We start from the raw sequence: 71833 nt of genomic DNA, 5'->3' as shown, positions 1-71833 counted from the left end.
GTCTGACAACAACTTTGTTCCAAAGTTTGTCTCCAAAGACGGACTCAACTGCATCATCATCATCATCAAGCCAAGTAGAAGCCTGTTTCCTCCGAAATAGTGAAGATTGCCTTGCTGCCTTGCCTATCTGCCTGACAAATACACACACACACCAGCACGTGTGTCTGTGTGTCCTGCCTGCTACAACCTCACTATCAGCTATCCTGCTGAGGTTAACTCTGAAGAATCATCGGAACCTCCAGAGTGGGTCGGCGTTAGCCTTGAGAGACCCACAGCCCTGTCCAGCAGCCTGCGTGCTCCAGCCTGCGTGCTTCACCCTGTTGCGGCCTGCTGAGATCAACTGAACAGACGTCGGATCTTCATCCTCCAGCACCTCGTCGAGCCGAGACTCCTCACAGCCTCCCGGCCTCAGCGTGCTTCAGCTCCCTCCGGACCTTCGCTGGTGTCGTATGTACTGATCATTGTCCACTGGGCATCATATCATACATCACACATAGCTATTCCATTACATTCACACTTCACACACATATCACCCACTTTATGACGGCTCCCTATGGTTATAGTAGCCTAACCATTCAGTTATTCAAAGATTCATTTGAGTCAGTTTTCCAGATAGTTATACTGTCGCCCTTTATTCCTATCTTGCTGACTCATGTCTTCCACTGCTCATCTTCCATGATTGTGTCTGCTGAAATGTTGGTTTAATTATCAGTGTTGCATATTCACATGATCATTTATTCCTATTGCCATTGATTCATCACAATTCATAGGTATACCACTTGTATATACTGTACAATATTCACTTGTATTTACCTGATTATTGAGTGTGCTTTAGTTTAGTAATAAATATATTATTCTGCATAAAGTCACCTCCTGTGTTCAGTGTGTGGGTTTAAATTCAAACATGCCGAGAGTTCACTCCTTCAGATGAGACCTGTTGATGCTGTCTGTTATCTGGTGCCCCGTTCTTAATTCTTATTGAAGCTAACTCTAAATTATATTGATATCAGACACCATTAATACCTATCACCACTACATATCTGGTGCCCCGTGTGAGGTGGAGTTGTTTGAATTGCCCATACATTTCTGGCACAGCCCGTGTAGCGAATTTGCTTGAATTACCCACACAATCAACTCAATATTCAGTGTTCATATTTTATAGCAGAAGGTATAGGTGTGGCTCATGTGCTTGTTGTACTGGGAGTACTGATTGATGATGCTTGTCCTGTCATAAGAAAAGTGCTTAAGACTGCGGCTATTGCCTTAGTTAAAATAGCAGCTCAAGTTGTGCACCATTAGTGCATTGACATTAATGTTGCAGTATTGTGTGGCATCCACCATTATGCTGTAGATTGAGGCATTAACGCCTGATTATGCGTGTACCGCATCCTAGCCGATAATAGTGCTATGAGTGTAGCTCATTAGTCACTAGGCTTATTCTGTCTCGACTGTTGTTTTGAAGTGCTGGTCTATACGGACGTGCCTATAGATTTAGCCAAGCGATCGCATTGTGTAAAGTTCCTTGGTGATAAAAGTCTAGCCCACTTTTATCGTCTCTGCTGGGCCGCAGATATGGAACGTAATTTGGGTAAATCTCCACTTGTAATGAGTAATTGAATGAGTTTGTAACTTGTTGCTGTACACTCATAGCTGGAGACCTGTGTTTACCCCTAGAGTAGCTCAACAGATAGCCATTATAGCTGCGCTCGTAGCCAAGCTAACTTCTCAAGCTGTGTTGTAAGCTATTCAGTGAGACCCTCTTGCTTAATGCTCAAATAGACTAAGCCAAAATCGGGTCGAGTGTCGCCGCACAATCACCACTGTGAGCCACAGGGCCATAAGTAAATTTATTGTGTGTAGCGCTTCTCTTGCCGGCCTCTGTGCCCCCAATCTGCATAAATTCTACCTCTGGTGCATCACCGTGGTGACGTTGCAGTAGACCGCTCACGTTACAGCGCCAACCTCCCACAGTGGAGAACAGCGTAACTGCCGGTTGTAGTTCATTGTAAGCTCACCTCTGTGGCAAAATTGTGAGTGCAGTGCACTTCACCTAAAGTGACTAATCAGACGATTAGGTACCATTAGCACACTATTGTGTGAGTGTCTTGGATCAGAGAGGCCTACTAACCAGGCCTGCAACCAAGCGTTGTGGCTAAGCTAATTGCTTTAGCCTTTACCACAGATGTGCTAGCACCCTCCTAGCCTAGCCTAGCCTAGCCTAGCATATGCTCATCTCAGTAAGCTAATGGCCTTAGCATAGCATAGGCCGTGCTCTCTTTAAGCCAATAGGGATTTCTAGCACCCTCATAGCCTTTATGCATGCTCACATAAGCTAAGCTACTAGCCTTTAGCATAGCTCTAGTTCACTGAACAATAGTGTCTCTAGCATCCTAATTAGCATAGCCTAAGCTAACTAGCCTAATGCTAGCTGCATGTGCTTGAACAGACTGGCTTGCTAACCCACTGATTAGCAGAGCTCAAGGCCTGCTTGCCTTAGCAGTGGTATTATATTAGCCAGTGTTTGCTTGAAGAAATTGTGCTCACTAACATCCTTAGCCTTTAGCACAGATAGCTGTAATATGAATGCCCTCTTCCACTAATTGCACTCATTCAATTGGAACATCCAATTTAATTTTGAAATCTACTTTAAGTTGGGATCGACGACCTCCCATCTCAACCTTTCAGTGCAGCCTTGCAACTATAGCACACTATTCTAACAGTTTGGCTTGCTGCATTCCTTAGCCATCTGTTTAACTGCATGCTTGTTGCCTGTCGGCGTGTGCACACATTCACTATTATTTCTAATTAGTGTTGTGATAAGCAATCTGAGCAATTGTGACCCACTTAGTATAGAGTTGAATCAACCAATAAGTGAAGTACACAATGGCACCAAAATTTCCTATCATGGAACAACTTGTGAGTGTTCCACCTGACACACTCAACCATACGAACATGGAGAAAATTAAAGATGATACTGACCTGAAGTCAGAGCTATTAGAGAAGCAGAATAAAGCTCTAATGAAGGCCACCATGGCCATGACTGACCTCCTAGCCCAGGTTGAGATGAAAGACAAACAAATAGCAGAGCTAAGCACCCACCATAGCGACGAAATCGCAATGCTCAAAGACCAGGTCACTCAACTCACTCGATATCTCGATAAGTTTCACCAGCGAACCTGGGAAACCGAGACGAAACTGAGAGATGTGAAATGCAAATATCCTGCGGAGAAAGATTCATGCAATAAATACATGAATGAGCTTCAACAACAAATGGAAGCCTTGCAGGAAACACAAGGTAAGTATGAAGACCTCCTAAAGGAGCATGAGGCAACTCAACTGGAGTGTGCCACCACAAAAGGTAAGTATGAAGACCTCCTAACGAAGCATGATGCAGCTCAACTGGAGCTTGCCGTCACTAAAAAGGAGAATGAGTTCATCTTATCTGAGAAGACGAAGCGGCAGGAGATCTTGAAAGATGCCCTCCCTGCTACCATCTTGATGAATGAAGGTCATGAGAACGGAGCGCCTCCCCATGGCGTGAGTACAGTTGAACCGACGGTGGACAGCGTCACTTCCACCCCAGCTGTGGAAGGAGTCTTCCCTCCTCCTCAGACTCCCCGAGCGGATCTTGAAGGTGCATATCAATGTCATCAGCCTCCAGCCCCACTGGGCATGTATACACGAGACCTAGACAAAATCGCTAGGAATATCTTGAAATTTAACCCTGTCCTGGGTAGCTCAAACGACACAGCGACGTACCTCAGACAGTTGGAGTACCACCTTCGGAGACATCCAGAAGCACAAATGGATGACAAGGTGTACCTCTTGAAAGTCACCTCCAGTCGAGAGGTCAACAGCTTCATTGAACGTCAAGCCCCTGAAGTCCAAGCTAACTACGACTTGTTGGCTCAGGCCCTGACGCAGGAATTTTCAAATGTCAGTGATAATGAACCTGACATAATAACTGCCATGACTGTTAAACAGTCCAAGAATGAATCACCTCATGCCTATTACCATTGCTTGCGAAAGGCATTCTTCGGTAATATGAATGAACCAGGAATGGAAGAAGAAAAGTCATTTAAACAGCTCTTCATTCGCAATCTGCATCCAGCGACCAGCCTCCACCTAGGCATTGCTGCAGACGAAAGCATAATGACTAGTCTCCAATTGCGCGAACTTGCCACTAGGGCGTTCAACAAAGTGAAAGTGCAGCAAAGTAAGTCTGCTGAGCACCATGTTGTTGTTAACAATCTTAACTCAAAGGCCGTAGGCCTACAACTTGAAGGTGTGCCAACCTCGCACACTCCGCCCATGGCCATTAAGCCATCGCGCTCACCATACAATAAAGATTCTGGGTTTCGCTCCAAGCAAACTGACTTCCAGTCAGGTAAGTCTAGAGCTGGAAACCATCCAACTGGCCAACATGAACGCCAGCCCGCACGTAACCGCCCATCAACGCGAGACTACGGTAACCATAGGACTTATAAGAGACCAGATGATCACCATCATCACTATGGATCCCAGAATGATAGGTGGTGCCAAAGATCATTCCACCGCCACCATCGTTACCGATCCCAAGATGGTGAACCGCATGGAGAAAGCCAGGATCATGTTAAGTCATTCAACATGTCAGCTGAGGAAATGCGATCCATGTGTAAAGAATTCACCTGCAAAGCTTTTGAGAAAATGCTCAGAGGAAAGAATGGTAAGCAGTTATGACTAGCGGCGGTGGACTATGATCCACCAAAGAATGAGCATAAACGCTCCAAGATCAGCTTGCCTACAACGACTGAAACCAAACAGAACACATGTGTAACTCAGACAGTGATTCCTAACATTGGCAACAGCCAAACCCTGGATCCTGGAGAAACATATGATGATTTGTACTTGAGGCCAGACAATGTGCCAATGCCTGCCAAAGCTGAAGTTGCAACACTGAAGAGAAGACCGCCTTTCCGCCGGTTCTTGTGCAACCTCACCAGAAAGGGTACAAAGCGAAAGCCCTTTCTTTCAACCAAGCTTGAAAACTCCATACTCTATGATGCCCTTGTGGACACAGGAGCTGACTTGACAGTCATGTCAAGTTCAGTGTACGACCAGCTGCAAACAGCCTCTTTTTCAAATGGCAGATACCCCGACATAGACCATTGTGATTTCAGTATCAGAGGTTTCACGGAAAACCAAACCCACATCGATCGAGTGATGCTTGTTGAGCTGAAAATTGGACCCATGGTCCTCATGCATCCCGTCTACGTGCCAGAGATGGACACTTTTCCTCTGATCCTTGGTATGGACCTCCTTGATCGGTTTGAAGCCTTGATCGACCTCAAACGCTTGAAAATCTACGCTCAGGTCAGAGAGCCACTGCCCATTCCCGACAAGTGGTTCCACGAAGATCAGTACGATGCTCTGTGCATGGATATTCCAGCTCAGAAAAACATCCTTGACGATGCCCTTCTTGACTCAGCTCCAGATGAAACCAGCCAGGCTCGAGAGCCATGGCCACCTGCTGAGTTCTTCCACAACCAAGACACACACTTGTGCTCTTTGGGCCCTTCACAGTCTGAAGGACAATGCCCCCTTGTGGTGAATGGCTTTGACTTGCAAAGCGCTCATGTTGAACATGTGACATTGAGTCTTGGGACAGAAAAGTCTTCCATCAGTCTTGAACGCCAAGTGGGGGACAAGGTCTGCGACACCTTCAGTCAACCAGTGGGAGTCTCCAAGACATTCCTGCCCCATTGGTCAGACCCACAGAAGATCACAGACAAACTCTTCCCAGTGACCTACCAAAGCAAAATTAGTGGGGGTCAGAAGGACCTCACCTTTAAATCGGTTCAAAGGAACCAGAATGAACTGTTCAAAAACCCCATGGGACGCGTAGGGGATTCTCCTGTTGTCAAATAAACAACACATAGGATTTTTCTTGAAGCACCCTGTGTGCTCATTCCCTCTTCTAACTCTTTAATTCATTGCTGCATTAAATAGTTGTGACTAATAGTGCGTGATACATTTAACTGTCCAGTTCACTCGTGGTCATTTTAGTAAGAATATTCTTCCCTGACAGATATAACTGAGAGTAAGTTGATACTCTGTGTACCAGAGCACACCTGCTTCATTGGTGGCGATAGACGCCACAGCATAGTCTAATTGCAACCCTCAATAGTAACTGCTGTGATCTACAGTCTACTATCTTCAACTGCACTAATTCCAATTGATCAAAGCCTTGTTGTGTGCTGTGCTGTCTAACTACTGTGCCTCTTCTAACCAACGTGCATGCCCTCTGTGTCATCCTCACGATGAAGATTTTCTGGGTGCTCGTGTTCCTATTCAGCGCTTATGTTGCTGATCAGAGCTGGACCAAAGATCAGTTTAGTGATGCTGAGATTGACATAACTCACAGGTTACACCAGTTTGAGAAGTTCAAGTTCACACAAGCTAAGCTGCATGGCTCACAGCGCTCCAAACATTTTCTGGGTGTAGTTGTAACTGCCTCCGCTGGTGACTCCCTGTTTTCCACTGGGACCTCCACAGTGAACGCAGTCAGGTTGTCCACTGTTAAACAACAGGTTCATGATTTACAGGTAGAACTGCCCAAAATCCATCAACAGACAACCGATCAACTTACACAACCCAAACAATTGGTAGAAAATTCCAAGGCACTGTTGTAGTTCTCAACACTCACAGCACTGTTTTCAGCTAAACTTTTCACACTGTAAGTCACTTAATAGAAGTGATGCATGATTTGGCCCATACTCAAAAGGTTAACATGCTAATGACAAACATGCTCAGAGAAGTCAGTTCCTCCATCGACAGCCTGACCATGAGCCGCATCCTTTCACATTTGATGACTTTTAGCCTGGTGAATGACATCCTTTCAAGAACCATAGCTGGTAATGTCATTCCTTGCAAACGCACCTAGTCTCCAACTTAGGTAATGCTCCTCATCTATACATGAGCCCAGAGGCTCAAGAAGTGGCACTCCTGCTCAGCCTCCCAAGTGTAGACAATAAGAATATCTACAGGTTGAAGGATATGATGAATGTTGGCATGTGGAAAAGTGACATCCAGGTGAAAATGAACACTTCTTCTGTTATGGCAAACCATGACAGTAATTGCAAATTGTACGTAATACCTAACCTAATAATGTGCACATTAATGAAAGACAATCAATTTTTGTGTCCAAGCAGAACCTTTGTGAGGAATGACACCGACCAATCGTGTGGCATTCACCCATCGAGCAACAGCTCGCATTGCAGAGCCGAGGTTACCTCCCGCTCTGTCACAGACACCAAAGAAATGGTTGGGAAATGTTTGCTAATTACTTCCCTTGCCTCCATTGACAGGGATTATTGCAACTCAAAGCTATGAACATTGCAAAATAGTCAAAGAAATCACATTTACATCCAAATGATCGTATTTGAAAATTAAATTGAGCCACTGCATCTGAATTCCTCATGCGATGCACAGCATCATTATTTGTTTGAACAGCAGATGGCGACGAAGTGTGATTGCTTTGGATCGGGGTGGGTCTGCTGCTATTGGTCAGATCAAAGATTGAGTGACAGGCTTCTCAATCTCTGCCAGTCAGTTCCCTCAGTACAACAGAGCCAGGCAGGCTGCACCCAAAGGCAATGATGGAGATGATTCTTGCCTGCATGGCATAGCCTTTGCTGAGCTAGTGGCATTCTTGGAAGACATAAATAGTGATGAGGACAGTGCTCCAGTGTTCAAACTGATAGACATCGCTCAGCTGTAGAAGGTCAGACTGGAGCAGCTTGGTCTGACTGTGAAATGGATTCACACCACCAGACTGAAAAACCGACTGCCTTCTGCGCTTCCTGATCTGAGGGCACATTCACAGGGAAGAGACACACTTCTGAGTTTTGAGAAGGACATTGGACCAGCCCTCATGATGGCCTGTCATCATGACAGTGATGCCATGCACTTAATGCGAGCAGCACAGGTGGTGGGCAAAGAGATCGTGGTGTGAATCCGTTTCTCTACAGTCAGACCAAGCTGCTCCAGTCTGACCTTGTACAGCTGAGCGATGTCTATCAGTTTGAACACTGGAGCACTGTCCTCATCACTATTTATGTCTTCCAAGAATGCCACTAGCTCAGCAAAGGCTATGCCATGCAGGCAAGTATCATCTCCGTCATTGCCTTTGGGTGCAGCCTGCCTGGCTCTGTTGTACAGTGAACGCAGACAGTGGTGATGGTACTTGGCCTCAATGGCAATCATGTCTCCTGCTGCAAGCTTGGCCAACAGAGCAGTGTCCTTAACTTCCGCACATTTGTGTCAGTGTTGTAGGCAGAAGAAACAAGTAGGCTCTGTGGACTGTGGACGGCTGTGAGCAGATTGCGTGTGCACAGTAGAGTTACTTTGTTGTTGTCCTGTAGTTAATTCTCCCCGACTTTGCCCGTCAAACGCCGTTTTGTTGAATTTTAGCCGACATTTCTTGTGCCACTCAACCCTGTGTGCCTTCAGAGTGGATTCTATACTATCTCCGTCATCCATTGAGGTCCATTGGCATGTGCTGAAGGGTGTGGAACCGGAGAAGGTCTTCTGCCAGGGATGCATAGCCGCTATCAACGGGCTGTTTCGTTGATCTGAGTGGACACTGTAAAGACTCATCTGTTACTACTTGGCAGAGGACACAAATGTCCCAGTTAGTGCTGGGGGGTGGCTTGGATTGCCCTGACAGTCACGCGTGTTGTGGTGCGCGCTGGGGCCTTGATTAATCAGGTCCATACACCCGCGAGTGTTTGGAAGTTTGTCGAGGTGAATGGTGGCTGGGGATCAGGTCGCTGTGGATAATTGTTGTGTCTGTGATTAATGTAAGTTAAGCTTATTTGTATGAGGATTCATTTGTTCTAAATTGTTGCCAATCGGCACCGCTAAACCCAGTGTAACACATTACACGTACGCCGATATTTATGAATGAAATGATGACGTCACTTGTAATTGTGTTTAGAGCACAGAAACTGTATATTTTTGTATTATATATTGGTAACGTAAGTCAAGTGTCTAGCTTATTATGTTTTGTAGTAGGCTATGTTATTTATATCTATGAATGTACACTTTATAATGTGTGGTGTTTCTGGTTTGTTATTATAGAACCCAACAATTCATTCAACTACTGCAAGCATTATCCTATATCAACCGTGTATGGACTCAATCTACATTAAATGGATAAACGGACTCATTGCTCCTGTGTTTTAATGCAGTGGTTCTCAACGTGGGGTCCGGGGACCATCAGGAGTCCTTGAGGGGGTTCCAGGGGGTCCCCAGCAAATTGATGAATTATTAAACTTCATTTACACAATTAGAGAATGTAGAAGAATGACTGTTTTGATCATAGTTTCTCTGTTATCTATCTACCTACAATACAGATAGTCATGGTGGGATTCTGGACAAAATCTAATAATAGAAATATTCTCAGATTTGGGTCAGAGAGACAAAATCTCATCAAATGGGGGTCCGTGGCCCTAATGTGACTAAATTAGGGGTCCATGATATGAAAAAGGTAGAGAATCACTGTTTTAATGGACACACCACATGTGATGGTCTAATTCCTTGAGCCAGACTCCTTTCCTCCATGAGAGTAGAACCTCACTCTTTTACAAACAGTCAAATTCTTTCTGTAGTCACAGGAATATACAGTACAACAGTAAAAGGTTGCTTGTAATTTTTGCTCATCTAAGAGTTTAAGCTTATTCTACTGCTGCATTCACTGTAAGCCACTCTGTATAAGAGCGTCAGCTGTAAAATGCTTGTAGCAGATACTCTTATCCAAAGTAACTTATAATGTGTCTACAGCATTGCATAATAACAGTTACCTGTATGTATTCAGTCAGTAGCCACTGGTCAACAGCAGGGCTAATGTGTCTCCAGGGCCAATTCACATACTGACAGTCATTTTTAAAGATATGTAACAGTAGAAAATTTCCAGTATAACTTGGGAGTTTGGGTTAATTGGGGATGATAATCAACAGTTCGCTAAAGTATTTGCTCTTTACTAAGTTGCTGGTAATCATGTTCTTTTGTACTTTTTGTGTAAGTCTCCATAAGTGCTGAAGGTCTTGTTGGAACTGCAGGACTGGGAGTTTCCTAACAAGGCAGAAACCATGAAGAAGAGGGTGAGCTGGGACACAGAGCGACGCTTTCCTGTTTCCACACACACTCTATACACTCACACACTCCACACACTCTGTTTACACACCAACTCTCTGGGTTCGAGAGGTGTATTCCAGATAGGGAAAGACAGGGAATTTGGTCAGGTCGAGTCAGGGAATACAAGGGAAATTTACAAATGCATCACTTTACAGGAATATAGCAGAACGTATTTTACAACTTGTTTCACAGCTTCATTGTATTCAGTGGTGACTTTCCTTCTGAGCTGAAAAACACCACGAACAAACCAGGACAGTCAAACATTTGTAACTCATGGAAACACTGGCTTGGTTTTGTAAGGTCATGGAAAAGTCATGGGATTTTACATCAGGGCCTGAATTCTGTGTCGCGTGTAGCTTGTAAAGTCTGTTTAATGTGTAATGTAAAAAGCAGGTCTACCAGTCAAATTCCTCGCCCGTACAATAAGACAAGATCTAACTTTGTTAATAGAATACAGCAAAGAAAAATAGAATGTAAAGAAGAATAGAGCAAATGTGGGTGTAAAACACAACCCAACCGACAATTACAATACCAGAGCGTAGGTTGAATTACAGCATTTACGCAGGATGTGGAAAATATGAGCGGGACATACTGAGACAGAAGAGAAAACAATGCTGCACCAGGCGAGACTTTAATGTCAAAATGCACCCATCTTATCACAAAGCGCGGCTGCAACAGAGAAGAGCGTCCCATCCCCGCTGATTAAGATGCTGTAGATTCGCCATATTTGCGTAAATCAAATTGTGGTGTCAGGTATGGACACTTGCTGACAAATCAGAATGTAAGAGTGAAATCCAAAGTGTCTCCTAATCAGCAGCAGAGAAAGCTGGACTCACCAACGTTAGATCTTTTCCTCTCTCGCCTCTTCCATCAGGGTTTACGACAGGGTTTCTGGCTGTTGAAGTTCACATTTTTCAAACAGTTGCCTTTGGTTGCCATGTGGGACTGCCAATGTGCAAAGTTGTAAAATTGTTCCTTTTTTTTATCTTATTTACCTCATTACCTATATTTATATTCACGTATTCCCTCTACCTGGCTTTGGTGTTACGCTTTGTGTCCCAAAGTCCATTTGAAGGTCCAAAATTATTCATTTTGTTTTCAAATATACGATGGCTTAGGATCAGAATAATGTTCTTCATGTTGTTTTGCAGGTAAATATAGTTTAGTTCAAAGTTGAATTGAATGAGTTAAACTGAGTGAATGTCAAAAGTAAGTCATCACAGTACTGGACCCTGATTGGCCGACAGCAGCGGCTCCTCTAATTCAAATGAGGTAAAGTGCCGAGTGGAGGCTCCGTTTGAACTGACGGATACAAAGACTTTTTATGTGTGAGTCTGTCAGTAATGAAACTCTGACTTACATTTCCTACATGCTACAAGGTTTAAGGTTTCGATCCCAACCTTTAGTATTTTGTTTTCACGTGTGTGTGTGTGTGTGTGTCCCGCTGGCTGAAGAGGAGCAGCACATCTCTTTCCATGGTGTGGCCTATGTGGACCTGGGGCCACCCACATCCGAGGACCCTACAGAGTCCAGCCCTTCAGTGAGGCCAAGCTGCTGGACGGACAGACAGAGTCATTTAGAATAGGATTCAGCGGTGAAAATAGACACTATAAGCAGCACGCAAATAGAATCTAAAATAAGCAATTAAAACAGAAATAGTACAAAAATAAAAAGAAATAATAAAACAGTATAAGCAACAAAAATTTAAAACAAGCAGTTGTGGGGTTATGAAAGCTCTACAGATTTAAATTCAACATTTCAAATATATTTGCAAATATAGTTGATGAGTTTTTTTCTGTTTTGTTTTTTGTCGTGTTTTCTGTTTTCTGGATAACTGGTCCCATGGTGCACTGTGAGGCTTGCCTAATTGTGTGTGTGTGTGTGTGTGTGCTGAAAGAGCAGGTCAAGGCAGTAGCCAGCCAGGTCAAAAGGTCGCGGCGGCTCGGCTGTGGGATCCCGCAAGGCGGCGCCTAGCAGAATGTTCCGAATGTTAGACAGAGGCGCCCAGAAAGGTCAGCAGGGTGTCAGTCAGCAGGCAGATCGCTGATCAGAATCACCGCATCACAACTGCATGTGTCTGTCAAACCCCGCAGCATGCTAACATCGCCCTCCAAGCGCTAGATGTATGCGGATGCCAGAACTTACATCATAATTGAGATCGCCTTAGAGAAACCGCTGGTGCCCAAGAGAGCGGCGGAGCAGCTGGCCAAAAGGTGATGTGTTTTACAGCCGCCTTATTTCTGAGTGTGCTGTGGTCAGACCCAGAGTTAGAAAGAGTTTGGCCAGGTTGTGTCACGGACACTATCATGCTGGATAATTAAAGATATTTTGAAATCAGTTTTGTCAAACCTCTCAGGCTCATTCACTCCCAGTCAATTCCAAACGGTGTGGAAAACAACCGGAGACCTCTAATTCAGTGGGTGAACGTAATCCATCGCTGTGAACGAGAAGCCACCGATCGCATTTTGAAAAGTTGCATCAGAACGCTAATATCAGGCTACAAACTTTTACATTTTGGAAGAAGTTCCGCTCACCGTTTCATATTAATTCACGCATCTCCTAACGTAATAAAAGCCGGAAAACCACGTACAGTGATGTAAAACAGTACAAGAATGCAGGAAATGAGCAGAAAGTCCACAATTCCACTGGAACTGCCCTCTACGGTTTAGTTCTTGGAGCCAGTGACAGCAGCGAGAAGGTGGTGAGATGCATCTCTGTCCTGCAGGGTGAAGGAGCTGATCCCTCCCAGACCTCCACTGCCTGAGGGCCCTGCTGGAGCAGAGAGGGTAAACCACACACACACACACACAATCACACACACTGCACAGGAGCAGACCCAGGCTGACCAGCTGGTGTGTGTTCGTTCAGGCGGTTCAGGATTTCCACAGCCAGGTATCCAGGTATGCTGGTCCAAGTCCTGGACAAGTACCTGCTGGACCACAGCGCCCCGAAGCAGCAAGTTGCTCACCTACAGGGAGAGCTCAGCTGCTCTGAGAAGTACTCAGACGACAGTGACAGGAAACAGAGGATCTAGACCTCATGTTTACATTTTATTTTACATGTTGGGCTTTTACCTGACACTGTTATACAGATGGAAGCTACAATGTGGGCAACAGGAGAATAAGCTTAAAGTCAAAGATAGCTTCTGTACCAATGGTAAGGAGTTCACAAACAATTCAATCCCTTGCCTTGATACCCACTTTTAGAAAATTATAATTGACATAAAAGCAAAAGCTTCTGTTCCATATTCTGTAGGTTTTAAGATTAAATAAAAGCTGCACTAGCGTTTGGAATCATGAGCACTGAACATTTTCTCCCAAATTGTTTACCTAAACAAATCTATAGCCCTTCATGTGTTATTCCTGTGATTGTAGTCAATTTAGTCAAGCTTCGTTTCCATAAAGAAGTGTCTTGCAGTGTATATGTGTGTCCAGCACTCTCTGAGGAGGATTATAGATCAGTGATTCTCAACCTTTTTCATATCAAGGACCCCTAATTTAGTCCACATTAGGGCCACAGACCCCCATTTGATGAGATTTTGTCTCTCGGACCCAAATCTGAGAATATTTTTATTGTTAGATATGATTTTGTCCAGAATTCCATGACCCCCCGGAACCTCCTCAAGGACCCCTGGTGGTCCCCGGACCCCACGTTGAGAACCACTGGTATAGATGGTGCGGACCGAGGGGTTCACTGACTCAGCAGCATGGGCAGGCCCTCATCAGCCAGCTGGACGTCTTCCTGGAGGACCAGATGAGCCAGGCTGTCAACAAGGTAATGATGCTGCATTCATGCACGCACACATGCAAACACACACATACACACATACTGTATATGTCTATTTTGATAACAGGGACAAAACACTCCATATGCAGATATTTACATATTGACATAGAGTATATTCATATATAACAAAATACACAGACTGTCTTATCTTATTGTCTGGGAATATAATCAGACTAAGGCGTTTACATCACAATCACTATAGTCAGAGTATCGCTTTAATAAAGTGAAGATTGGATTATTGTTTGTTGATGCATCCATTGATCTACCAGCCTGTTTTCTTTATCTATGTGGACTAACTATACAGTAACAATTTATTTACATCCATCCATATTCACATCCATCCTCCCCTCCTCTCTTCTCCTCTCAGGTTCCGGTCCAGTTCCAGCTCAGACATTTTGCCAGAGAGTCTGAGCTGTGTGGAGATTACCAGGCAGCTGCCCAGTACCACCAGGAGGCGCAGTTTCACCTGGTGCTTTCTAACACTTTTAATGGCAGTGGTTTGCCATTAAAAGTGAATGAGTGAATTCTTTTATCCAAGTGGCCTGACAGTACAGTGAGTGCATATATTTCTATTGTAGGCAGTATCCAGTACGGTAAAACAGCACCCATACTGAAATTACTAAAAATGTCTGACTCCATGCTCTTACATGCAAGGCAAATTCCTGTAAATGAAATCTGAAATCGGATTAAAAACCAAGTAATGATGATGAGGCATCGCTCTGAGGAAGGCTGTTGTCTTGATTCATTTAACGGCGTTCCGGACACAAGTGCTTGATAATTGCATGTCACGATTTGAATTTCAGCTTCCACAATTAATAAACATGGGATATTGTCATATCAGCGACAACATTTCAAAACATTTGAATGCTTGCCACAGCTAGTAGTAGTGAAGATGTTGATGTGAGATGCAAAAGGTGTAGGAAAATAATTTTGCTTGTGATTTTTAGCCATACTGGTGCAGCTGTACATCTCTGCTTTGTTACAGCACAGTATGTGGAGAGTAACAGGCCACTGGAACCTATTCGGAAATACTGAGAAAGATCTTGACAGGTGCTTCACTGCACTCTGGAGTCTGTCGTCAGAGTAAATGTGCTCTCTAGGGCTAAACTACAGATTGTATCATATTCTATCATGAAGAAATATACAGTATACTGAGGGAGAAAGAAATCTCAAGTTAACTACACCTCAGAGAACGAAAGCCTCTGCTGGTCTTGGTTTTGCAAATTTGAAATTATACCACCCGGTCTTTCAAGTTTTATGAAAATTGGCTAAACCCAGGAGCATTTAGTCCTTGGCTGGCTATACAGGAATCTTTAGTATCCCCATTAAGACATGCTTTTCACAGACGTAACCTCAAATGCCATTCAAACGCTGATTTGACACAACAGATTGTTCTATTTGACAAAAGATATTCATTCTTTGAACTTGATGCAAACAGCTTCCAGGAAATCGGAAACGCTGTAATTCTACTACTAGGACAAAGATACAAATCTTATTGTCATGCTGTATATTTGATGTTGTCACTACATTATGTGACACACACACTCTATACCAAAACCAAAACAAACCCGGGGCGGCTCAGCCTGTCTTGTCAGATAGTAAAATGCCCTGCGTCCGCTCTGTGTCTGTCTCCAGCCTGATGATGTGTGGGAGAGATGGGCGGCCGCTACGAAGAAGCCGAGACCTTCCTGGAGCGTGGAGCCGGCCAGCATGGCGGCCTGGACGCTGTTTGGTGAGCAGGGAGGCCTGCGCTCTGCTGCAGTCTACTGAATACTGTTTTAACCAGGGGCTTAACAGGAACGAACCAGTTTACCTTCCGCTGAAACAATCTCATTAGTCTGAGTTTCAACAGAGAGTAGTGATGGACCATCTGCTTACCTCACCATGCGATTCAATACGTGATATGGGGTTCAGGATTCAGTACAACCACGATACAATGTGGTAAATAAAAGTTCAATGACAACAAAGTCTGAATTCTGTTTATTTCTGAGACACAAATATTTCTAGCGATGCCATTGGTTTGCTAGAATGTAAACAACAATTTAAAAATGTCATCACAAAGTGACAATAATATAATCTGGATGGAGAGCTTGTGAAATTGTGATGGTCAAGCTGTCTCCTTTGTGATTACTACAGCAGAACAAAATATTGCGATTCATTTTTCTGCCTCACGATACCTATTGTCACATTTTTATATTGCGATGCATAGAATTTCGATATATCGTCCCATCCCTAGTAGCCACGCACCCCCTGAAGCCAGGTGAGGCTCAGCAGGAGGAGTGTACTGTCTCATCGTCTGACCAGCCCAAGGCACACCTGTGCAATAATCATGCTGTTTAATCAGCATCTTGATATGCCACACCTGTCAGCTGGATGGATTATCTTGGCAAGTCCGTGCTCACTAACACGGATTTAAACAAATTTGTGAACAAAATTTGAGAGAAATAAGCCTTTTGTGTGCATAGAAAAAGTCTTAGATCTTTTATTTCAACTCATGAAAAATGGGAGCAAAAACAAAAGTGTTGCGTTTATGTATTTGTTCAGTGTAGATAGGCCTACCGATCTTTCTGGTACCAAGGCACACGGAAAAAAATTACAGGGAAGACTTAATTATTCATTCCACAAAACCTTGGCTGTCAGATGCCCATTTTAGACCGCTTGGTAGTCCCGACCGGACAATTCTCAGCTCCCACTTCATAGATTTGGCTCCATTATGTAGCAACAGGTATTTGATTCACATCGCTGCTCACCTGCAGCTCCTCTGCGGTCCATACTGCCATGTCTGCCCTTCCACAGCTTTATGTAAATGCGTTTTGGGTCTGTGTATTTTTTGGTCATTCTATTTTCCTCCCTCTCTGCTTCTCTCTCTCCTTTCCACTTTCCAGGCCTTGCAACATAAGCAGTACACTCTGAATAAATGTGAGTGGATACATGTGTTGTCTTGTTTACTGAATGTCCATTAGAAGCCTGAACTTTTATTTGCTTTACCCGACTTTAAAGTTTTACTTACCAATGTTAAAAAACATTGTCATGAAGTGAAATAAAAATAAAAATGAGAGTTTGAAAAAACTAAAACTGAACAAAAACTATCTTGTCTACTTACAAAAATTAACATATGTGAAGTTTTAGCATTATACCTTTAAAAAATACTACCCCTACCAAATATACTAGAACTAGAGCTGAAGCTAAAGTAAAACTAAGCTAAAACTAAACATTTGTAAGAAAAAAAATAAACTAAAACTACCAATGCCACACTGAACACTAACTAAAACTAAACTGAAATTGAAAATTATATGAAAATTAAAAACTAATGAAAGATTTAACACTACAATAACACTGTGAGTGTCACCCCACACACACACTTTCGGGTGCTCAACCTCTGTGAGTTTACAAAACAGTTGGGCTAGACGGAGCAAACACTTCAGCCAAGAAAGCAGCTTTGAACAAAGACCAAACTGTCGATAGCATTACTGTCTGCAAACTAGATGTTTGCACCATGGACACCAAGGGTAAATGTTTGTACACTGGGCTGAAAACAGGTCTTGAGGACAGTAGAGATGAAATGACAAGAACTCACCTCTCCATGAGACTCACGCCGTTGAAGTAGATGCAGTCGAAGACAAAAAGGCACACTTTGGCATCTTGGAAGGCTGCTTTCTGAAGGGAGACGGAGACTCATAATACTGTGGGCACTTACATCTTTAAAGGCAAAAATCCCACCATCCCATCCCAAAAGTACAAAAACGTACAAAACAACTGGCTTTAGCATAGTGAATGCCCATTGTCCATTCAAGTGTTGAAATATTTCTCTTGAGTTACTTTAGTTGGCAAAAACAACAGTAGTTTTGACGGAATAATTTTGTCCACAAACTGAACACTGAGCTGCACATTGCCTGGGGTGTTCCTCACCTTGTGAACACCCAAGGTCCCAAAGGGCAGGGGTTTGCTGGTCTTTGTGTCGATGAGGAGGACCTCAGCGTCCAATATCATACTGTGGCCGCCGGGAAAAGCCTGGGGGATGTATTCTTTAAAATGGGCCACCTGAAACATTAACATGGACATAGACAGGCTTAGGCACTGACCGGAAACCTTCAATTGAAAGGCGCTGAAGGAAGAAATCAGAATAAAACAATCGTTAATATTATTTGGAACAATAACAGAAATCAAAGAATCAAACTTTATGCATGTTACTACACATGATTGTGTCCCTCGTTGCAGGTTACTCTTCCATAGAACTCATTTTGCCTCAGCGTCTACCTTTATCACACTCTGTTTAGACTGAAAGGTGCTCCTCCAGGTAACTGTCATCAATACCAATGTGACAAGCTGAAATAGCAGCTAGGTAGACCTTAAAGGTAAAGGCTTAAAGAAAAAGGCTTTTATCATCAAAAAGGTCTTTCAGAAGTGTGAGAACAGAAAGTAAGGGGAAGCAGAGGGGCCTATAAGTATTTGGATGGGTTTAGGCACATGGCTTGTACACATCCCAAAAAAATCCTCATGTATAAAAGCCCCAAGGCTTTTTTTTTTTTTTTTAACTTGACTGCCTTTTCCCCAGTGGCTTAGTGCCTGGTAGGAGTCAAAATGTGTGCTTTGGAAGCTAACTAGAGTCCAGGGATGCTTGGAGATATAGAATGCACGCACAGCAGCAACCTCTAGTGGTTTGATGGGCTAATGGGCATGAATGGAAGCTATTTATCCTTGTATGTATACGGCTCATGGCCTCATGCTGAGAGAGTGAATGCAGGAAAAAAAAATCACTGTAGGGAATAACTGTGAATATCACCCTTAACCTTATATATATATATAAGGATTATATATAAGGATTAAGATTATACTGACTCACTTTGTGCGGCAACACCGGCTTGAGGCTGCGGCTGAAGTAGCTGAAGCTGTCTCCGTTCTTGTGGACCTGCACGCGTTCTCCGTCATACTTTATCTCAGAATACATCCCGTTGGGGCATTTCTTCATGGCGTACTCAATGGACTTACATGCCTCAGCCTGGAATTACAGAAGAAAACGTGTTTTTCATGGAGTAATTGATTGCATTTAGTGACTTTTTTCTGGCAACACCATCAAACTTCATTCAGTTCTTGTGTGAATGTAATGTGTGTCTCCATTGATTTATGTGGTCAGAAACATTAGATGTCTTCAGTGTAGCAGTGTGCACTAGTCAATGATTTAAATGACAAGTCAAGTATTATTAGGTGACGTACTAGTTGTCAGTAGTAGTTTTTTTGCAGTTCTACAGAAAAGTATTTTAAAATACATTTATGATTTTTCTATGTAAAGTACTCTATTCTTACATTATACAAATTTGTGAATGTATAAGACCAATAAACCAATAAATTCCTCCCCTCCGGAGAATTCGGTAATAACAGTAAATACGTATTCATTCCCATTGGATCACAACGTCCTCTTTTCAGTCTGTCTTTCATCTCTGGGGTGAGAGCACATTATTTCATACGGTGTGTGCATTGGTGTGAAAACGGGTGCGTTATGTATCTAAATGCTTGTATTTTGAGCGAGTGAGTGAAGGTGGTCCTCACCAACATGGGCTGAACGGGGGTCATCAGCGAGGCCTCGATGGTGAGGAGTTTTCTGGGTCCTGAACCGTTGGACGCCTCCTGCTGGTTTCTCAACACGCGCTCAATCACGTCACCCAGGTTGCGAGAGGCCTTGAAGGCATCATAAGCGTTTGGATCCACAGCATCCAAGCTGCATAACAGACAAGTATGAAAGACAAGTCAAGTGTCTTGTCTTGCCATGACAAATTCCCTTTTTTTAACATGTTCTAAGGACATCATTTATAGCAAAGTAGAAGCCGGGGGAACTTACACATGCTTCGCTCCAGCATTCATCTTCAAGTCATGCTTAATAAGTCGAATGATACATTTCAGGTCATTGCTGGTGCATCTATGAAGACAAAGAGAGCATTAACTTACACCGTATCATTGTGTCAAAATTATAAGGCAAATCCTCAAATATTAATGCATTAAAGGAATTAGAAATCTGAAAGGTTAAGATCAGAAGGGATGTAAAATACTACTTAAGCTGATAGAAAGATTTGGAACACAAAAATGTGAATCCAACTTCAAATCATTCTGCTTGCTTTGCCCCATTGATCTCAAGTACCACAACCAGGCCTATTATTGAGTATAGCCGAACATTTTTACTCTGTGCTATACTCAATACACTTAATCCAACAGTTTCCAAGATATCGTACAGGCCAAGCCATAGTCTCACCCTCAACTTTGCTGCTGTGGAGAGGAGAAATGTCCATCTAATATACACATACTGGCTACATGCCTGAGGCAGACAGTCTATAAAAAGAAACTACCTAAAATCCTACATCAGCCAACAACAAAAATAAATAAATAAAAGGAAACAAATAACTGTGGCTGTTAACAACCACCATGAAAAGAAATCAATCTTTCTGGTTTTTACACATAGACACTGTTATTAGTGAACTACAATTTAAACTGTTTGCTTCTGGGGTCGAACACAAGTAAAATCAATCACAGGCAGGTCCAGCACTAAAATGAAGTCAAACAGAGAGAGACGTCTGGCAGCACAAGAGAAGGCGAGGAATCATTATTTGTATTACTAGTATTACTAGTGTTAGTGCTTATTGGAATTGGCTGTTTCTCACCTTAACACAGGTCACCAACATATTTTGGAGCAGTACGTAGCCATGCATTTTGTCTGACTTGAAAATAGCCAAGCAAGCCTATGTTGATGCTGTGTGGCATTTCTTTGGCCAAATTGCTGTATTCCTTGAAGAGCTGTTTTTCTTTAACATCGCAGTGAACCAGAACAGAGCACATTTAACAATTAACAAAAGTTACAACTCTCATATAAGTCTCAACTCTCATATATCAATCAATCTGGTTTTAAATGTATGTTAAAAATAGGTCATTGACTTCAAAGGTCCTACTACGAGCACATTCTTCTTATTATTATTATTATTATTATTGAACTACTACTACAACTACTACTACTACTGAAACTAATATAGCTACAACTACTGCAGCTGGAATTACAACTACTACTACTACTACTACTACTACTACTACTACTACTACCACTACCACTACCACTACTACTACTACTACTACTACTACTACGACTGAAATGATTGCTACTGTAACTACTTTGAAAATATTATAATATGTTGGGCAATGTATTTAGAATTAAAGGACTTCGGGCTAAGAATATAAATGCTTTAGCTCCAAGTAGCCTAATCAAATTCTAATTCTAATATATTTAAACATTTTGTAATGAATAACCTTTTTTCTACTATATGATAAATTCTTTCTGAATTTTCAAACTGAAGCAAGCACGCACATTTTCTTCAGAAAATGTAACCTTTTGCATTTCTGTGCTATTTATGTTTTAACATTTTTATGAAATGCTGTTATCATTACCTTGTGAAGTTGCTGCTGCCTCTTAAAGGACATTTCTATCTCCATGGGACTCACTTGATGAATGACATAAAATGTGTATCTCTTATTGTTTTTGCTCCCTGAAATACATATGAGACAGCTGTGGACATGGTAGAGCTACAAAAAATATTTTTAATGGGGAGGGGGGTTGGAAACTTGTGTAGGTACATTTGTTATACTAAATGGTATGTATTAAAAATACTATGAATACTATTCACTGTATAAACTGACTTTGATTTCCTAAAACTGACCTATTGAGCACTGGTTCCTCCATCTCCCCAAAGAGCTGCAGGTATGTCCCATAAACAGCCTGTACACAGGGGTTGAGGGCAACAGGTTCAAAACCTGGGTGAATGGTTATACAGGCTGCACCCCCAATCTGCTCACACCTACACATCACCTGCATGTAATGAAAAGTAGCCTATTATTTTTGTGGTGGTGTCATGCATGGATAAATGTATTATAACCACACAAGTACAGGTGGGTAAATTGCTTAGATGCATACTACTAGAATGTTTTAGCAAATGTAAATATGAACTATGATAATACTTGATTGGCTGTTTTTTTTTGGACATTGACCTACTGTATTCAATACACGTGAGCTAATGATGTATTCATAGACTTGGCAGTACTGTCAGGTCACAATATCAAATACTGATATAGCTTTTTAGGGCTCTTGGTGTGCTGTTACCTTTGCCACCTCCTTGTAACAGACATTCTGTCTAGGAGCGCTGCCCAAGTTGATACTTTTTTCACGTTCTAGAGGCATTTTTTGAATTTCCAGGGTAGAGGCACTTCAGCCAAAACTCTGGGGTTTAGTTACTCTTTAAATAAGCATTTCTAAGAAAAAAGGGGCCCAGCTTTACCTTATCCTTCACTCTGATATGGTTACTAAGATTAATAACATAAAAAAGACAAAATCAGATGTAAACTTATTGGCTTATTGGTTTTTTATTGTAGTTACAATCTTGAGATGTGGAAATCCTGATAAGATGTTGCTCCGATTCTTTTTATCTGTAATGTTATTGAGGGCTGCTTTGTTATTGAGGATGCAGGTATTTGTAACAACCAGCTGAATTATCCAATATGTCCTCCTGGTTGAACAGGTTAGCCAACTGGAAAAATTAGGTGCAGCCGAGTTTGACACACCTACCACGGTGTGAAATGAGAGACTTGGTTAGTTTTATTGGTTGTTCACTTATTCCAAATATGTGATATTGTACTGATCACATGAAGGGGGAAGGTGTCTTTTTTACTTGTCCCCTGCTGCACCACAGGGAGGTCAGAGGTCAGGCTCAGCTACAGAGCAGCAGTCCTGGAGCCGGTAGGGATTCAGTGTCTTGCTCAAAGGCACTTCAGCAGGGAGAATGCTTGTTGTCACGAGGGCTTGAACCCTACTCACTATGCCACCCTGCTGCCAAATATGCATCATTTTAAATGGTTGACTCACTTGGACTTTTTGACAATAAGGCCGCTAACCTACAGGCTGCAATTATATTTAGCAGTGAAAAAACAAACTCGTCCCACCCATCGTGTCTTTGCAACTCAAGGCCCCAAGACAATTTGAATGCAGCTACATATAACACAACTAAGAACTAGTGGTATATTTTATTTGGGATTCTTTGCATGCTCATGATCTTGCTCATTTCACAATAAACTATTTGCTTCAAGCCAGCCAGAGTTAGCTAGAATAATACCGGAACATAGGCGATTTAGCCTTCACAATAAAAGCACAAAATTTTCACTTTTGTGGAAAAAATGATGGCACTTTGTGTGGTTAGTAACAAATAAACAACCAGCCCCTGGTCAAAGATACTAGCAATACCAACAAGTTAACAGGCATCAGTTCATCTATGCTCACGTGTGTGTGTGTGTGTGTGTGTGTGTGTGTGTGTGTGTGTGTACACCTCTAAGTACCAGCTAAATATATTGATGAATGACTAAATGAATGACTGCATTGATAGGCTACAAAGGAATGCCCAAGAGATTGCAGAAACAGTGATGGTCATTTGGTGCCACCTAGTGGTTGAATTGGACTCACTGCAGACAGACCAGTGACAGACTCCTTTACCTTCACTTGACTTATTTTCTAGACAAATACTCTTACTTACTCTTACTGAATTAGCAGTTCTTGAATATCATGAATAACATATTTCACAAGGCAGTCCACCTGTGATAGCAAATAAAAGACACATGAAAACTAAGTCAGTGCATATTTTTTATTTTTTTTGATGCACTGATAATGCTAAGGGAAGATGTTAGTGGGGGGGGGGAAGATGTTAGTGGGGGGAAGGGGGAGGGGGGGTGGGGGAATGGGGGGGGGGGGGGGGGTGTTCACTCGCTGAGTTTGCGAGTGAAGGGCTTGGTGACAGGCCTGGCCACAGATGAGAAGAACCTGATGATGGGATTATTCTTCCTTTGCACTGTGGCTGATGTTTCTAAGTCTTCGCAGGAAGCTATGGTTGTTTTCTTCACTCTTGGAGGAAGCAGAAGATGGGGGGAATGGGGGGTGGGGGGTGTTCACTCGCTGCATTTGCGAGTGAAGGGCTTGGTGACAGCCCTGGCCACAGATGAGAAGAACCTGATGACGGGATTCTTCTTCTTCTTTGGAGGCTCAGTGCATTTTCTGGCCTCCTTTGCTCTGTGGCTGATGTTTTGAAGTCTTCGCAGGAAGCCATGGTTGTTTTCTTCACTCTTGGAGGAAGCAGAAGAGTCCAACTTCGTTTTCAAGCTGTTGACAACAGCATCATCGAAGGCCGGATCCTTAGATGCCATGGCGGCCTGCAGCAGCTTGGCAGAGCCGAACTCCTGACAAAGATCACTGAACAGAGCCATGTGGATCTTTTCAACACTGGAATCATTAACAGTGCCATTCAATTCTGCCACTGTCTTCTCAGACAGACGTTTGATTATTTCATCAAAGTCCATCTGGCTGAGTGATGTCCCAGTGCTGCTCGCGGTGTGTGTTAGCAGCCTCACAAGCAGACAAGTGACCAAGTATTTGTACTTTGTCACTTGTGGCTCAGACTCTGCACGAGGCAGATAAACTGTGACGCATGGCAACTCTCCAGATCCGGGGGCGTCAAATTCAGAACACTTTGGGAGTTGGTTTAATTGCTCACATAGTGCCGATGTTTCACTGCTGTCATAGCTGTCCTCCGAAGATACTGACTCAAAGTTATTAACCTGTTGTTGATTGGTCAGCGTCTTTGAGAAATATTGCCTGATTTCTAATTCAGCGACAGACGTCTGCAAGTCAAGCAGATTGTCGTTCACGATGTCGCTGCGGTTCGTTTCTTGTTGTGGCTCCTGGGTGAGCCAGATGTTCCACATCTGCAAGAAACGCTTGACTGAATCCTCTGCCGTCTCATAAAGGAATTCAGATGACACGCGTGGCTCAGTGGCTTCACCTTTCTTGATGGCCTTGATGATGATGCTGTCAGACAGGCTCTTTCCCGCTAGTTTTTGCGGAATTTGGTAGGTCTTTCCATCTACCAAGGCAAAATAGATGCCATCGGTGAGCTCCTGTGAAAATCTGTTGAGCTCATCACAGGACATGACATTCTCCAGCCTTCTGCAGACAGGTCGTGCTTCCACCTGGTCATCCTCTGGCCGGAATATCTTCGCCGCCAGACTGTCAACACGGTCACAGATAGCCTGCATGTTGTCATCACTTCCATAACACTGATCAATGAGTGTAGTTCTCACGACAGGAGCAGAAACCCCAAGTGGGATCTTGGGAGTCTCAGGTATAGCACTTGGTAGATTCAATGAATGCCATGACCCTTGCATGTGACCTGTGCGCCTCCAATGGGTTGCTGTCTTGGGCCGAGACATCCGTCCCATCTGTGGCCTGTGTGACTCTTGTGATGTCAAGTCAACAATCACAATGGCATTTCCAAGGCCCTTGCGTGGCATGTGAAACTTGCTCTTAAGTCCCTCCACCCTGTGACGGATGTAATCTTTGGCTAAGTTGGAAAATCTGCTTTTAGGTCTTTGGTGGCCAGTAACAGCAATTTCCTGAGACCGTGCAGACTGTGAAGCAAAAAAGGTATTCAGTTTTGTCTTCACTGACTTTAAACAGGTTTTAAATGGGAAAGTACCTGTTCCGGTCTTTGTCTCAGACCTAGAAGCAGTCTGCAGGTCCTTAACAATGGTTTGCACCACGTCAGACGCTACAGCATCAGCACACAGAGTCAACAGAGAGGCCACATCAGATGTGGCCTCTGTGTCAGATGTGGCCTCTGTGATGCCACCTCCACTAATAATAGTTCTAACAGTAGTATTACTACTACTACTAGTAATACTGCTACTGCTAGCCTTGTAAGGAGACTGAGATCTCCAACTGGCCCGCTTGACAAGGATGTCACTCACAGCTTTGGTGGCTGTGGTGACAAAGGTGTCTGATCCCAACTTCTCCATGACTTCACCAGAGGAGAAAATGGATGCCTCACTAGCAGCTGTGCTTTGAGACAGTGCTGAGTCGTCTTTGTCTTCGACTTCCACAATCTCTTCAACCTCGGTCTGCCACCGCTGCGGTCGTGTGCAGCACCTCTTCATTTTTCCAAGGCATCTCTTCAATATGGCAGCTACACGATCTACCATATTACCCAGAGCGTTGGTGCAAGATATGCAGCCACTGACAAATGCCACTGGCACCTGATTCTTTGAAACAGGGGTCTGGCTGGCCAGAGAAAGGGCAGAGTTCACCTTCTGCGCCACCTCTTTCCCAATCAACTGGGTAAGCTCCACTGAGCTCACAGATTTCTTCATCCCAATGTTTAGAGCTCCAGTGAAACATTCATGAAGCGACTCACCGAGGCTTGCATGAATGCGTTCCTCAGACACACTCAGGGAATCTGTGGCGCCATACTTCCTGATGTAAGTGAAAGCCAAAGGCAGTAGAACACCCAGGATTGAGTTGGTGGACACCTGACAGATGTCCTGTATCAGGTCCACCAGCAGAGTCGTCATGGCGCAGTCGATGTTGCCGGCTGCTATCATCCTCCACTGATCTGGAGTGAGTTTATCCAGATGCTGCTTGGCTAGAGGTATGAGGACCTCTGATCTAATTAGGGGTATGTCCCCATCCATATCTGTAGCTTTCATATCATCCATGGTAGGATGATATGAAGGCGTTTGTTGTCTATTCTCGCTCGCTATTGTTCGCTTCCCAATTACACCAAAATAACAGGATAAAGCCTATACGTTTTTGTGTCACACGGGCAAATGGACGTTTCAGCTGTTGTTTCCCTCATATAAACGGTCCGAATTGCTACGTCAGAATTGTTTGACGTCACAATGGCATCTGGCCAATAGAGTTGAAACGGCGGGTTCCAGCATTTCCCATTCATTTTTCCCATTGGAAATTTGATCAATGAGTTTCTTGTCAAAACCTAGATGAGATGCGTTACGTCGCTGGCCAGAATAACCACAAAATGAGACTTCCTTTTGGCGTTCAGCCTTCAAAATAAAAGCACGATATTTTAAACGTGTAGATGATGTTTTAAGACAATTAAAGGAATAGTTCACCCAAAAATGAAAATTCAGTCATTATCTAACGTTACTCACCCCCATGCCAGTAGAAAATCGGGTAAGATTTGTTAGTCCATACAATAGATGCTGGTTTCCTGTCTTCACTGTAAAAAAAAAAGCAAAAATAATCCATGTCTCTTGAAACCAACAGATCCCAAAGTGACTTGTAAAGGCCGACGTTTACAACATTATTTAGCTGAAGTCGCCAATCTAGCTGTTTGCGAGCACCGCGGCCTTGGAAACTAGATAGGCAAGGCTAGCTCGAATTAGCAGAAACAAGACTTCCGGTGTGACCATTTATCCTTCAAAATAAAAGCGCGAAATTTTAAATAGGTAGAAATACTATTTTAAACCAATTACTTTGTATTTAATCGTCCAATTCAATAAGTGAGCACCAATATTCATGTTTGATGTCCACTTTAGTCTCTGTTCTGTTTCTATTCTGCACAGTGTAACACATGCAGCATTTATAGTTAAAATGGCACTTTTCATCGTTATTATGACAAAACAACAGCTAGAGTGGTGATTTCAGATAAATAATGGTGTATGAATTAATGAAATTTTATTTTCCTGTCATGCCAGATTAATGGCCCACCCCACATGAGATTTCATGACACAGTGTTTTGCAAAGAAAAAACATTTTGCCATATAGGGCAAGGCTCAGATGGAGAGGGAGCCCTGGGTGACCCAGTCACCAGCAAATTTTTCAGGATCTTCCATAGCCAACAAATGAATGTCCCATTTTATCTTACTGAACAAAGCCTTTCTCTGTGTATAATAAAAAGGACAATACAACATAAAATGGATTTTCATCCTCAGTAACATTTAAATCACACATATGCAGCCAGTTTCAACATGAAGAGGTAATATACCTGATCTATATTTGGGCACACAATGATCTTTACTTTTTGGTGAAATTATACTTAAATTTTCAGTAACATAATCACTTTTAATCACACAATATGTTCTAGGTTTGGGTTTATTCCATATCTCTAAGGCCCATTTCTGTTTCAGTTGACAAAAAAAACAAAACAAAAAAAAAACAGTTTAATGAAATGAGTATCTACTTTTACTTTAGGAACATAAACTTCCTCATGTGTAAATGCCCTCAGGTGTAAATGTCGGTCTTTTCAAGACACTTTGGGATCTTTTGGCTTCGAGAGACATGGATTATGCTGGGAGAGCTGCATGGAGCCATTTCATGGTTGTTTTCTGTTTTTTTTTTTAATTGAGAGAGTACACTCTTTTCAAGGACTTGAATGAATGTGAGTTTGAGTCATTTACAAACAGAGTGGTGACAGTGGCTTTCATTTGGCTGATTTTGACCCACTATGACCTAGAGGGCAGAGGGATGCCAGCTGTTTTCTTTATGCTTATTTGTTATTATTTGTTATTTCATATCTTATTTGTTCATTTAATATCTTATTTGTGATATGTGATATTTTCAGGATAAAAGCGTAATTTCTACAAATCCACAACACTCAAATATTGACTAAAAATATTTTTGCTTGAAAAATAAATAATTAAACAACATATTTGGCTCATGTCTGCATGATTCATGTCCAAAGACGTTCCAAATTGTTCTCCAGTCACAGAGTGAAGGCATGTTTTATATTACTTACACTGGTGACATAGGCTATTTCACACAAAAGACAAATTGAGAGCTTGACCAATTAGAGGCCCAGAGTGTGAGGAGCTTGGCAGATTACTAGAAAACACCTCTGCATTTAGCCTTTGCACCACTACACTGGCAAATGCAGACCCCAGGTCTTTAGCAGCAGAAATGGAAGTGGAAAAGGAAAAGACACCTGTGTGTTCAGAAAGATCAAACATGAATAGTGACACTATATGTGTCACTGATTATTTGAATTTGACGATTAAATACTAAGTATGCCTAATTGGTTTAAAACAGCATTTCTACGTTTAAAATCTCGCGATTTTACTTTGAAGGCTAAACGGCCAAACCGGAAGTCAACGCATCTAGCTAGCGGAAGACAAGCCCTTGTCTTGACACTGGTCTGCAGAGCTACACGCAAACAATGAGAAGGTGTGGAGAAACAGTGTGATAATATCTCACTAAGCTTCTTCAAGGTACAGTCAATTTGTGCAGAAAAATTAGCAACCGTCCAGTTTTTTTCATTAAGACTGGTTGGTTTGCAGTCTGTTTGCCAGCTAGCTAGTCGCTCTTGGATAAACAGGCAGTTGTTATTATAGCTAAAGCTAATTAGTTAGCCAAACACTTGCCATCATGTCGTCTAACTTACACGTAGCCTATCTTGTACGAACTTTAACTTGTTTTGTAACGGAAAGCAAGTTAACTGGAGACGTATTAATATCTCTTTTACAGGCAAGGCTAGTCAACGATTTTTTCTGTAAGGTTAAGTTATTCAGGCGTCAGATTATATCCTTTTAGTGCCATGTGCCGTCAAACCGTCCCTGTATCACGTTTGTTCTTTGGTTTCGTTGTATCAGAACTGTAATGGATTACAGTTTAGTAGAATACATGGCAAAAATGTCAAAGTGCACACCAGTTCGTTATATAATATGTATGTTATGTTGACGGGAATCCTGAGTGGAAGTAGCCTAACATTTCACCACCAGCTTATTCTTTGTCTTACTGAGCTGTGTGCGGTTTTCCAAACACCATTAGACTTCTGTAACGTTAACGTTACTCAAGCTATACACAAGTTTCCCCAAATTAAAACGATTTTAGGACATGTGTATTATTTTGTGTTATGTCCATGTTTTTAACATACAGTATTGTATGTTTTGGATTCTGATGGGGGTCCTAAACTTGTGTATAGAGAACTGTCAGAGAGATGAGTGGAAAGGTTGTTTGTAAATGTTTGACACTGGATTGATGATATTTGGGTTAATTACAGCTGGTTACAGTTTGCAATGGAGATGTGAATGTGTTTAAACTCTCAAGAACTGATCATTAATACTCAGCTGAAGAAAGCAGCAAGCTAAATTTACCTATGGAGATCAGTAAAGTGTCACATTGCAATAAAAAGATCTGAAACATCCACCATTTGATGTCTGTGAGGAAGTGCTTGAGCAAGATCATGCAGTTAGTCCCAAGGATTTAATGGGAGGCGTAACTGGGTGTTATCTGCATAGCCATGAAAAGAGACATCATGGTTGCTAATGATGTTGCCCATTAGAAGCATACAGAAAGAGGGGAGGATGGGGCCTAAAACTGAGCCCTGTCCACAGGTGATGTGCTGAGGAAGATGATGAGTGACTATGGAAGAGATGGCTCTGTTGGAAAGATAGGGTCTAAGCCAGATCAGAGCTGAGTCTCAGATACCCACCCATTAAGGAGGCTTAAGGAGGTCAGTTAAGGCAGTTAAGTCTTGCCTGCATGCTATCTGTAAGAACAATATGATTTCTTATCTCTTTTCAACTATTATGTCCCTTTTCTTTTCCTAGGTTGTATCTAACTTAACTGGATGCAGAGGCCCTTTGTTTTTTTGGCTCATAAGGCTGTCTACCTAGGACTACAACCGTTGGGACAATTTGTCAGTTGTCAGCTTCTCTGGAAAGTGTGTAGAGCTCTTTCTGTCTCTTCATGCTTTAAACATATACCTCCATCCAGAGGTAATTTTCATTTTTGCAGGGAAAGTTGCCATTTCTCCTCAGTGTCCCATAAGCACAGTGTCCTCCAGAACGCTCCTCTCAGGCTTTCCTGGCGCCAGTGTTTCACCAACCAGCCAGATATGGCAGAACAGAGGTTCATTGTGGAGTATGCCAAGCGTGGCACCGCGGGATGTAAGAAATGCAAGGACAAAATCCAGAAGGGCATGGTGCGCATAGGGAAGATCGTGCCAAACCCTTTCAGCGAGTCTGCAGGGGAGATGAAAGAGTGGCATCATGTGAAGTGTATATTTGAGAAGCTGGAGAGGGCAAGGGCCACCACGAAGAAGATTGAGGACATCACAGATCTGGAGGGCTGGGAGGAGCTGCAGGACGAGGACAAGGAGCTCATAAATAAACATGTTTCAGGTACAACAGACAGATTGTGCACACACTCAAAGTCACTTTTTTAAAATGATGCATATTTGGCAGCAGGGTGGCATAGTGAGTAGGTTCAAGCCCTCGTGACAACAAGCATTCTCCCTGCTGAAGTGCCTTAGAGCAAGACACTGAATCCCTACCGGCTCCAGGACTGCTGCTCTGTAGCTGAGCCTGACCTCTGACCTCCCTGTGGTGCAGCAGGGGACAAGTAAAAAAGACACCTTCCCCTTCATGTGATCAGTACAATAACACATATTTGGAATAAGTGAACAACCAATAAAACTAACCAAGTCTCTCATTTCACACCGTGGTAGGTGTGTCAAACTCGGCTGCACCTAATTTTTCCAGTTGGCTAACCTGTTCAACCAGGAGGACATATTGGATAATTCAGCTGGTTGTTACAAATACCTGCATCCTCAATAACAAAGCAGCCCTCAATAACATTACAGATAAAAAGAATCGGAGCAACATCTTATCAGGATTTCCACATCTCAAGATTGTAACTACAATAAAAACCGGCCAATAAGTTTACATCTGATTTTGTCTTTTTTATGTTATTAATCTTAGTAACCATTTCAGAGTGAAGGATAAGGTAAAGCTTGGCCGCCTTTTTCTTAGAAATGCTAATTTAAACAGTGTGATACTAGTATACTGTTATGCTATGTTATATTCAGCCAGGGCAAGTGCTGAGCATGGTTTCTTCCTCTTGTAGACCTGATGGCCAAAGTCAATGCAAGTCCAAAGAAGAAGGTGCAGGCCAAGTTAAACAACACTAGCCAACTGATGGCTCCTCCTGCCGACCCATCCATGAACGCTCCACGCAAGTTCTCAGGATTCACTGGTAAGATATGACATCCCAGCAAAGCCTTGGTCCCGAAGAAAACCCCCCAAAAAAACACCAACAGAAAAACTCCCGGGTTCTGATCCTGGTTGGCAAATTGCTTGTTAATGCTTGTTAATCGGATCAGCCAATTGGAACCTCTTATGTTAAATATAGACTTTGACACGGAGGAAGAACTGTGACCCGACTCCTAGGTTTAAAAGGTCTGATCAGTAAAATCTTAAAATCAATTCTGAAACTAACAGGTAACCAATATAAAGATTTATATATACAGTATATATGTGCAAAAATCGGGGGATGTGATCTTGTCTTTTTGTTTTAGTAGGAATCCTAGCTGTTGTTCCATACATTGTCGAATCATTCCCATCACTCCATCATGCAGTCGGCTTCAGTCATATCACTGTACTCCTCTGTCCTGTCAGCTACGAAGGCCGGGAGCTCCGGGAGCTCCAGCAGCCCGGGACCATCCCCTTCCCCAGCCAAAGCCAGCCAAGGCAGCACCCTGTCGGCCCAGCTTTGTGACCTAAAGCACAAGGACTGCCTTCTCCGAGAGTTTCGCAAGCTGTGTGCCATGGTGGCAGACAAGAACGGTTACAATGTCAAGACGCAGATCATCGAGAACTTCCTGAAGAAAGGCTCTGGGGGAGGTTGGTATAATTAGACCACTCATAACTGGTTATCCTCTCCTACTGTTATCTCCCATGTACAGGTCTAGAATTCTAAGACTAAATTAACAGTAACAGTCTTATATACCATAATCATCCTGTTGTTATCAAATGGGACTTTGTGGTGAAATGTGAGGCTGTTTGGGGGTCCTTGACACAAAAACGTTTGAGAACCCCTGGCTTATGCTTATTTTGTACATCACCTCCTCACAATACAAATAGTTTTTTGAAAGGAGGTGAACATCCTTTTGCTATCACACCGTTTGATACAAATAGAATTAGTCTGTCTAGATTTCAGCTGCATAGCTTGCGGCAAAATCCAGGCTGGCCAGGTTTGTTCTAGATAAAGTGGATTTTTTGTACATTTTCTGCTCCTCCATCCCAGATAAGTTCCATGGAGATGTTTACCTGACAGTGAAGCTGCTGCTGCCAGGTGTGGTAAAGAGTGTCTATAACCTCAATGACAAACAGATCGTCAAACTCTTCAGCCGCATCTTTAAAGGCAACCAGGACGCCATGGTGCGAGATCTGGAGCAGGTCCGTACACCACATGTTCTCAGACAGATATTCTCAGACTGAAAATAAATCTCACCGGATATCCCATTCTAGGTCAATAGACTCTTGACATAGCCCCATAAAAATGATGATAGAGGAACAAAATGTCAAGAAATGATCTGTACAACCTGTGTCTTTATCATTTCCAAGGGGGATGTGTCTGAGACGGTGAGGATGTTCTTCGAGGAGAGTAAATCATTTCCTCCGGCTGCCAAGAGCCTGCTGACCATCCAGGAAGTGGACGCATCGCTGACCCGCCTGGCCCAGCTGACCAAGGAGGATGACCAGCAGAAGGAGCTGGAGGATATTGCCAAAAAGTAATACATCATTGATCTTCCTGGGCTGAGCAATAGTACAGTCTAGATAATTATCACAGTAGAATTTACCCAAATAAGAATGATAAGCTTAGGAGAACTCCTGTATTTTCTTTAAAACTGATTTTAAAAGTCCACTTTCCTCAAACTACCCAAAAGCAACTTGATCAATCATGTGGCAGAAATTTACAAGTAGGCTTGCTTGTTGACCCACAACAACACCATTTGGAGAATGGAGCGATTGAAATGACAAAGTCTGCGACCAAAAGCGATGTTAAAGAAAAACAGCTCTTCAAGGAATACAGCAATTTGGCCAAAGAAATGCCACACAGCATCAACATAGGCTTGCTTGGCTATTTTCAAGTCAGACAAAATGCATGGCTACGTACTGTTCCAAAATATGTTGGTGACCTGTGTTAAGGTGAGAAACAGCCAATTCCAATAAGCACTAACACTAGTAATACTAGTAATACAAATAATGATTCCTCACCTTCTCTTGTGCAGCCAGACGTCTCTCTCTGTTTGACTTCATTTTAGTGCTGGACCTGCCTGTGATTGATTTTACTTGTGTTTGACCCCAGAAGCAAACAGTTTAAATTGTAGTTCACTAATACAACTGCCAGTGTCTATGTGTAAAAACCAGAAAGATTGATTTCTTTTCATGGTGGTTGTTAACAGCCACAGTTATTTGTTTCCTTTTATTTTATTTTATTTTTGTTGTTGGCTGATGTAGGAGTTTAGGTAGTTTCTTTTTATAGACTGTCTGCCTCAGGCATGTAGCCAGTATGTGTATATTAGATGGACATTTCTCCTCTCCACAGCAGCAAAGTTGAGGGTGAGACTATGGCTTGACCTGTACGATATCTTGGAAACTGTTGGATTAAGTGTATTGAGTATAGCACAGAGTAAAAATGTTCGGCTATACTCAATAATAGGCCTGGTTGTGGTACTTGAGATCAATGGGCAAAGCAAGCAGAATGATTTGAAGTTGGATTCACATTTTTGTGTTCCAAATCTTTCTATCAGCTTAAGTAGTATTTTACATCCCTTCTGATCTTAACCTTTCAGATTTCTAATTCCTTTAATGCATTAATATTTGAGGATTTGCCTTACAATTTTGACACAATGATACTGTGTAAATTAATACTCTTTGTCTTCATAGATGCACCAGCAATGACCTGAAATGTATCATTCGACTTATTAAGCATGACTTGAAGATGAATGCTGGAGCGAAGCATGTGTAAGTTCCCCCGGCTTCTACTTTGCTATAAATGATGTCCTTAGAACATGTTAAAAAAAAGGGAATTTGTCATGACAAGACAAGACACTTGACTTGTCTTTCATACTTGTCTGTTTTGCAGCTTGGATGCTGTGGATCCAAACGCTTATGATGCCTTCAAGGCCTCTCGCAACCTGGGTGACGTGATTGAGCGCGTGTTGAGAAACCAGCAGGAGGCGTCCAACGGTTCAGGACCCAGGAAACTCCTCACCATCGAGGCCTCGCTGATGACCCCCGTTCAGCCCATGTTGGTGAGGACCACCTTCACTCACTCGCTCAAAATACAAGCATTTAGATACATAACGCACCCGTTTTCACACCAATGCACACACCGTATGAAATAATGTGCTCTCACCCCAGAGATGAAAGACAGACTGAAAAGAGGACGTTATTGGTTTATTGGTCTTATACATTCACAAATTTGTATAATGTAAGAATAGAGTACTTTACATAGAAAAATCACAAATGTATTTTAAAATATTTTTCTGTAGAACAACAAACTGCAAAAAACATCTATTGACAACTAGTACATCACCTAATAATTACTTGACTTGTCATTTAAATCATTGCCTAGTGCACACTGCTACACTGAATACATCTAATGTTTCTGACCACATAAATCAATGGAGACACGCATTACATTCACACAAGAACTGAATGAAGTTAATGTGATGTGTCCTCAAAGTAAAAGCCTCATTTCATTGCTGATTCATTATATTACGCAGCCTGTAGTAGGCCAATAGTGTAATATTCCATGTTTACTTCAGGTCTAGCTAGTTAGTTATCTGTCAGGAATGAAGGGCTTTTAAGATGTAGGCAATGGGCTGAGAAACAGCAGGTTATGAACATAGAGAGACTAAACTCACTAAATTTGAAATAGATTTTTCAAAACTGTATAAACTACACAAAATGTTGCTTTAATAACTTGTTCTTTTAAGGAAATAGTACTTCAGAGGCTTAGAGACTGGCTGGATTTTGCCACTGGTGTAACTAAAGATGATGTTTGTTTTCTTTTGTAATTCCAGGCTGAGGCATGTAAGTCCATTGAGTACGCCATGAAGAAATGCCCCAACGGGATGTATTCTGAGATAAAGTATGACGGAGAACGCGTGCAGGTCCACAAGAACGGAGACAGCTTCAGCTACTTCAGCCGCAGCCTCAAGCCGGTGTTGCCGCACAAAGTGAGTCAGTGTAATCGTTCACACTCATACATACACATACATGCAAGCACACACCCACGCAGCTCCCCTAGGCTAGATACCGGTCAGGATGGCACTGCAGGTCAGAGTGGAAATCCCTTGTGTTTGCTCCTGCAGGACTGAGCAGGTTAAGGGTGATATTCACAGTTATTCCCTACAGCAATTTTTTTTTTCCTGCATTCACTCTCTCAGCATGAGGCCATGAGCCGTATACATACAAGGATAAATAGCTTCCATTCATGCCCATTAGCCCATCAAACCACTAGAGGCTGCTGCTGTGCGTGCATTCTATATCTCCAAGCATCCCTGGACTCTAGTTAGCTTCCAAAGCACACATTTTGACTCCTACCAGGCACTAAGCCACTGGGGAAAAGGCAGTCAAGTTTAAAAAAAAAAAAGCCTTGGGGCTTTTATACATGAGGATTTTTTTGGGATGTGTACAAGCCATGTGCCTAAACCCATCCAAATACTTATAGGCCCCTCTGCTTCCCCTTACTTTCTGTTCTCACACTTCTGAAAGACCTTTTTGATGATAAAAGCCTTTTTCTTTAAGCCTTTACCTTTAAGGTCTACCTAGCTGCTATTTCAGCTTGTCACATTGGTATTGATGACAGTTACCTGGAGGAGCACCTTTCAGTCTAAACAGAGTGTGATAAAGGTAGACGCTGAGGCAAAATGAGTTCTATGGAAGAGTAACCTGCAACGAGGGACACAATCATGTGTAGTAACATGCATAAAGTTTGATTCTTTGATTTCAATTGAAGGTTTCCGGTCAGTGCCTAAGCCTGTCTATGTCCATGTTAATGTTTCAGGTGGCCCATTTTAAAGAATACATCCCCCAGGCTTTTCCCGGCGGCCACAGTATGATATTGGACGCTGAGGTCCTCCTCATCGACACAAAGACCAGCAAACCCCTGCCCTTTGGGACCTTGGGTGTTCACAAGGTGAGGAACACCCCAGGCAATGTGCAGCTCAGTGTTCAGTTTGTGGACAAAATTATTCCGTCAAAACTACTGTTGTTTTTGCCACCTAAAGTAACTCAAGAGAAATATTTCAACACTTGAATGGACAATGGGCATTCACTATGCTAAAAACCAGTTGTTTTGTACGTTTTTGTACTTTTGGGTGGGATGGTGGGATTTTTGCCTTTAAAGATGTAAGTGCCCACAGTATTATGAGCCTCCGTCTCCCTTCAGAAAGCAGCCTTCCAAGATGCCAAAGTGTGCCTTTTTGTCTTCGACTGCATCTACTTCAACGGCGTGAGTCTCATGGAGAGGTGAGTTCTTGTCATTTCAGCTCTACTGTCCTCAAGACCTGTTTTCAGCCCAGTGTACAAACATTTACCCTTGGTGTCCATGGTGCAAACATCTAGTTTGCAGACAGTAATGCTATCGACAGTTTGGTCTTTGTTCAAAGCTGCTTTCTCGGCTGAAGTGTTTGCTCCATCTAGCCCAACTGTTTTGTAAACTCACAAAGGTGTGTGTATCCCTTTTTACTGAACCAAATGCCAGTAAAAAACATTCATAGTGCCACAGAGAAAAAAAAATACAACTTAAATTCAAATTATCAGTACTAAATTTGCTGATCAAAACGGGAGAAGCAGCAGCTAGAGATTTCTCTGTGGATCCCGAGAGAATGACGAAAAAACGAGGTGAACTTGAACGTTTAATGGAGATAGATCAGAAAAGAGCGCGAGTGCAGGGTGTGAGAGAAAGAAAGCCGGCTGTGAGCTGGAAGCCGAAGTGTGTGAGTGGATCCACAGCATGCGGGCAACACATCTCGAGTCTCCCGCAAGATGATAAGGTTGAAAGCTAGGGAACTCTACGCCACCGAGAGTGACAGCAGCCAGGACGACTTCTCAGCGAGTGCCGGGTGGCTTGACAGGTTCCTGAACCACAGTGGCTTCTCTGTCAGGAGGCACACCACTATTGCTCAAAAAGATGCCAGACACTTCAGCGGAAAACTTGTGAGCTTTGTCTCATATGGATCAAAGAGGATTAAAGCAAAAAAAAAAAACACAGCAAAAAGTAACATCATTGCCATGGACGAGACTGCCGTGTGGTTTGACAGGTTCCGGTGGACATAAGAAGCGTATAGAGTCAGAGAGGAGGATGATGAACAGTTGAACAGTGAACCGGTAGTTGAGGATGAGGTGGAGGGCGAGTGGTAGGAGTGAGTAGCCTATAGGTCTTTTACACCATGACATGTCTGAGCTCTTTAAAACCTGTTGGTCATTCTGAAAATATTCTTGCACTACAGCAGCCTTAAGACAGAAAATGTTCTCGTAGTTTCCCACTTTTTCTTTAACTTTTGCGAAAAGAATTTAAGGCCCGTCCCAAATGGATGCCTGTCCCAACTATAGGCCGGGTAAAGCAAATAAAAAGCTCAGGCTTCTAATGGACATTCAGTAAACAAGACAACACATGTGTCCACTCACATTTATTCAGAGTGTACTGTACAACAGTTGTTTTTTTTGTCGTCCCCAGGCCTCTGCGTGAACGCAGGAAGTTTCTGCATGACAACATGGTCGAAGTCCCCAACAGGATCCTGTTCTCAGAAATGAAGCATGTCACTGTAAGTTAAACAATTAAACAGGGTTTCCACTGTATGTATTCAGCTGCAACAGCCCACTGTAGCAAGGTTGTTACCTGCTGCACCAAGAGATTTCCTGTGATGCATTGTTGGTAGGTTTCAGTGAAAAGGCATTTGCATCATAAACTGATTCTATACCTGTGTGTTGCATTATCTGTGACTTTGATGGATATTGCACAGTAATTTGCCTATGTGGAAAAAATATTTTTTTTAATTTCTCCATGTGAGACGCACATGCCTGTATCTTTGTTCATTATTTTGTGTGTGTGTGCCAGAGGGCAGGAGACCTGGCCGATATGATCACTCGGGTCATCAGGGAGGGACTTGAAGGCCTGGTGCTGAAAGACATCAAGGTGAGATGCTTTGATATTTTCCTTATTAGATAGCATCTACAAATGGAATCAGATAGAGGGGAATTGGCGTCAATACTGATGGTGATAAATCCTGTTTGGAAATGAGAGATGTGCAGACGTAGTGGACACGTTAAGATGATAAAGCTGTATAACTGTCTGTCTAAGGGCGCCTATGAACCGGGGAAGCGCCACTGGCTGAAGGTGAAGAAGGACTACCTGAACGAAGGGGCGATGGCTGACACAGCTGACCTGGTGGTGCTGGGGGCCTTCTACGGAAAAGGCTCCAACGGTCTGTTAAGTCTTAAACATCCAGTCCGCTGATTTCTATATTCAGTCATAAAAAGCTCGATATGGATTTTTAAGGCGAGAAGTGTGACTTGTTAGTTCTTTCTTCAGCATCACATTATTTAGAAATCCGAGTGTTGTTTGATGCCATTTGCAGACAAAGCGTGTAGTACAGGTTAAATCAAACCCTTCCTTCCAATTGCAGCATCCACTGCATGACAATATTTATTTTTCATTGAAGAAGAAATATCCAGTGCTGGCACTTCGCCACCCATAGACAATCAGTAATGGAAGCATGGTAATTTCGGCTAGTTTGGCAAGAAGCTATGACCAATCAGAGCATTCATTCAATTCAGGGTAGTAGAAGTAGATTGGATGTATAAAACGGTTTGATTCTGTTGACAATCAGAGGAAGAGTTTCTCAAAGGGTGTCATATTTCTGCAACATTGACAGTTATATCTTGGTAACTTTACATTAACAGGCCCTTTATTAAACGGTGCCATGAGAGTGGGAAATGCCATTCTCATTGCACTGGACCTTTTTATATACATGAGGAATCAATGCTCTTGTAGTGCAGCCTTGTAATTCAGTGGGCCAATAATAATCAGAATAATCTTTATTTATGGAGTGCTCAGCAAAACAGAGTTACAAAGTGCTTCAGTAAAATACAAATGTGAGCAATAAATAAAAACATGAACAATAAATGAAGAAGAAAAAAGAATAATATACAAAATATAAAATACAAAATAATTAAGGCAAGAATAAAAACAAAATGGAGACTTGTTCAAGTAAAAGCAAGCCAAAAATGTATGTTTTAAAGGAGGACATTGAGTTGGCCGCTGTTTCCGGAGCCTAGAAAGCTCCATCAGCCTGAAGTTTACAGCCTGTGGACTGTGAGTGTCTCATAAACATGGGCCATGGAGGGCCCAGAGTCTGCAGGTTTTTATTCCAGGCAAACACTACACCAGGTGATTTCATTGATTAGTTCCTCCTCTCTGACTGAAGGTGTGGTAATCGGTGAAATCACCTGGTGCAGTCTTCGGTTGGAATGAAAACCTGCAGACTTTCGGCCCTCCATGGCACGATGCCCATCCCTGAGCTAGATATGAGTCCAAAAAATGCCTTAAAAGTAATCTATAAAAAAGTATATGCTGTGTACATGTGATGATGTAGGTTGGGAGTTGTTATTTTCCCACTATCTTCCCTCTCCATTGTATATATATATATATTTATTTTCTGAAAGTCCTATCTGAAAAGTAAAGTAAAAACATACATTCTGTAGTGTGCACAAATATGCTGAGGTGGTAAGTGCAACTGCCTCAGAGATGATGATAAGACTAGTAATACAGCTATATCGTTTTTACTGTATTTCCAATGCACTCTTTTTATACTCTTATTTTAAAAGCAGGAATCAGCAATTCAGCTCTGCAAAAACAGCATAAACACACAGTAGCAGCGTTTCATGTGTGGAACATGCAGACAGAACATAGTACATGCAGGAGAGGATGACATTGGGCAACGCATACAAACTTATAATGTAGACAAAAGTAAAAAAAAAATGACAACTGGCAAAGACCTTTACTAGTTTTGAAGAAGCGAGTTTTTGGAAGTTCTGTGAAACTTACAGAGTGTAGGCGTAAAGGACAAAAGTTTTTTTTCAAAATGGCCACTAGCAAAGACCTTTACAAGTTGTTTAGAGAAGTTTCTTCAAACTGTTCAGGGTATGGCTGTTTCTCAGAGCTTGTGGCAGAGTAGTTCACAGCCACGGAGCGCTGTAACAGAAGGCTCGGTTGCCGCTCTGTGACTCGATGCCGCATTGGACCCGCTGGAGGGGAAAGCGTTCTGCTTGACCTTTTATCTCAGTTGATGTATATTAATGCAAGATTTTGTTCTTCCCGCATTTCTCCCTACAAAGTAGATTACTTTCAGCGCCTATTCAATAGGTCTTTACTGTCTCCAAGGGGAAAATGTTCTCTGTTCATGCTTGACAATTGAACAGGGAACATTTTCCTCAATTTCCTAACGCCGTGTGTGTTCTTCCGCCCACCAGGGGGCATCATGTCCAGTTTTCTAATGGGCTGTTACGACCCCGACTCCAAGAAGTGGTGCACAGTCACCAAGTGCTCCGGAGGCTACGATGACGCCACCCTGGCCAGGCTCCAGGACGAGCTGGACGTGATCAAAATCAGCAAGGTCAGAGAAGATCCACTTAGCGGCCTGCCTGGAATGTTGAGCTGATGCAATAAAATTGAAAATTAATCTTTTGTCTGTGTGTGTGTGTGTGTGTGTGTGTGTGTCTTTCTCTAGGAGCCAAGCAAAATCCCTGGCTGGTTGAAAATCATCAAGAACTATTATCCAGATTTCATTATCCGCGATCCTGAGGTGAGATTTCACTATTCAGCACATTTGTATTTCCCAATGGGCCTGTTCATGCACAACCCAGTTGTATATTTAGGTTCTGCAGACTTTTGAATGAAGGGAAAAGTTAAAAAGGTATCTCTTGCTTTCTTTTGCAGGACTTTCTTTAAATATATTATTCTCAAAAGCATTGTGATAATGACCACCGATGCTACATTAGAGAGCCGTGAGCTGCTTTCTATCAGCATATTTCAAACATTGAAAGGAGTACTTGATTGAAAATTCTTTCAAACTCAAAGATTGAAAAGAGACTTTTAGACTTCAAATATTGAAAAGAGGACTTCATAATGAAATCCTCACACCGAAAGAGTTTCTTCCCTTAAACCATAATAGTCATGGCTTTTTGCCCATAAAAGCAGAAGTTGTGAGATTTTTTTTTTTCCCCCTCAAAAGTGAAGAGTCATATCTACCATCCTCAAAAATCTGATTTATGTTTCATCTGCTGCTGCTGTTTCTTTCTTTTCTCCCCGCTGTAGCAAGCACCGGTCTGGGAAATCACGGGCGCAGAGTTTTCCAAATCGGAGATGCACACGGCAGACGGCATCTCCATCCGCTTTCCCCGCATGACCCGCATCCGTGACGACAAGGACTGGAAGAGCGCCACCAACCTGCACCAGCTGAAAGTAGGAACAACTCCAGATTCTGTGCAGTCCCAAGGGTGCATATGTGCCGATGACGTATATAGGATTGTAGGAGTTGTTTGAAATTTCATAGCTAAAGCGTGAAGATAATAACAGAACTTTTTACTTCCTTTCATTAGCCGCTGCTCATTCAAGAACAGACGTGATTTGCGGAAAAAGATTTATTCAAAGGCGTTAATGAAGTCTGCGAGCATGCAGTTATAGAGGAGCGAAGTGTCTCGGTCCTGGCTGAATAACTTGAATTTGGCTGTTGATGCCCAAGGCGCCATGGGAAAAATTAGTTTGGATTCAAGTAATGTCACCTAAGCATCGTTTTTTTTTTTTTTTTTTTTAAGAGATGACAGGCCAAAAAAGTGATTGGCCGTAAAAACAGTCAAAAATCATTTTTCTTTGGTCACAGATCAATAAGCTATCCACATAAAAAACAAGGGCACAGAGATCCCAGTCGCTGCTTCTTTTATATCGCCCCTTCCTGAAATACTGTGTAATCAGTTTCTGCCATTGCAAATTTGCTTGGCATTAACCAAGCTGTTTAACAATTCCCTTCCATATTTCTTCTTTTGATTCCTTTTTTTTTTATTAGAGGAGCTCATGAAGTGCGCTCCGATTTACTGTTTAATGATGTCTTCCCCTGCTCTCGGGTGTCTCAACACTAAACGTATTGAATTTCAGCTGGATTTCCATTCGGCGAGCTCTGCCTTAGGATTGTTTGAAACTATTTATATGCCTCCTTTAAGGTAGTATGTAATGAGAAATAACAAAGAATATAAGAGTGGAGGGGGGATGCCATGTGATACAGGTGGTGGGTGGAGTGGAATGGCAGTATATTTAGCCCACTGTTGAAGTGACTGCCCAAGTCAAGCATGATTGAGATACCACCACCAAGGCCCAAATTTGCAGTCCGAGTGTACCACATCAGTGATCCTGCAAACACTGACAAATTAGTTGGAACATTGGTTGAGGCTATAAAAAAAAAATGCCCGCTCTAAATGATTTGAGTCCAACACAGGTATTCAATCTCTTGTGGCAGGCAACAGTACATCTCTTGGCCGTAGCCCATGTTTTCCATTTCGTCTTCCTGCTTAGGAGCTGTACCGCATATCAAAGGAGAACTGTGACTTTCAAGTGACAGCCGGACCGTCCAAATCCAACGACGACAAGAGCTCATCAGGAGGGGACAGCGGAGGAAGCTCCCCGTCCCCCTCCTCCTCCTCCCATGGAAGTGCTGCACCCAAGAAGACCAGTGAGTACACAAACTCCCAACAGCCAAGGCAAAAACTAGCATTGAAGTTGTGTTTTGGAAAGTTAGTTTATAATATTATTGTGGAAATATTTAAAAGCTACATTATGCAGTTTTTCACCTTGTGTCAGGAAGCGTATTGTTAGTCCCGCCCTCCACCCCCCATCAGTCGGTCAAGTTCCCGCCCCGGCACTTATCACTCATCTTGCTGAGCTGCCCTCTAGCCTGAGGCTGAGGTAACTGGAATCCATAAAGCTTCCACAGGTGTCGAAGAAGCAGACGGAGAACACAGCCAATCTGCAATAAAAAAAGTAACGCTGACGTTGCTTGAATGCTTGAACGTTTAGCTTGGCCGTTTCTTTTCTTGCTGCCTTCCTCCATTGTTGTTATTGCTATGGCTTCCCTGCATTTGGCCACTACCCTCACCTTGATAGCTACAACCAGCTCATCACTGGCCGTGCCTATATGACACACCCCCTGCAAATGGTATTCACGGTATTCTCATGATGTCACATGCATTTCCTACCAATATGAATGTCATCAACATTGAAAAGCCAATTTCAGGAAACAGAATTTAGGCATGAGCACACAGTCACAGACACACAGACTAATAATGTATAATATATCATATGTATATATTGTTATTTTAATGTGAAAAAATGGCATATTCCAACTATAAAAATATGAGGTTTGCTATGTAATGCAGGCAGATAGGTATTATTAGATTGAGTTAATGTTCGATTGAATACTAGAACGGGCAAAGCCAGTGACCCAAGTGAATTGGAGTGTGGTGTGACTGTCAGTGCCAGCCGTGCTGCTTTCAGTCTCTCAGAAACAGCCCCCTCCTGGGCTTTTCAGGCACAACAATGGCCTGGATTTAGCAAGAATGGGCCGACAAAAAAACTCATTCCTGTGGAAAAAACAGCAGAATGGCAAGAATTGTGCTGATATAATAGTTGACCCACAAAAGGATCGTAAGCTCCAGGTCCTTAAGAATTCAGGTGTTACTTTGCCAAAATGAAGGACAGAAAGAAATGGTTGATAATGCTTGTCTGTTACGTTTCAATTTATGTAATCCTTAACATATATCACAGGTAACAACAGTACGCCCAAACCAAAGGCGGTGAAATCCGAACCTCGCTCTCCTGTCCCAGAAGGACCCAGTGCAAAGAAGGTACTACAGCACATGTTCACATTAGAAATAAGAGTAATCCTGTCGGTCAATTGTTGAAGCATGAACTTGAGCCGCAGAGGCTAACCTCTAAGCAGCATTAATGACTTGATATTCACCAGTGAAATTAAAAACCTCCACCGCCTCATATTGTAACCAAGCTCTGCTTCCCTCCAGGCGAAGAAATGTGAAAGCGTTCACAGCAACGGACAAACCAAACCAAAGGCAACGTCTCGTGTGCTGGAGCCAAGCAATGACAAGGTTAGTAAATTGTTACAACCGCACATTAAACTGTGAGTCTGCAACAAGCCCCCTTCATTCCAGACAATGCTTTCAGTGTAGTATAAAGGTGCACTGATAGCATCTGTATTATCACAATCAGTGCTGATCCAGCTCCTACGTACTCAGAACGGAAAGCGAAGCTATCCCGATACCGATACTTTGATGACATGCACTTTGGCGCAATATAAAAAATTTCCAGCAGGAGGAAAAATGTCTCTTGATGTGAATATGCTGCTAGTTGTGAAGTTCAAAGGCACAATAGCTTTTGTTTAGAAGAGGAACCCTAATCTATGCAGACTAAATGATATTCTGTTTTATTAGGCCTAACCTACTGCACTGTTCTTTATCCCTCAACCTATTCTGAATAAGCTGTTTCTATCTGTTAACCTATTCACCTAAAAGTAGTTTTTATCTGCCAACCTATTTTGAATAAGTTGTCCTTGAGAGTCCATCAACAAGCTGTTGGACCAGTGCAAATAAAGAAAAGCTGTATCCTCTAGCCTATGTTATGTATCCTATTTTCTATTACCATTTATGTTTTTATTTGATTTAGGATAGTCTTACAATGGTCAGTACATAATTTGATTAAATGAGTAAATACAACGGATGATTTCCTTCCTGTAATTGTTTTGTAGGTGAACACTAGCCAGCATGAGTGACTTAATGAATGAATTAAAAGTACTTAGATTGGATTCTGCACCTCTAGTACAGTATTAGCTGTATAAGGTTTAAAAAGTGATGAGTATGCTTTGCGCCTTCTTCCTCCAGACGCTGCTGGACATCTTCAGCGGGGTGAAGCTCTTCCTGCCCAGCTCGGTGCAGGACGTGGACAAACTGAGGCGGTACTTCGTGGCCTACGACGGAGACCTCGTACCAGACTACGACGCCACCTCGGCCACGCACACGCTGGCCGAGCCGGAGGAAGACAGCCAGGCCAGACGAGTCACGCCCAGCTGGATCTGGGAGTGTATCCGCAAGAGGCGCGTCGTACCCCCCTGCTGATAGGACGCTCGACCTACCTGGTGACACAACAAACCACAACCTTTTATATGCTGCATTTACATGCCCATGAACCAATGCATACCGTTGTAACTTGACATGAGTGTTTTACTCTAAATACACGTTTAAACCATATGAACTTGGTTGATTTTCGTGGTTTAGACAGAAGGACCAGATCATACTTTTAAACAAGGCGCTGGTGAGATATAGTTCCCACAATTTGGGATCAGGATAGACTGTGTCCACATGGTCAATACACTATGTTTTCAGCTACTGTTGTTTTTATTTATTGTTTTCAAGCCCTACACTTGCAAACCAGCAGGGGCCAGATACACTAGCTGATTAGTTTGGGGTTTTTAGTTTGTGCCAATTTCAGGGGATTTGGTGATCATGGTGTCCAGGAGGTAGATATGAATGCTGACCTTTATCATGAAGTGAGATCTGTGTGAACAAATGAATGTGTATTGTGTGCAAGATTTTGTCAATTAGGCAGAAATTTAGGTAATTAAAGTGAAATAGTTAATGCAACTAGACATGTTTGTAGAGAATATCATGAAACACATTTTACAGAGATGTTACAATTTCCTACAAATCACAGTAGAAATGTTAAAAGAATTGGTAGTCACATTGAGATACACAATTGTTTTTTTAAGCCAACATTAATTTGTAAGCCATTTTTTATTACCCCAGCTCAAAGACTGAGTACAACCAAATTTGTCTGCGATTGAGAATGGCGGAAATGCTGACAAAAAAAAATAAAAAAAGGTCTCAGTAACATCATTCTAATGCTGTTTATTTCCTAAGAAAGTCATGGATTCATCAGACCAATTAGCATTGCAGCTACAATACTTGGAGAAAAAGTATTGGTATTACAAAGAGAATGAAAATGGATTACCAATGACATGACCAGTGCCTTCCTTCAGTATCGACTCCTTGTTGTACATAAGGAACTGGGCTGTGCAAAAGGGACATTTAAGTACATTTTGTGCTCAGAAAATAACTTTTGGGGAGAGCTGTTCATGTTCCTGAATTTTCCAAGATCACAAAAGAAGTGGAAGATTTCCCCTTCCTTAACTTTGATTCACTTTGATTCAGTGCGACTGCTTCAAATGTCTCTTCAAAATATCTAGATCATGAGGCTCTTGGTATAATTCTATGAGATGCTGTCAAGTCTTTACTGCAGCTTCCTGAATCTAAATGGCTCTGAAAAGCTTTTCAAGGATGACTCAGATTTACCTTTTTATCTCTGCAGTACTTTGGACTATGAGGTTGACTAATTAAACGTCTAAATGTATTGAAGCTGTAAGGGAGCAAAATCCACATAAAGTCACCCTGCTTCCACTGGGCCTAAAAGATACAAATGAACACTTGACTGAGGTTCTCGCTTGCCTTTTTATTCCTCCCCGCTCTCATTGAATACAAAGAAATCTCAGCCTGAAACCTTGACATATCAGTCAAAAAAGTAGTCTGGTTTGATTCTCCATCCACACCAGGATACCCATTCAGATTTAGATGCTGAAGTTGATGCTTGACAAAGCATCTCTATGGAATATAACATGAGCTTCATGATCTAAATAGGTCAATTTTGACGTGAAATGGGCGTCATAATTGTAGCAACAATCTTTTTTTAAATCTTTTTTAGAATAAAGATTACACATTGAAAGCGAACTGCCCCCTAAACAATCATAAACATTTTCTACATTTTTGAGCACATAATCTTGTTTCTATGGTTTGGGTTTATTTATTTTTTTAGCCATTACAGCCATCTGGCTACTACTAATTTTTGGAAGGCGCTGTATACAAAACAAGAAAAAAAAAAGTAAACATTTCTACCATTTTTGTCAGCGCTCTCCATGCATGCAGAAAGGCATTTACAGGGCGGCTTATGAAGGAGTTCCAGTTGGCGCTCAGCAGGAATCTGACTCATCCAGTTTTCTCTTTCCCGAGGATCCCTCTTTAGACCTACTCCACCACTGTAAGTCGAACTCTTCTGTGATGTGACAAGGCTGGGAAGTGAAACGGATGACAATGTTCATTTGGACCCTAGTTTCAACAAAACCTCTGCTGCAAAATAAAACATTCATTTTGTCCGGGTTCATCCAAAATGTGCATTGTCAAAGTGCTTTTTGGTTTCATTTGAAGAACATCTCACACGACTCCAAAAACAGAACATTTTGCACAATTAATGCTTTTTGCAGTCAGTTAGTTGGGTCTCAATCAGTCCCACTTTGTGAATTAGGCTAAGACAGGTGGATTTTTACATAAAGTCTTGCCTACTGCAGCTTTAATATGGAGGTAACTACTTGATCAGACCGGCGGAAAAGCATCACTTCAAATTCTCCCGTTTAACAAGACGTTTTGACATTTCCCTCTCACTAAAACCCCTCTGACAGGACTAATGCTCCGCGAGATGACGTGCGAGCCGACACGGCGTACAGTACCTGTCTGGAAGACTTGATCAGTGTTGCAGTGCGCAAGCTGCAGTGCGCGGAGCCGGGTCTCTCCGTCCGCTCCAGCAGAATCCTGGTTCTGGGGACGTGGCTCCACGACAAACCCAGTCCCGCCTGCGCCTCCCCGCTGCCGCTTCCCGTCACGTAGTTTGTCACCTGCGGACACCAGGAGCCGTTATGTTCAGTCAGTGTTTTTCCCTTGGGGGAGGGGGGAGGGGGAGGGGGGGGTTATCAAAGCATTTCTTTATTCTGCAGGCATTAAACAGCCAGAATACAGGCTTTAGAAAACTGAAAAAGAAAAGGTGGGACAGCCAGATTGTCCCCTTAACGCACACCTTTCAAATCATCTACTTTTTACTTCACTTCAAATGATTTGAGGTCGAGGCAAATTTGCTTTGTGCATGCTTTGTAATGTGATTAGTTAAATCTCAACACAATAACCTCCAGTTACAAGGGGTGCGCACAATGCAAGCAAGGAGTTTTTGTTTTTCATTTTTAACAGACACAGACATGAATGGCCTTTTGTTTTTAACCTCAATTTTGTTGTTCAGTGCTATATCCAGTCTAATTTTGTTTTAATTTCAAGCCTCGAGGCAATAAAAACAGGGAAACTTGAAAGGGTGCGTAGACTTTTGATATCCACTGTATACGCCTCGTGCATTTAGAACAGCACACGTCAGAGGCTTTGTCATCCTTACCAGAGCGGCAACATTGAAGTCCTTTGCCATAGTCTTCAGAACTCCTGCGACTTGTATCATCAAGGACATGCCTGGAGGCACAGGAAGTTGTACAGCGTTTGTCCGTGTACGGAATACTTTGAAACGTCTTTGAACAGCAGCCATTCAAGCTAGATACTATTCTGGTGAGAATTCTTATAAGTGAATCGCTTTCTTTTCAGTTATCTTTGGTTATCAAATATGCGGGAAAAGGGTTCCCACTGTTTTTAGGAAATCGTTTTCCTGGACATTACTAAAGAAATTCTTCACTCGTATTCACCCAAGTACAAAACTAGCTAGCTGACATGAACCTCCTGGTCTGAACCCCCATTTTGGAGTTGGTCGTTTTCGTTTTGGAAAGAGCTATCACAAATTTGAGCCTCACTTGTCTAAAATTGATGTTTTTGGGTGTTGGGATAGTTGATTGAATGAGCTGTGTGAGGTCATACGAATAATGTGTTATAATTTGCCGTGACTGTCCAATGCTTTATATGTTTTCACACTTTGTATTTGTTTTGTTATGACTGTAAATAACTTAGACTTCCACGCTTCCAAAATATGTAAGAACCCTGTTGGGATATTCATGACAGACAATTGGGATTTACAAGACTCAGGTGGAAACAGCCTTGGGTGTGACGGACTTGCAGAAAGAGATATTACCTTCATTTTGTTTGCCTCCCAGTATAGGAGCGATAATAGCTGACACTGAATCCACTATCACCGCCTTCACCGAGCCGCCGCCAACAGACGCCTAATCCAAGATGTGACAAAATTAGATTGTTGAAAATTTGACGCATCTTTCACTAAGGCTCCTCAGTGAGAGCTTCGATACTGGTATATTTTAACTGACAAAAAAAAAAAAAAGAAACAGCCACACACAAACCTGCTGAAGCCCGCCACAGCGAAGATTGTACAGACAGCTAAGCAAGGAGAAGATGTCAAACACACGGAAGATACGGATCCTCTGGAGAGCTTCCATCTGTGAAATGACGTGTCGGCGTCATGCAGCTGCTTGTTTTCACACCACCGCTTCGTATCATACATCGTTTAATCTTTGTTGAAACCCTGAACGCCCATCGGCTCACCTGCTCCTCCGCGTTACTTGACTCAGCCTGTAGCATTTGAAGCAAGCGGCTGGCAGACAGTCCTCCTGTTGTGTCGACGTATATCACGCTCTGCTTCAGTTGGTAGGATATATGTGCCGCAACGCCAAAACACACCTAGAACATGTGAGAAGCGTGCCAGTAATGGTTAGAGATAGCATGTGCGAATTTGCGTTGACAATGCAGGAGGCAAAATTGCTCATCCTGAACAGTACAAATCAGCCATGGTACAATTTCTCATTCTTATAACAGGAGAGGAAATAAGAAAAAAAAATTGCGTACATCTTGCAAAGCTCTTCAGACTTGTTTTCTGAGATAACACAGCGGCTCTGGGGTCTCTTGAGACAGCGCCGACATATCACTATCATTAGCCTATGTGGTAGGAAGCTGGGAAATGATCACCTGGGATTTGCCACTTCCGGGGCCTCCAGACAGCTCCGTTATCTCTCCGGTGTACAAGCCTGAATCCAGCAGTTTATCTAAGCTGTAAGGAACCGGGCACAATTCATTCATCACAACTTGCCATCATATCTAATAAAACATTACGTCTGCGTGCATCCATAGAGCCAAAAACAAGTAAGCTGGGTAAACACAGCGCAAACAGTATGACCCAGACTTTTCTTAAGATGTTTGGCCAACTCCTAATTTCAGCTGCTTCTTATCAAGCTCAGCCACTGGCTGTCTTTCAAATAAAATCTGTCAAAAATAGTTGACATCTCATTAATCTCACTGGGTGGGTGCGTTCGTTAGTTACAAGCCTATTGGGAAAGTCCTCGTCAAGATCTCCCTGCTCAATTAATTCCCCTTCCACCACTCACTTTTTATTATTAGTTCATCTATTTCATCTATTATTATGTATGTTTAGGACAATTACAAGCAGTAATTCCTCAGAAAAAAAAGACGGGCCGGTCTGCTGGTTGAGACGACGGCTGCTGTTTCAGTGGTAGACTCAGATGTGATGCGACTCATGCAAATTAAAAACAGCAACATACAAGTCTTGTAGGTACATATTAATCCACTTCCTACACTTTTAACAGTCTTCTTTCACGTGGATATACAGGTGTTGCAGGCTGCGTAACAACACCCCAGAGCGTGATGCTGGGGCACTCAGAGAGAGAGATAATCAACCTTGTTTTTTTTCCAGTTCACTTATTTAATCCTCTTCATTCCTTGAGGGAATGTACTTAAGATTTCCAACCTTGTCAGTCATGTAATGCTTTCTTTGTTGCTGGCCATGATGGGTAAATCTTCTTCTCTGAGCTCCGCATTCATGCACCTGCGCCAGGTCAATTACGGGTGACCTCTTCTTCTCCCTGAAGGGATCCTCTCTTACCGTGCGTTCACGCTGCAAGCAACACGATCAACAAGTCACCAAAGGTCCATTCATTTCCTACAGAGCTAAGCGACCGGGGAAATTCAGCCGATGTGTTGACTGTCAAGAAGCTGGTCAGCTGAGAAAAGTTGGCCACGGCTGAAATTTTCACAATAATCAGCCGTCAACAGCAATCAGAATTCCGTGCTCCCTTGTTTCCCTACTGATGTGATGTTTGTTTAATGAATAGCTCTGCCTAGCAAGTGCAAAATGTACAAGATGTTGATACCAGCCATTCAAAGCTTCCCAGTCCTCTACCACTTGGAGAACAGTTGCATCCATCATTGGGGTCAATGGTACGTACTTAAGTGATTTTATTGATTTGTTTTAGGGCTGGGCAATATATCGATATTATATCGATATTGTGATATGAGACTAGATATCGTCTTAAATTGTGGATATCGTAATATCGTGATATGGCATGAGTGTTGTCTTTTCCTGGTTTTAAAGGCTGCATTACAGTAAAGTGAACTTACCTTTCTGAACCTAACAGACTGTTCTAGCTGTTCTATTATTTGCCTTTACCCACTTATATCCACATTACTAATGATTATTTATCAAAAATCTCATTGTGCAAATATTTTGTGAAAGCACCAATAGTCATCCCTACAATATTGTCACAATATCGATATTGAGGTATTTGGGCAAAAATATCGTGATATTTGATTCTGTCCATATCACCCAGCCCTAATTTGTTTCTGTGTATTTATTAATGCTACCTATCGGTGTTTGCTACCTACCTAAGTTAACTCCTCAAAAATGATGTAACGTTATGCAAGGCAATACCAAAGCAGTGAAAAATACATGATTTGCCTGTTCAGAACTTTGCATCTGTAGACCGCTACACAGTGTGAACACACGGTAAGACTTGCTCAGCGATGTTTAGCAACGTCTTTCAGGGGCTCTTCAAATGGTTTGACCAATCATTCTCCTTTTCAGCTGTTGGATGGTGGTTAGTGCTGTTTTTTTGGTTGGTTATGTTCCACAATTCAACACTGGAGATGCGCTCAGGATGCTGGATGCACAGACTTTTTCTGAGGTAGGAGACCTGCAGTTTGTGTTTCAGGTCAACCACCAAGTGTTTCCATTACAGGATAATACTGTCATCCTGTCAGATTGAGAAATGTTGAGTTTTGTTTGGAGCGTGGTGGTCCGTGTCCGTTTGTCTGTGTCGGTCCAAGCATGGTGAATTAATTCTTATTCTCACTGTTTGTGATCATCATCTGTTCCCCCGGTCCTTGTCGTAACGCCTCAATAATCTGTTCTTTCAATAATCTGTTCTTTCAGGAGGACTGGAGCGTCTATGCTGATGTTCAAGCCAGTGGTCTGCGCAATTTTGTGGAACCTCTTCATCTTTGCCTGCGTGTGTTGTGATGTACGTGACAGCAATGCAATATCATCTGCATAGGCGAGGTCCTCCAGCTTGAAGGTTAAGCACCACTAGAGACCTCCGGTTGGCTGATGGTGGTTCTCATCACCCAGAGCACGACTGTGAAGAGGGGAATTGCAGGGGGCAGACGTACTTGCATTATTCCTGTCTTCACTGAGAATGGTGCAGAGAGGGTTGCCCTGTTTATGATGCATAAGGTTGGGTTGTTGTAGGGGCCGGAATGATAAATTATTTTCCTTGGAAAGCCATGGTGATGGGTCCATGGGGGGACTGCAATAACCAGAAATCATGTAATGCACACAACTCCTGCCCTCTCCTCAGACCTAAATGTCTTCTCCTTAGTGTGTGGTGGGGTGGGGTGGGGTGGAGGTGAAGAGGTTCAACCATCCCTGTTGAGTCCGGCTTTCTCTGGATGAAGCGCTCTCTCGCTGCTGTTTAAGAGACAGTTTTGTGTTTTGCTCTTCAGTTTTGATCCGTCACTTGCTGTGTGCCGAGAACATTTTGTGCCAGTGTCACCAGGATATTAATAATTTGGGGCGAATTTACAGCATCTCAGTTAACTTTAATCACAGCTAGTAATGAATTCCAAGGTTAAATTCCAAATGGGCAGACTTAAAATAGCCTTTGTCAGTGAAGTTTCAATTGGTAAAGGCCAACTTTTGTTACTTGATCACGCTTTCATCACATTGTACCTTCAAACTGGGCATTCCTGCAGTACAAAGAAAGCGGTGATAAAAAGTCCTCCCAAATTTTTGCAGGCCACATGAGATACGCAAGCTGATGAAAACTGTAAACCCTCATCGCTTTTCCTCTTCATATAAAACATCGCCATGGCAGCAAGAAATCTGATGAGGTTCGGTTTGTTTCGTTGCTTCCTTTCAGATTGATTTGATTCTCATGTTTTGCTATATGCCCATTTATTATTTGCTATCATGGTGTAGCAATGGTGAAATAAAATTTGAATAAATTTGTTTTGAGTGTTTTGTTTGCTGCCAAAGGCAAAGATAAAGGCCCTCCAGCAACGATAATAATATTTAAAGAAACACAGCTATGATTACAGGCAAACATTATGCAAACAACTCACAAAAGATTCCAGTGTAGCGTCGGCTAGGCAGCTAATTACGGCTAACGTTAAAAAAAAGATGTTGTTCATCCTAATCCTCCTTTAGGAAGTATCACCACTGTCTCTGCCTCACATTTTTCCTGGCTAGCTGAGTTGAGACCAACAATTGAAATTCTCTTTCTCCATCAAGTTGTTTACATCCCTTCCTGGGGTTCAAGACCCTCAATCACTTTATATGTATCAGACTGCTGGAGGGAGGGGAGGAGGTGTTAAATGGAGCCGCTGCTGTTATAATAGTATATCAAAACTTGTTCAACTCAACGACCTATTTGGAAGTGTAAAAGTAGTCCTGGAAGTCCCTACAATCAAGACTGGCTTTTAGTAGCAAAGGTCTACACTTGCTTATCGTCCCTGAGCTCGATGGAGTTGGAGACAAATTCAAATATTTGCATTTGCATTTCATTACATTCTTCTTGGACAGATCTAGAATCATAATCTATAATTAAATTCATTTGCACCTGCAAACAGTGGGGGAGTGGAGTCTAAGGGAGTGTCCTATATATCTATTCTGATGACTATCGTTTTCCATATTCAGCTCATTGAGTCTTCTCTCCTGTCTAACCAGCCAGCCAAGAAAATGTGTTTCTCTCTCGGCATTAGCTATAAAGCAAAACAGGTATCAGTATCACAGTCTCTCATAATAGCATCTACACTTCAACTCCTTTATAGACTGTCCTCCTCACTGCTCTGAACAATATATTGAGATCCTTGCAGTGTTGTTTCCTGTGATCGACTATACAGAATGTGATACCATGGAAACAAATTCAAGAACAACACATACAGGTCAATTCATCACTCAGAAACCACATTTTACAACTGTGTATAGGACTTAAAAGCTTTCCGTAAGTGTATTTAAGACCAGGTGAAGCACTAGCAAGCTGGTTCAAATGATGGTCCCTGCTAGAGCAAACACAACACAGCAACAGCATGTATGGCACAGAGGAACATCATTCATTCAGTTCCCCTTCCCACCAGTAGAGTGCAGCCACGACACGCGCAAATCAAGTGGGTGGCATTACTCACACGGTTGATTCAGTTTCATATCACAACTCCAAAGCAATAACTAATTTATGAAAACCACTTAAAAAGAGCCGTGGAGGGAGAAAAAAAAGAAAAAAACACCTGTGGTCATTAATTATGCTGAAATGGTGAGTTTAACTGTAGAAAATGTACCATCCTATAAATTATGCCATGCTGGCCCATTTCACAGATTTGTCCAGAGCACAGCTGTCCGTGCCCCGGCCAAATAATAATTCCTCTCTTAAAAGCGGGACGTCTATCTGCTGAGCTTCGAGTCGGCCGAAGACACGGATAGGGAAGATGGCCCGGTCTTGTGATGTCAGCGTGCGTCTATGTGCGCGAGGGCTAGAAACTGTAGACACTACTGTAATGTGGAAGGGAGTCGAGCCGGAGGCCGAGTTACTGCGGCTGATACTCACAAGCCAAATTGAACAAGAAGCAAAAGAAGTTCGCTTTACCTAGTCAAATTTCTCCTCAGTGCGAAGCCCCTTTCCCCGACACTCTGCTGTTCCTTCTTTAGAATTTCAATCACAGCAACCGCACTCGAGATGCATATTCAGACGATACGGCTCGATGCAAATACGATTTCGCAACGATATTTCAAATTCTTAGTTTGGTCTGATAAAATGGATCGAGGTAGATAACATCTGGTTACGCGACACCTTTGGTAATCTTGCGCTATCGATTTCGGGCGTTGTTGTGGACAAAGCCGAAGAGCAATAACAGCATGTGTAATGAAACTGAGAAAAATGACTTCAGAGTTTAATCCTATTCCAACGAGAGTGTTTGTACAGAGGCGAGTAGCGCGTCGTTTAGTACAGTGATTCTCAACCTTTTTCACATCAAGGACCCTAATTTAGTCCGCATTAGGGCCACAGACCCCCATTTGATGAGATGTTGTCTCTCAGACCCAAATCTGAGAATATTTTTATTGTTAGATATGATTTTGTCCAGAATTCCATGACTATCTGTATTGTAGGTAGAGAGATAACAGAGAAACTATGATCAAAACAGTCATTCTACATTCTCTAATTGTGTTAACTTCTTGTAAATGAAATAATGGAGAAGTTTAGCAATTCATCAGTTTGCTGGGGACCCCCTGGGACCCCCTCAAGGACCCCTGGTGGTCCCCGGACCCCATGTTGAGAACCACTGGTTTAGTAGAATTTATAGGTATAATTTTGGTTGGTGTGAAATTTAAACCCTGGTCATGTCCTTTGACTAGTTGTGTCCATGAACAAATCCCCCCCTAATCTAAAACCAAATCCAAGACTATGATGTGAAATACCATGTACCACTGGCGCTGATCAAGAAGCCGCTTAATTTCTGAACTTTGTGGAGGCTGTGACAATACACTGTGATTTTTCAAGGATATGCTGGTGCAAAACAGTGAGAACTTATAACAAAAACAAAGCTCTAAGCTTAAACAAGCATCCACCAAATCAGCTCAGCCATTCACTATAAACTGAAAACTTGCAGGAAGTGTCTCTTGACGACACCGGGAGCGGAACTGTCCTTAAGAATTCATATGTGAATTTTATAGTGAACTTGCCCTTTAGCGATGCTAGCGCTGAGCCCACCTTTAAATCCCCCAGTCCCACAAAGATAAAAACCCGTGTGCTCTGCTGTGTGTGCAGAATGGCTTTACCTAGGATTTCCTGTGGAGAGGATGGCTGTCGAGCTCAACAGTTCCTCGTACAGATCGGCGCCCGAGACGGGGAAGGCTGTGTGTTGGGCCAGCAGCACTCTGCGTACGGCAAACAGGGCCTGAAATACAAAAAGGCCCCCCCCCCCCCCGATGTGACAAAGACACACAACTGCTTGCATGGATCAACAGCATCACATTGACACATCTACCCCACCCAGCGCTGGCAGATTGGCTACTTTTCCGCCCAATTGGGCTATTCTGATTGCATTCGACTTTAAATCCCAAAGCCCTGCGACGGGACATACAATTTGATGTTTTGCTGTCATTAGGAGGGTTTTTGAAAAGTTGCTTTTTAAAATAACGCAATCAAGCTCACACTGTCCACTAGGGCTGGGCGATAATTCAATATTATCGTTTATCGTCTTTCAGTGGAATCATATCGTGATGATATGAAGATATTTTGATATCGTGACACACATTTCTGCTGTCTAAATTGATGATGACAAGCAAATTTTACTTAAAAACTCTCAAAAATGAGGTATGGTAGGATATAGAATATTATTTGAATATTTCTGTTTTGTTTGACATCACACCTAACATCACCATTCGGTTCAATGAGATGAACATTCATTCGATTATTTAACGTGATTTTGCATACATGAACCATAACGTGATATATATTGATATCGAGAAAAATCCTTATGATTATCATGATATTGATTTCAACCATATCGCCCAGCCCTACTGTCCACTCGTTTTATGTCTCGTTATCTCATTTAAGAAACCTTTGATTAGTATTTGATTATTAAAGTGGCAGAGAGAGGTAGCATTTTGAAAAATATGAACTTCAATACCCAGACATCCTATAATGTGATGTCGGTAAACTGCACACAGCACGCTCATGTTTACCAACCCGGCCATAATGTGATGCTTTATACCAAGGGAAACCGAAGAGAAAAGATCTAACGTGAGTCTGGCTTTCTCTGGACTTAGGATTTCACTCGTTTCGATTTGTCGCTTCCTGCGTGGAGAGGCGAACGTTCCCAACACCAGCACTAGGCATGGGACGATATGAAAATGTCATGTCACGATTATCCTGGCCAATATAATTGCGATTCACGATATTATCCCGATAATCATCAAAATATGCTTAAAACTCTTAAAATGGCGCTAAAACATACTGGAATCACTTTACCTTACATTTTGTTAAGAAACAAATATTTGTATTGCATCATAGGACACATATCTTTTTTTTGTGAACATCCTTTTTCTCGCCAACACCCAGCAGGTAATCACAATAAGAGGAAAAAATCCATTGATCCATTAATAAAAATAATCTACCTATCAGCCTGATATCCAAGCATTCACATGGTTCAATTAGTTATGTGTTGTAAATGCACAGTATTTCAAAATAAAGCAGGAAATCAATAGGACTGTACGTTAGTGAGCTAGACAGCTTTTTCAAGTCACTCGTGAGGACATTCACGCTCATGTGAGGATATTCACGATTATCCCGATAATGGAAATTCACCAAGATAAAATTATTTAGAGTGTTTTTATCACTATAAAAGATAAAATCTTATATCCTCCCATCCCTAACCAGCACTTCATTTGGGTAAATCGGGCCAATCTACAGCGTCTCAATTAGTGAGGATGGGACGCTCTTCTCTGCTGCAGCCCCACTTTGTGATTTATGCTGAGAGGACGGCTGGATTTGTCTTGCCTCGTATAGCTTTAAGTGAACCGTACTCAATCCTTTTCTGAGGGAGGGGTTAGGCTATCTTTGCCAGAAGCGCTGGACGGTGCAGATTCCCTTGCCTTGGCCGTGGCTGTAATTTTTCTGTTGTGGCTCCCTAGCCATTGTAGTGTGCGTGTGCAAAACAGCAGCTCAAGTCAACAGGAGGCGCGTGATCGACCGGAGGGATGCTAGTTATCAACTCGGGGGATGGCCGCAGGCGGAACAAGCAGGCCAGGAAGTCTAGCTCTGTCACCCGGGATGAACCTGGACTTGCTGGAGGCAGTGGTGGGAAAAAAAAAAGAAAGAATGGTGAAAAGCTCTGTGGCCTCGCGGACGAAACCTTCCGCTCACTACATGATGACCTGTACACAATATGGAGCGCTTTCAGCTCATACCACCTTCATGTGGCAAGAATGGTTGCAGGCGTTCCGTAACCCCCCTGCATGTATAGACACTGTGCATCACGGTGCATTGAGGTTTATTACAGACTGTAAAGCTCTCGCTGACCTTTGTACCGAGTATGCTGAGGTTGACTAGCCCGCCGTGTCCTCATAGAATTATTCATTGGTATATTTCTATCTAAAAGGCCATTCTGGGTCTGTGTTGCGTTTGTGCTCATATATCTCGACAAAAGTTGGTTGAAATTAGGGCTGAACAATTAATCGAAATTTTATCGAAATCGCAATATGGCCTACTGCAATTTTCAAATCGCAGGAGGCGCAATATTTGTTAAAGGCGAAATGTATCAAAATACCATTTTGAATGAAATATTGTGGTGCTGCAGAGATGTCCTGGACTACACATCGTATTCTACAGACTTAAGAAAACATCTTTGTTTGGTACAGATCCCCGCAAAAATCACACCATAATCATTTTAATACGTTTTTCAATGAAAATGAGAATAATGATGTAAAAATGATCATTCCCTCTAATATCGCAAATCATATCGCAATTGCAATATCAGTCAAAATAATCGCAATTAGATCTTTTTTCAAAATCGTTCAGCCCTAGTTGAAATCACTGTTTGCAGTCTCAGAAATAGTTTCTGTTATCGGTCCATAAAGTCAGAACTGAATTGGGCAGAATTTCTTTCATCTTCTCTGCTCTCTCCTAATGGTACTCACTGCAAAATTATGTAAAGCTGAAAGAGCTGGTCTCTCTTGGTGAGTTTAAACTGATAATGAAGAATCTTGCGGCAGACAATAACAAGCTTTGTTGCCTCTCTCACACAACTTGGGCTGTATTTTGATTTTATACATTGTTTTGCTTTCTTGTTGGTCGGCTACTTTTCTGTTTGTCGTGATGCTTTCTTGGCGAGGTCAAACTTGAAAAAGAGATTATTCATCACAGCTGGACTAATCTGGTTAAATAAAGGCTTAATACATAAAGATTTAGATTTACAAAAATGGCTCCTTACAGGACAGATAAAGCCTTAGCCAAATAGGAGGATGTTAAAAAAAAAGAAAACCTCCCTGCCTGGACTACCTGGAAATGCAACTGTCAGTAGGTGTTTGCTGATAAGTCAACATGCCATCTTTCCCTATGTGATCCATGTGCAATATGTCACCATGTCATTTGATGCAATATGTCAATGTGTCATTATCTGCAATCTGTCAGTTTGAGCAGTGTGTCAACAGGGACAATATGCTAACTGGACAAGGACAATTAAAATGTGGACTTGCACTCTGCCAATATGTGGATGAGGATACATGGATGCAGACTGGTGCAATATTTTTTTGGTGTGTTTTTTCTCTGATGGGAGGACAAAAGTTATATTATTTGTTGCTTATTGTGCCAAAAATGTACTTATAAAGGGGGTGAGTGAAGTTTATATTTAGTTACTGTGTCATATGTTTATATTTAAGTTCATATTTAGGCTAGTTAATAAGTCGAGTTATTGTACAGGGAAGGCAATTACAGTAAGTGTTTTTATTTCTCGTTATATTTTAGCAATCCTGTCTGTCTACATCTATCAATCTATCTCATCTAGTCTAGTTGACACTAAAAGAACATATACAGAAAAGCATGGGAAAGCGAATTTCTCAGCCCTCGCTTATTAAGCAGGTGACCTGGCCTGCCATGATTATTCATTAGCCCATCTACTGTAAATTGTTTACTGACACAATGCAAAACTTGTGTTGCAAGTGTGTCTAAGGTCTAAATATAGAAAGCGAGACACAGTGATGCGTGCCTAAGCCTCTCACTCTATATTAGTTAAGCCAAGTATGTGGGTGTTTCTTATTGCTCACATATTCTTACTGCAAATGAATGGTTGCGGTATCATTTCCTATTACGACAGGAGGAATCAGGGAATTTGTTTGGGATGATGGTTAGCCATGCAATTTGTCTTTGTGTTCTTCGGTAAAGAGCTGCAGTAGGCATTCTTTGTTTCATTTTTAGTCATATGCTGCAATTAGGAAACCTGCTTGGTTTTACAAATGCGACAGCACTTTAGTTTTGCATGGTTTTCTAACAAAGTTATAATATTTTACTGGATTGGGTGGCTGTTTAAGTATGACTGGGCTGGAAACTGTCACTATCGCCATAGACAGTTGTGATGAGAGCTGTTACTGGCAGGCTAGTTGTGTTTTCAGTCACATCACTGAGACACCTCATGTATAATGTATGTATGTATAAATACCTTGTAGGACACAGAACATTTTTGAGCAAGTTCCTCAATGTCAGATGTCACCAAGTCCTCCACTGTGAAAAGAAGAGACCATGTCTGTTAATACTTATCTGTTTAAAACTGAGCTGGAGCATCCTGAACACCACCTGCCCTCCACAAACACAAACACACACACACCTGTTTCAATGTGAGCAGCACGCAGTTCGCGGGTCAGTTCTTCATCCAGCCCAGGGCACATACCGTCTCTCAAGACAACCATGACTTTGCATAGTCAACAGGTTAGCATGTATAGGAAATAACATGCATCAGTCATGATGTACTGACTGAAGGAAATTAAGTACGAAGGAAGCCACACGTTAGCCTCTCGGCTAGCTTGCTGGCCATAGACTTCTCTGCTTTGGGAGGAGTGGGGTCGTGGACAAGAAGAGTGACTCCCTTGCGTTTGACGACGGAAAAAAGTAACGGTATCTTACTAAAACATATTAAAAAAAAAAAAACCTTGTATGCCTCACTTACTACCTTCGGTGGTAGGTAAACTCATGGTAAACTGCTTTTTTAACTCCTGCGATTTTCCGTGCCCCACTCTCCTTGCCGTAGACTGCATACACGCAGTGCTTGTTGGGTAATGTAGTACTCTACCCATAAAGCCAAACAGCAGTACTGAAGTTGAATTAAAGTTCTGTGGCTGGCAGTAACTGCACAAGGACTGAAGCTAAGAAAAATGACATTGTATCATTAGTGCAGAGGTGGATTGTAGTCGTTAAGAAGCATTTATGATTTTTGTTGGTATGACATCTAAACCCTACCTATGACCTCTGACCTTTAAAACACACAAAAGTTAGCCTAGTTACTGCATCATGAAAGTGCATAGTGATACGACAGCAGCACAAACTAGAGATGATTTAATGAATAATGAAGTCAAATTTTACATTTTTTTCCACATCATTTACTCCTCACAAACCTGATAAATAAACATTTTCTTACTAAGTCACAGGCCTAAGGTAATTATTATTGGCAACAGTTAACAATTTGCAAGGTAGTTTTACTACTAGCTAACTAGCCTGGATAACAAGCTAATTTGCTTTTCTAAATTTTTGTTTGAAATTGCTAATTGATGGAAATAGCTGTAAGCTATCTTACATCTGTCTATCTGAAAGCTATTTCAGTCCACCTGAAATTGAAAGGTTTTCATCAAAATCAAAATTATTTTTTTGTAGGACAATATTGCATGTTCTTACCACGTTATAGTAAACTTGAATACATAAACTCCACCAAGGAGGAAACAGAGGGGGGAACCGAAATACTGCAAATTGTCATGGCTGGAATGTTTTTCATTGAATAATGGCAACTACCAGGAAGAATTTTATTGTGAAAATTGGGCTCAATATGGTTGACTCACTGTAGGTTACCACTACTATTTTTCAAATGACAAAAATGACATATGCCAGGTGAAACTTGACACAAGTGAATCTGTATTGATGAATGTGCCATGTAGCTCGTATGAAGCTACAGCTTACCCAAATATTCAAATATTAGTTGACGCCTCTGTTGTGCAACATGTTCCTTGACTGTGAAAAATGTTTCCTGGATCTACATTGTTTTATATTGTCAGTTGGATATTCTGAAGTATCTACTCAAGAGTCAGACTAATGACTGCAACATGAGGATATCTGAGCACAAAGATCACATGAGCCTCTCTTTTGACCAACGTAGGCAGAATTGCAAATATTTCTTGAAGGAGAGGAGGCAGTTCCTACCTTAATGTCAGATTAGACCTGGCATTCAACAGGTGAAAGAATGCTCCTCTTTGTTTAATAGCAATGAGCTGTAATAAGGTCTTAACATTCACAGATCCCCTGGACTAGATATTGGTCCTCCAGGTTATCATTAGCATTCTCATAAAGTAGCAATGAATATGGTTTTAGGGTTCACCATGTCCCCTCTCTGCAAAAATGATTGCCATCTCAAGTGCGTGAGTGGCTGTGACACTTTTGAAGTTGAGGCCACTCACGGACCGTCACATAGCCACATCAGGTCAAAGTCATTGACTTTGGCTCAACTTGTCACTTAATTTTGCCTGGCCCTCCAATCTGCAGACCCATTTCTATCAGGAAGTTCTGAGTCTATTCCATAAAGCCTCTACTTGGGGTGGCAGGTTTGCATAGTCAGTAGGGAGATCGTCCTTCAACTGCATGACCCGGGTTTAAGCCCCTCTGTCAGCAATCATCCGCCCTGCTGAAGAGTCCTTGAGCAAGACACAAAATCCCTACCAGCTCCAGGACTGCTGTTCTGTATCTGACCCTGACCTCTGACCTCCCTGTGGAGGGGGGGCAAGACAAAAGAGAATTTCCCTATGGGGGATCAATAAAATATCATATTATTATTCTACCAGTGTAAGTAATATCAGAGTTATGGATAAAGAGCTGAGACTGTTAATCATAGGACTACGCCTGCATGTATAAGTAATGGTGTTGTACTTTCTTGGAGCCGAGCTCTGGAAAAAGTCTGAAGACAATCTTTCTACTCTGTACACATTGTTGGAGGCTGTGGTTCTTAGTCTGATCATAAAAGTTTGTATTTGTGTTTCCCAAGTAGTCCAGAGATCATCTTTGGTGAAATGAGGGATACTTAGAGACTTGGAGCCATGTGTAAAAATACTGTGCAGACCTGGTTACCCATTAGTTTGGCTACTAGAGCCCGAAGAAGAGACTTTGAGAGAGGGCGATTGTCGGGACACATTCGGCAAGAGCGTCAGTGATGAAGACTGCTCTGTTTAATGATGTTTCACGAAGAACGGCAGCTGAGGTGATGTCGACACGGAGGTTCAGAGGGATGAGATACAAGGAAAAACACAAGCAACTCTGACTCGGTAGATTGGAAATGTCAATCTAAGGCGGTTTCGTGAAGAAGCGCTCCATTCAGAACTTCACAGGCAGGTCGGGGTGCAGCGCTGAAATCCCTTCTTGTACTTTTTGTGAGTGGAGTGGTACAAATAACACAGATGGTCTGCCGAGCATGAGCAGTGGAAAAAAGGGAAGGAATATGGTGAGCTGAGTCATCTCTCACCCTGTCCTCAACAAGCAGACAAATACATATGTGGTGCAGAAAAAAGGTCTATGGGCCTAATGGCTATTGGCAAACTGAAAGGTTCTCAAAGCACGGCGTGGGGTCCGCTTTCCTGGTACGGCTGAATTCTAGAGAATGCCTTTAGAGGTAAACGCCAGTAAACACAAAGTGGCGCAGAGTGCTCGAGATCGTCCTGCGGCGAAGCATTTCTATTCTGATGGGGAGTGAAATCTTCCAGGAGGGCAACTGCGCCGTCAATGAATGGTTTGATGAGCGTAACAGCAATGTAAACCATGCACTGCGAAAAAAGGGGAAAAGAGTCCGTGGCACCAGCCAGGTAGAGCATCATGCCTCAAAGTAACCGCCGTTAAACACATTTTTTTTTTTCCCCCACAACCATACACCATGGCCATCCCAATCATCACACCCAATGGAGCACTTATGGGAGTTTCTGGATTGGTGTCTGAGACGGTGTAATTTACCAACAGAAAATGATGGAATTTCTTGTGAAGGAATGGTGTCACATCCCTGCGAGTATCAGACAGAGTCTTACAGAATCTATGCCAAGGCACAATGGAGCTGTTCTGGGGACTAATGGTGGCCAAACGCCTTGTTTAAACACTTTATGTTGGTGCTTTACTTTGGCAGAATTGTAGATTTATCACAAAGTCGATATATTTATCGTTAAATCGCTCTTTAAACAGGCACATATCAGAGTGCATGGTTAGATAATCGAAATGATCTATGCTAAAAATTAGTTTTCTGCTGGTGTAAATCTCTCTTTAGTCTGCTCAATGCTACAAAGCAAGAACACATGTTTTGGACAGTTTCACTTTAGCCCATTCAGTATGATGCTAGGTGTCTTTGGGTTGGTGTTTAGGTGAATATAAGATTATGCTGATAGGACTTAATGTTCCCTCAAGTCCAAAGAAGGATCTTAAGTCAGAAATTCCTAGAATTTTCAAGGCCATGGCAAATTTACAAAATCGTATCTTTTCGGGCCAGCAATTTAAGCTATCTAATTGGACTTTGACGTAAATTTTCATTACAGTTGGGAAACACAAACCTAGATTTTACACAGCCAGGATTGGGCAGGTATCATCTTGCTGGCGGTAGATCAGCTTTAAGGGCCTTGTGCTCATCACATAGCCTAACACTTAAAAACATTTTAAACCCTCATTAACTCCATTTTGTTGTAAACCTTTTGTGAAACCTTCCAGTATTCTGTCAGAGATTGGCAGTCCAATTACTACTTCTGGTAATTCAAAGGTTTGTGTTCTTTTGGGCTCCCAGAGCAGAGAAGCAGGTGTGGAGGCAGTGGAATAATAGAGGTTTGGTCTCAAATCACTCAATGATTTCATGCTGGTTGGAGCACTTATTTGGCATATATCTAAATTTGGATGTATCCAGGATTCACCAGTTTGTCACATCAGATGTCAGGTGTCATGTTTTGTTTTTTTTTGCATTTCTTATTCCAGGTCAGACCCACACTGATGACAAAGTAGGCCATGGTGGCTGAGAAAGAAGCTTGAGGTTATCAGCCTCTTGAAGGGGGTTGCTGCCGATGGACTCTGACAAGATGTTGACTCCCACTGAGATTGTAAACCGTCCCTTTCTCAGCCATTTAGGGGAGCCTGCCAACACTCCCTGTTCAGCGGGCCTGTGTGTGGCCACCATGGCTGTGTAGGTGCCATACTGAGTAATGTGGACGACACTCAAGAATAATGAAGTATCAAAACATTTCAGTTGTATGATTATGTTTGTGAGCTATTGCCTAAGTTCATTCAAGACTCTTTCACATTATATCGGAAATTTAAAAATATTTAAAAAATGAGGAAATCAACCGTAAACGAACTGCAGCAGACATTGCTTGCTTTCCTAAAGTAGAGTTGATTGTTTTAGTGTGAATATGACATTGGGTCATCCGCTGCCATGTTTGCAATTCATGACACCAAGTGGGAGATGTCGTAGTTTATAAAAAAAATTCTGACATGACAGGAACGCGTCCCTCAGACCCGCCGTGAAGGTGGTAACGGACTAAAAACACATTATCACTGTCTGAGACAGGCATTTCCTTATCATTACACAGAGATCATTGTCCTGCACAATCAGACATACTTTTGAAAAACTGGCTTTTCCCCCTCACACCTTACATGAAGCAGAATACGCCAAGCAGTCAGCAGCTACGCCTTGTAACAATAGAGCGCTGCACAGGGTTGAAAAACAATTCACCTGTTGTGTGTCTGTGGTCCCGATATGGCCAACAGGGCTCAACAACCAAAACCCACACAAAAACCGATGAGAGAGATCAGAAATAAAAACAGATGTGAAAACACAGACACCATTGTTCAGTTTATCAGTTGCAGCTTATGTTTCTGAGTACATTTTTTATTCTCCAACACCCTGCACTAAGCCCGCGAGGGCCAGCAAGCAGCAGCAGCAAGTGACCTAACCTGGACACAATCGCTATTGTTGGGGTCAGGTGTTCTTAGCACCTGGCGGGGCTGAGGCCGCTCAAGTCTGCTAACAAGCAGGTGAGAGGCAGTCCAACTACACAAACTCACACTAAGCGTAGAAAGGTGTCAGTCTGTGGCTGAAAGCTATGTTCTTGAGCTTTGACTTAGCACTCCTCAGCACTGTAACCGGAAGCCAAACTGAGGCACCCACCTTAAGGGACCGCACTGAAACACCCTCAAACTGCATGGATTTGCACTGGCTGGATCTCAGAAAGTGCTTACATAAGCTGTCAACATTGTCATTGCTGTGTATATATATTAAACATGGATAATCACATAAATAATAACTGAACCATGTCCCTTACATTTTGGTGTTTGGGTTTGAGAAGTTGCAAACTGCAGGTGGGCCACTGATTTGGGATGATGTACAGTCAATCATCAAACCATCAAACAGCAACAATGGCGGGTAACAGCACACCTTTAGCACACCTTGGACCTAGATAAAAATGTAAAATGCATCTGCACACTGTTAGTCGCCAACAGTATCCCATAATGAATAACGGTTTTGTTGTCCTTGGTTGCAATACCATGTTCCCTTAAAAAAACAATTACTTTGAAACCTGAACAGACTTATAAAACACTATGGAGTAAGTATCTGCACTCCACAGTCCTCAGCAAATACCTCTGATAAAAAGGAAATGTATGCAGGAATTATGCGAGATGAACAGTGGGAGGACGGCACTGTATTGGTGAGTGTTCGCCAAATGCTCCGCAGCAGCGACTGATTACACAGCATTTAAAGCTGTGATGAATGTGACTTTGGAAATAAAGCCCCCAGCACACTGAGCTGGCTAAAGGATGTCAACATGTTGTGTCTTTGAATGCAAGCTGTTTTTATGTTGGCAGCCCTCTCAGTATGTCAGCATTTCCCCTCCAACAAAGAATTGATTTGTGCAACATGGCTTTGCTGAAGGTGCTGAAAAGAACCGAATGTGGTTTGCTTTCGTCTATATTTGGTTCAAAACATTTAACATTACTCAATGATATATGGGGAAAAAAGTCTATTACACAACTCCTCTCTCTCTAGCTGACTCATTATGTAGCTACTAGCTAGTAAAGTAAACCATGACGGATATGATTAAAAAATACACAAAAAGCTTAAGATGGATAATAAGTCAGCTATCTAAAGTTACCAGGCACTCCTCCTCATTGTCTTTCTAATCCTTGAGAAATATTTCAACATACTCATATTCTGAAAAGTTTAATGTCAATGTAATTGTAAACTCAACATTGACACATGTTCAGTTGTTAATAATGTTGCAAAAATGCAAAAGTTAGGCTAAAGGTCATTGCTAATGTTAACATGAAGTTACCCAGAAACAGGAGCTAATATTAAACTGCTGCTTATGTTAATATGTAGAGCTCATATATGACATTTGCTAGTGTTGTCATCAAATGATAAGCAATGATTAAAAACTAAAATAAATCATTGCAAAGACAAGACTTCCTGGTACTTCAACTGAAGGAAAGTCAAGCCTGTTACCATGTAAGCTAGCTGAATTTACCAGTTGGAAAATAGTTTTCGACTGTACCCATGATTTCCGTTTCTGATCCAAAGATACATATAAGGCAAAAGTGCTGACTCTTACCCTTTGTGTCTGATAGTGTACCCATTTTCCCTCAACTTGTCTACAACCTCAGTTAGTGAGTTCCTACATTTCCCAGAATGCCTTTCGACAACCCCAAGACAACGTGCCTGAACTTGTTGCATTCAGCTGCTGGTTATAGATGGAGATAGCACAGTAACACAGCAAGAAAGTACCTAGGATCCTCCTATGTGTAGTTTAATAGGAACACTGGTTTGGAGGAGCCCCACTGCTGAAGTGACCCTTTATGCCAGGTCAGAAAAGGCATAAACGTCTGGTACACTGATGGCCTGAAGATTGATTCACTCAGAGTCACCCATGCATCCCAAATTGAAACAAATGACTATTGAGTACAATCCATCCTACTACAGAAATGTCATTGAAATGCAAGAGGCGGCGTCCGAGAGGAATAATATGGTGAAATGAGAGAAATCCTCTTATTACTCTACAAATCCTGTGGTTTATGCAGATGACAAATCTTTTGGCATGACTGAGGACCAATTGGAGTGTCAAAACTTCTATCCAATGTCTTTGCTTTTGTTCGAAGCTTATTTCATTTCATTGTCCTAGTGCAGTACTTAGCTTCTTGGCAAGCTAAGGATTGTGTGCACATTAGAACTGTGTTTGAGTTAGTGAAAAACAACCATCTTGCTAAAATGAACAAATTACAAGTTTACAAATTGTCTCATTAACAGCTGCGTTTTTTATATCAATAATGATCCATTGTTGAATTTTTTTTTTTGATGTATCATTGTAAGTACAGATGCATCTATGAGATCTTCCATTCAAGTAAACATGTTTCTACAGGATGAAACAGTTGCCTTCAAAGCTTCACATTTTTCATATCTTTGCTGGCATTTAGGGTTTGCCAGAGAATCTCAAAGGAAGACATCAGGAGTCTGGTCATGTTGTTGGGTCACAACCTTTACATATTACTGTGTGTAGGATTTTTTATTTAATCCATCTGAAACTGGGAGATGTAGTTGCTTTATGTTTTTTCATATTTCAACAACAACACAAAGAACCAATTTAACTCAACTGTCCTCCCTTTTCCATAGATTGCATAGTAAGTGTAGACAGCTGACAGGGGAGAGCGGTCAAGCCACTGTTCATGGAGCACATGCCCCCTGGCAGTGATTCTCACACACACACAAATGGATACAACTTGGCAGTATCTTTCCTGCTTAGTTTTAGTTTCTGTATTGAATGGCATATTTGTTCCTTGTAAGGGCATTATAATTGTTTTGGGGGAATTTGATAAAGAAAATAGATTGAGTATTTCAATACACTTGACAGTTACTGTAAATGCTTTATCATTTCTTTCATATTTACCAAATTACTGATTTGACAATACAGGTTTGCAGTGTGTATATGAGATTGACATGCACTATATTTTTCATTATAAGCCATTACAGATGCTGCAGTTTTACAAGTTCTAGTTTAAAATGGAGCACTTTCACAGTAAAATACACTAAATGCATAAACAAAATAAAAATGTTACTTTGTATTTACTTCTATTAGTAAGAGTGCTCCCACGTTCAGCATTTTCTTTACAGAATTTTGTTGAGAAGCAAAGAAGAGAAGCTGTTTCCACTTAGGAATATCATGGAGGCTGGAGTTGAGGTAGCTGTTGCACAGTACAACGAAGGATCACGTGATGACCCATCTAGGCCTGACTGACTTCATTAGTTTTGACCTCTGTGATAGAAGACTGATTAACCATGGGAGGGAGCTCAAATTCCCAGACACCATTGCAGTGACCATGCTGTGCTGCTGTCTGAGAGTGTGATCACACCTACAACTCAATTTCTTCAGTCCGAACCATAGTGGAAAAGTTAACTTTGTTGCATTTTTGTATTTGGTTCATTTATGTTCACACAGGCATTCTAAACAAAACTCACATGGAATCATAAGTAGCTCGTTTATTGGACAGAGTTTGGTAACCTGTCATCCTGCCAGGTTTGAGATTTGGTCATTCATGTGTTCATACCAGGTAAGAGAACACATGAAGAAATAGCTGAATATCAGCATCAGTCCATGCTTCATTTTGTTATGCCAGGCTTTCCAAGCATGAGGACCTACTGGCTATCAGATGTCCAAAGTGAAAAATTGTAGCCGCACTCCCACAGCTCCGACAGCAACACCGTCAGACAGTGTCGGGAGCTATGGGAGTGCGGCTACAATTTTTCACTTTGAATCTCTAAGCATGAATTTGGTGGTCGAGTGCTGCAGGAAGGAGTGGCATACACAAGGTCTGCTGGCCAATCTCTCTACAGGATCCATGTTCTGCTGGGAATTACAGGAGGAGGGCCATCAGAATCACCACAGGGGCTATGGAGAGGGCCTCAAGATGGCTGTGGATCAGCAGCAGCGATCCATGGACTTCAAATGCTACTTGATGTCACTAGCCAGGACCTGATCAACCCTAGTCACATGCATGGGTGAGAGTGCCGGACATGGAAAGACCCGAAACACCCGATGACTCAGTTGCATCTCTGATGATGTGTCTAAACATTAGAAGATATAGAAAACAAGATTTGGGCTGTAAACAGTGATTTTTAACAAACAGCTATAAACATAAAAGGCTTATATCTGGAAAGTAATTGCTGTGGAAGAAAAGGTATGATTGGAGGAAGAGAGAATGAGTGAGGCACATTGATCAGTTGAAGGCTTTCGATTTATGTTTGTGTGAGATGCCAAGAACATTCGTTGAAATACGTATAACTTCAGCTTATGTGGAGAAAAATATTGTAAAAACATTTCCCAAATAGAGTGAAAACTTCAACACAGCTCTAAATCACCTGCTAAAGTGTGATTTTTAACCTGTTATGTGACTGGGATTTCTGCAGTTGGAACCGAAAATAATGTAGTATTATCTAATGTTTGTGGGCGCTTAGACATTGTCATCCATCAATAATTTATAGCCTACTCCCTCTAAACCTGTCTCTACTCCTAATCACAGTTTGTTGCTGAATTTGCACACTACCCACATAGTAAAATAGCTTTTGTTGTGTATCTGGGAACCAGAAGAGGTTGAAGGGGTCAAAGCACTAAAACAAAACATTGGTGAATGGCAGAAGAATTCTTACAATGCAACACAACAGCAGTTGTGAATTCCTGTACTGCAACCTTCTGGTGTCAAAGCTAGTGAGTCAATATCTGCTAAAAAGACTCTGTCTCCGGTAGATAGCTCTGTCCGGTGCGCATGCTAACGCTTTAGCAAACAGTATGTAATGGCAGGTGATTGACATTATCCAAAGTATGCAGATAAACCTTTTAATAATAATTGGTCTTGGTGTTTTTTTTATGACCTGTAGATTCCTAACTTTTAAAAACAAAATCTCAATCTTCATCATTAGTGAAGTCCCATTATAACCGTGCAAACAACACTGTAGCTGTCTGGCTAACTTCGCTCACTTCCTAACAAAAGTTATGCTTGAAGTCTCGCAGGAAGAGAGTTCTTCTGCCATTGAAAGTTCATTATTTTTTGTCAAATTGTATGTCTATTTTACCAATCCACTAAACAAGCCTGACAGGTTTAGACAGCTGTCATTTAACTGAACTAACCATCCAGCTTTAGAGCTGCTACAGCTCGTTTTCTCACTTTTAGGATAATGCTAGTCGCCAACAATGACTTAACATAGTGTATGCTAAAGCGTTAGCATGCTCACCGGACAGAGCTAT

General features: G+C 42.1%; 3 protein-coding genes across 5 annotated transcripts; 1 reads left to right on the top strand and 2 right to left on the bottom strand.

Annotated features, from left to right (window-relative positions):
- Positions 1 to 17535: 17535 nt before the first annotated feature.
- On the bottom strand, positions 17536 to 21802 carry LOC139655469 (DNA ligase 3-like). Its single transcript, XM_071532887.1, has 6 exons — positions 21657 to 21802; positions 19799 to 19876; positions 19510 to 19678; positions 18806 to 18961; positions 17872 to 18003; positions 17536 to 17619 (listed from the first exon to the last, which is right to left on the bottom strand). The coding sequence occupies exons 1-6, from the start codon at positions 21800 to 21802 to the stop codon at positions 17536 to 17538; spliced, it is 765 nt and encodes a 254-aa protein (XP_071388988.1).
- A 7147-nt stretch (positions 21803 to 28949) lies between these two features.
- lig3 (ligase III, DNA, ATP-dependent) lies at positions 28950 to 45795 on the top strand. Its single transcript, XM_071532881.1, has 21 exons — positions 28950 to 29031; positions 30373 to 30945; positions 31670 to 31798; positions 32221 to 32445; positions 32849 to 33000; positions 33169 to 33335; positions 34495 to 34572; positions 34694 to 34862; positions 35637 to 35792; positions 36623 to 36754; positions 37007 to 37086; positions 38297 to 38384; positions 38678 to 38755; positions 38921 to 39044; positions 41092 to 41234; positions 41349 to 41423; positions 41936 to 42082; positions 43187 to 43343; positions 44435 to 44514; positions 44689 to 44772; positions 45562 to 45795. The coding sequence occupies exons 2-21, from the start codon at positions 30393 to 30395 to the stop codon at positions 45793 to 45795; spliced, it is 3051 nt and encodes a 1016-aa protein (XP_071388982.1). The 5' UTR covers positions 28950 to 29031; positions 30373 to 30392.
- A 1866-nt stretch (positions 45796 to 47661) lies between these two features.
- On the bottom strand, positions 47662 to 61560 carry rad51d (RAD51 paralog D). Of its 3 annotated transcripts, none has more exons than XM_071532883.1 (10): positions 61159 to 61560; positions 60994 to 61055; positions 56615 to 56733; positions 50464 to 50545; positions 50044 to 50178; positions 49842 to 49937; positions 49619 to 49709; positions 48941 to 49011; positions 48234 to 48440; positions 47662 to 47798 (listed from the first exon to the last, which is right to left on the bottom strand). In XM_071532883.1, exons 1-10 carry the CDS (start codon positions 61238 to 61240, stop codon positions 47700 to 47702), a joined length of 1044 nt encoding a protein of 347 aa, XP_071388984.1. In that variant the 5' UTR covers positions 61241 to 61560; the 3' UTR covers positions 47662 to 47699. The 3 variants fall into 3 exon arrangements, with proteins under 3 accessions (XP_071388984.1, XP_071388985.1, XP_071388986.1); XM_071532884.1 differs by having other exon boundaries at positions 48234 to 48398; XM_071532885.1 differs by lacking the exons at positions 50464 to 50545; positions 56615 to 56733.
- Between the last annotated feature and the right edge of the window lie 10273 nt (positions 61561 to 71833).

This window comes from Centroberyx affinis, unplaced genomic scaffold (genome assembly GCF_046629955.1).
Source record: "Centroberyx affinis isolate AG114_WGS23_722 - 3 ecotype Tasmania unplaced genomic scaffold, CSIRO-AGI_Caff_v1 ptg002268l_1, whole genome shotgun sequence".
NCBI classification, from domain to species: domain Eukaryota; kingdom Metazoa; phylum Chordata; class Actinopteri; order Beryciformes; family Berycidae; genus Centroberyx; species Centroberyx affinis.
This window is presented reverse-complemented; position numbering and strand designations above follow the sequence as displayed.

Bases quoted from the DNA above. Each gene is read 5' to 3' on its own strand.
- LOC139655469 (XM_071532887.1), bottom strand. From the start codon at position 21,802: ATGTGTAGGTGTGAGCAGATTGGGGGTGCAGCCTGTATAACCATTCAC. The intron at 19,877-21,656 runs GTCAGTTTTAGG...TTGTCTTCATAG, and splicing joins GAGGAACCAGTGCTCAATAG to ATGCACCAGCAATGACCTGA. The intron at 17,620-17,871 runs GTGAGGAACACC...GTCTCCCTTCAG, and splicing joins GGACCTTGGGTGTTCACAAG to AAAGCAGCCTTCCAAGATGC.
- lig3 (XM_071532881.1), top strand. From the start codon at position 30,393: ATGCAGAGGCCCTTTGTTTTTTTGGCTCATAAGGCTGTCTACCTAGGA. The intron at 31,799-32,220 runs GTAAGATATGAC...CTGTCCTGTCAG, and splicing joins CAAGTTCTCAGGATTCACTG to CTACGAAGGCCGGGAGCTCC. The intron at 34,573-34,693 runs GTAAGTTCCCCC...TCTGTTTTGCAG, and splicing joins AATGCTGGAGCGAAGCATGT to CTTGGATGCTGTGGATCCAA.
- rad51d (XM_071532883.1), bottom strand. From the start codon at position 61,240: ATGGTTGTCTTGAGAGACGGTATGTGCCCTGGGCTGGATGAAGAACTG. The intron at 50,546-56,614 runs GTAAAGCCATTC...GGTTCCTTACAG, and splicing joins CTCTCCACAGGAAATCCTAG to CTTAGATAAACTGCTGGATT. The intron at 48,441-48,940 runs GTAAGGATGACA...CCCTCCCCCAAG, and splicing joins ACTTCAATGTTGCCGCTCTG to GGAAAAACACTGACTGAACA.